The following is a 68,816-nucleotide window of genomic DNA, read 5'->3' on the forward strand; positions in this document are numbered from 1 at the left end:
ATGCATGTGGTCATGAAACGATAATTGCTCCCAGCTGAATGGGGAAACCCTTTTTGTAGGGAAAAATATAAGTCGTTTTGCATTTTTAAGCATAATTAACTTAAAGCACATGTAGCCTAGCATGAAAAAACGTATAATTTTTAAAAACACAGTTGTAAAACCAAATCCAATTTACACTTGCTTACAAAATGTATTACAGAATTTATCCCAACGGAAATGGTTTCAGTTCAAAAGCTTAAGTATAAACAATATATTCGTAAAAATAGGTATATTTGCACATAAAGTTTAATTTTTTAGTATTTTTATAGAGATTTGCATATATTTGGCTCATCCCGGAGCTCGAACAAAATAGGATGTCTATTTTCTATGCCTGCTATATTTGACGAAAATTTATATATAATATTTGCGAATTAGACAATCCCGCTGCCAAATTGGTGTGCCATTGTTTTGCAGAAAAAGAAAAGCAATAGGCACAATAGGAAAAAATAAAAAAAAACACACTTAGACTACTAGGTAGGCACCCATAGTTTTATAGATCGAAACTGCTTTCGTGCGGATCTGTGTATACAACCTTGATTTCTGAAATAATATGTTAAAGCGCTTTGCATTGAAGCATAGAGTCGGTAATGTAACATCTAAAGTAAAGTAAATTCGGCTGGTTAAAAGACAATTTAAAACAAGAAAGGAAGCAACCTTCGGCAAGCCGAAGTTCATAAGCCCTTGTAGCTATTTCAAAAATTAAATGTTCTTGAAAACATTAAAATTATGATTTACTTGCTTATATGTTTAAAAGCATGGAAGCTATGATGATTGGCAGCTCAATTGTTCAATAGTTCCTATGAAAGCTTTACGATATCGTGTTCCTATTTTAACTGTCAAATTATTAATAAGTCAAAAAGAATTTTTAAAATAATTACAAAATATTAAATTACATTTAAAAAATTTTTTTTTATGTTTTCACGGGAGCTATATGATATAATCGTCCGATTTTGATAAAATTTAAACCGTAAAATATTTAATTATTACTATATGTCGAAGAACTAAAAAAATAATAAAAACAGCAAAGTTATAATTTTTGTTCATTAATTTTTCCGATTGTTCATATGGGAGCTATATGCTATAGTCGTCCGATCCGGACGAGTAGAAACGGACGGACAGACGTACAGACGGACGGACAGACGGACATGGCTAGATCGACTCTTCTAGTGATGCTGATCAAGAATATATAATTTATAGGGTCGGGTTTGCGTTGCAAACTTCTGACTAAAATTATAATACCCTCTGCAAGGGTATTAATACTATTTTTTGGGCCTCTCGTGAACATTAAATTAACGAGTTGTTTAAGAACCAAGGACCTCTGGATCGCAAGTTACAGACATATGATATATGATTTCTGCATATATATGTATTTCAGCATTTACTCCGAACAGGGTTGTGCCAATTTTCTGGAATTGTAGTTGGAGGATCGGTAATCTGTTTTCTTTATTCAAATCGTCGGCCCGCAAACAAATAAGTAAGAAAGAAAATCTAGTCATTCGAACCAACGCTGTTTAATAGATAGATACAAAAAAACCCGAACTAACATGAAAGTTTCTCCTTTAATCTTAGTTAGGCAAACTTATTTGCATCGAAAAATTAACTTATTAAAAATAAATGCTTTTTGGATCATAACTATTGAAATTAAAAGAATGCCCTTACCGACCTTTTCAATTTCTAGACGCTAACTAGACAATATATCAGCATGAAAACAATGTACTAGATTCAGATGACTGAGTCTTCGTTCATCAAGCAGGAGTTCACTTTTATATACAAAAAAGACTTGGGCTTCGTTGTTTTATAACTAAATGGTAAATGACAGCAAAACAATACAATTTGTGTTTTGTTCGGTAAGTTGCATCGGAAAACCCAGTCATAATAATAACATTTACACCATTGTTGCCTTAATCAGTCTAATTAGCTAACCATTCTATAAGTCATTTCACATTATTTGGCTTTACCCAACCCCCATCGAGCGATAAGCCGCCTTGGGAGCTGGTGAAGCACGCGCCGGGCTTTATCTTATCGAGCAGGGTTCAATGTAGAATGGCCAGATTAACACGCCGAATCGGAGTAAACGGCATTGCAATTGGGGTAAGCATTCAAGGGGACCGAAGATTGGTTGGCTTAGATTTCCAGGGTGGCAAGCGAAAGTCAACCTTCGTTCTTCCGAGAATCGGTGATTAGCTTTAACAAGTGCGAGTAATTACATTGTCGAGTAAAGGAGTGGTTACACTTTCAAACTGTTATCGGAAACCTGTTTCTAGCGTCTTATCTATGGGACGAAGTCTGGCAGCTCCCTGATCTTGACTCGCTCGAAATAAATCTCAAATACCTCAAATAGTCTGTGAGAAGGTCAACTATCTTATTAGTTTCATAGCTTTATGGTATAGGTCGTTTAAGCCCAATTAATAAAAGCTTGTCACTAGAACACGCAGTTTGGAATATCAAGGCAAAACTACAAGTCAAAATCAATAAATCGTACGTTCTATAGCTGACAAAAAAAAAAAAAAACAATAAATTGGTAGCTGTGCGGCGTATAAGGTGATCTTCAAATTCGGAATTTTTCACCAAGCCAAACTATTCCTTGGTCACGCTGTGTCGGCGTGACTCTTTTTTTTATAATTCGTTTTCTTTTTTCTTGGTAATTTTGTTTGCTAAAATCTTTCGTTGGTCTGGTTTGCATTATAAATTACACAATTTTATAAGCTCGTCGTTAAGTTTACGTTTGTTCTCTTTGCTTTCAGGCCGCTTGAGGACAAACCCTGTCGATAAGAAATGTACGAACGAATCAGCCGTCAGCGAGTCAGCTTTTTTTTTAGAATTCAAAACAAATGGTCCTTGCCCATTGTCACAGAGAGAAGTTGGCATCCTTTCCCCAGAAATTCACATACTTTTTCCCTCTTTATTTTCCCGCGGGCTCGAGTCGAATGGCGCACCGTTTCACTTCGTCACTTCAGTCTCACTTAGTTCACGAACTACCAAAATGGTCACAAAAGTAACTGCCGATCAAGTAACCGCGCGCAACGCGCTCCAAAGTGCTTCTGATCGTCGTGCGCTGCTGGCGGATCGGTTAAAGCTTTGGTTTTCGCTTTTAGCCGACGCGTCGGCAGATTGTTAACAAAATTTGTACCCAACGAAACGAAAGCAGCGTCGCCCTGGGTTTCCGGTTCAATCCGATTCGCACCCGAGGGCATTTTCATTTTCGGAGCGATCGGAGATTCGAGACTCGGGCTTCAAGCCGTATGTTCAACTCGGCCAGCAACTCCCAATTACATAAATATGGCGCCTGATAGCGGGTGCTAGCAGCTGCATTTGCCTCACCGCCTGACGTCACCGCGATAAGCTGTTTTCGACCATCGCTCGTGCCACTGATTAGCCATTGTCGAGCGTTTCGGGCCCACTTCTATTTGGGGGCTGCTTGTACAAACACTCAAAGCCTCGTCCCGCCCCCCTACCCCGCCCCGCCCCGCCCCGCCCCGCTCTCCGGCTAACCAGTGCAGGCCTAAAGGCACGTTTGTACGCAAAAAATGCGAGCGGAGCGGGTTAGCCATGAATTTGTAGTCGCAAACGCGCCGTTAACGAAATGCCTGCAAGTCGCTTAGAATGCAGGGCATTGCACGTGCGTGGCAATGATCGCGATCGCCTGCCAACTGACCTTGACCTAGTTGGGCGGCCCTCCTCTCTCTCTCCCCAAAACCCCCTTCCCGAAAGACCAAAACTGTTCTGGAAACACTTGCCAGCAGCTGTGTTCGAGAGCTCAGCTGTGGCGGACTCGCGATAGAGAAACAGTCTTTTCGGATTTAAAAAACAACTTCTCACACGCAGCTCGGTTATTTTCCATACCTCGACTTGGACTAAGCGGCTCTTTGGCCGAGTGCGAATCGCCGATCAAAACAAATATATCAAGCCGGAGCTGGCTTTTGCCTCTGGGCCTCGCGGCCCCTCATTTCAAATTCCAAGTAGCGGCCAGAGCCCCATGACCAATGTCTTGTCAAAAACTTCTTGAGTGCAATGGCTGGGCCCAAAAACAGACGAGACCGGCTCCCAAAGGGGCGGAGGGAGTAGCTGTGGGCCGGTCAAACTCGAAAAACAAATCACGCACCCGCGAACATCTCAAAATCTCGTTTGGTAGTCCATAGTCCAACAGTAGTAGGCCTAATTATCTGCAACGTGAATCTCCAGCGAGCCATGGACACGAATCTCGAAGCTACGATTACATGTGTGCCAATGCAAGTCGCTGGGTGGGCGGCAATATGTTAGCACCGAAATCCCAACGTCTCTATTTAATGTGTCATTAGCAGCCATCCACTCTTTTCAGTTCTCAGCGAGACATTTTGACGTCAGATTGTCGTTTTGTGACGACACCTCGGCCTGATAAATGGTCGCCAGAGATGGAGTAATTGATCGCTAATTTGATCCGATTGCCTGCAAATATTTGAACAATCCATTGGCTGTGGATAAACAATTTCACACCTTTGCCAGACGTCTTTGGCTGTGTCGAGCCATCGTTACAGCAAAGGCACCATTACCTGTCCGTGTCTGCTATGGAGCAGCAGCAGCTGTCAGCCGATATCGTTGGGATTGTGGAAAGCCCAGTCGGTTTATGATCCGCACAATATATTTGCTCTTTAATTTATGACCCCTCAACTGGGGTCTAGTTTTTACGGTCTCGCCCCGATTGCGTTCAGCCGTTAGAACGCCCTTGCCGGTCGACATGTCCCTCCGTCAATAACACTTCTTCGAAGTCACTTGTTGACTCGATAATTGAAAACTCTATAAACACTTCCTTTGGCACTTCTTACTATTAATGACCTAAAATTAGTCGAAAGTATTGTAAATACCGTCTCGATTTTATACTATATTTCCTTTTTGCTAGATGGGATCAAAGCATGTTTATAGCGTTTCCCAGACGAACCATAAAAAATTAGTCAAATTGTATAATCCCGTGAGTTTACGTTATCTTTCACCGGTCGACAGACGTTGGCATATTAACCGCTCGAGAATTTCGAGGCAAGAAGAGGCACTCATGCTTAGTGCAAAGTCGGCCTCTGCCGTGTCGGCGGTACCATATAATTTTTTCATTCGCCTAATATCTGATGCAATTAAAGTAGGCCCCATCCATTTGGCAAGACCCGCGATAAGAGATAGCTGCACTCAAATAAGCAATTCCCATGTTGTATTTTTGCCACTTGGCCGCAACTCGTGAGTTCACCCGATAACTAGAAAGGGAGAGAGTGTTGCCCAGGTTTTGTGGTTCTATCTTCAACACTATCTGACAATGTTATTAATTCCTAAGACCGTGAATCAGCGGAAACTATTAACACTTTGAAGTGGCAAGATGATGGGGCTCATCATTCCTTTAACAACATTAATTGCAATAAAACTTTTGGGCTCACAGGCTGATTTAAAACTTATCGATGCACCAATAAACAATCAACAATAAGCCTACATTTGTTTGATCGTCCTTTTAGGCGAATAATTTTTAGTATAGAACATTTTTAGACTTTTCCAAGTCGGGGAAGTTCTGCTCGCGCTGTTGATATACACATCTCTTATTATTAAGATTACACTCCCAGCTGTTCGGCTGTTCACAGCCCCAAGGCAGATCTTAATTACTCTGAAGTCAGTGAACTTGTTGAATTATTTGGTTGTTCAAAAAGTTTCAATGCACCTGGGGAAGAACATTTTGCATACTATTTTAACTAATTTTCATTAGCTGACGAGCGGCGCAGTGGGGAAACCTACCTGCCTATAACAATGGATTCTGTTTTAATGCGGCTTGTTGAGTGCTCAGTGTTGCTTGCAAATTGTTTGTGACTTTGAAGCACCGCGTGCGGCTGCCTTTTTAGTTGGGCTTTAGCTTGGGACGGGGTGTTTTCTTGACTTGGCATTCGCAGAGCCAGTTGCAATTGAAAAGTATAGAAAGCAGGTGCGTTATGAAGCAATTCAAATCTAAATCAGAGGCTAAAACATTTTCTAAGGTGAATCACAACCGAACAGAAACCCCAATCCTCCACAGATTAATAAATCAAATGATCGTTATAACCACCAGCGATTGCAGCGTAAGCGTACTGATACGGCTCTTTTAAATTTATAGACTTGCCTTGGGCGTACTTTAAAATCATTTAAGGTAATACATGGCAAGTTCCATGAAAACAGCTAAGATTGCCTGTAAATATTTTTGTTTGAAATCTGATTTCGTGGACAATAACGAATCACTCCTAGTCTTGACCAGATTATTTTATCAGCTCCATTAATCACTTATATTTGCAGTACGGTTGCCATGTGTCGTTTAACGTCTTAACTTTCATCGAGTAGTCGGAGTGTGCATTGGTATTAAGCGATACAAGGGGCACCGTAAATCATAAATTCGAAATAGATTCCCAAGTTAAGCCCAATTCAAGAGCAGAGCATCATTGCCAATGCTTCACTAATCCACTTTTAGAGTGAAGTCATTGTTAACAACCTTGACTAAATCCAGACAGCAATTAAGTTAACAGCCCCTACATAAATACAAAACAAATTATTTGCTTTTTACTTCCGGAATCTAAGCAAAGCGAAATAAAAACATGAAAAAATATGTTTTTTTGAAAACCGTCGATACGAATACTCTTTTAAAACCCATCTACATTTATAGTTAATGTTTTATTAAAATAAAAAAAGTTTAGCAAAACATTTTTATACAGGTTTTTCGAATATTTTTTTTTTATTTGATAAAACCACTTTAAGAGTTAATTGAGAATTAATCAGACAAGTGAAAAATATGGTTTCTGCTAATATAATTTTTTAGCTTCGCAAAGCTTCTCGTGAAAAATATATGACCCATAATACAGTTATTACAATGATGTCATTTATGGAGTCCATGCGCGGAATACAAACACAAAAAGAAAGTCCCAGTGGTAATACAAATTAAGAATAACGGAAAATGGGGCAACGTTGAGTACTCTTCAAAACCGGAATTACCGTAGTTTGAACAAAACTTTCTGCGTTTCAGGTTCAATAGGTATGTATATAACTTTTGCGTGCTGTGAAGCAGTGCAGATCGAGATTACGGCAATCGAACGTCAAACAACACTTTATTCGAAGTACTTTCGTAAATCATTCGCGCCTTTATTTTATACTTTATGCCTGTGATCAGATCAAGGGACAGAAAACACTAATTAATTCAACTCTCTTCCCGCGCCCTTCACGCGAACTTTATTAAGCTAAATGCGCGACAAGACGGAGCAAACTGCGCTTGAACACCTGAACCGCACATCGTGTTAGCAGGAGAAGCAAGGGGAATTCTGATAAAACGAAGAGTTGATGATCGGTAGAGAACGGAAGGGGAAGAAACGCTGAAAGACACACATAGTATATTCCTATTTGAGTGACTGAGCAACAGACTTTGAATAGAGTTATGGGGCAGGCTTGTACTTAAAAAAACTTTAAAAAATCAATGCAATTATTTTTCATTTATTTATTTCGACTAGTAGAAGTTTGTATACCGTGGCCAAAATAATCATAAAATAGTCTTTTTCAGCACTACAGAAATAGATTTTCAAGCTTGGTACTTGCTTTATTTTAAGTTTAAGAAATCATTTCACTTCATTTGTTATTGGCCCGTGCCTTCCATTTAACAAAACAAGTTTTGTCTTAAGAAAGAAACAGACTGAGTAGTTAGATTAAATAGGGAGGCGAAACTACACAGTCTGTCACAGCATCATTTCATTGTTCTAGTGGGAAGATTATCTCTATAAAATTTCTATGGCTATATAAGAAAATAATGATAAAGACATTTAAAAATGTAACTATTTTGTCTTTTTAATGCCAAATTTCAATTTAAAATTAAAAAATGTTTGCTTCAAATAAAATATTTTTCGTATAGTTAAGTTAACTATTATATTTTTTATTTTCTAATAGCGTATGTAAAGTGTCATCTCTAGCTACGAAGAATAAATTGCAGTATTACAAAAAAAAACAAGAAGAAACGCTATGGATAATAATAATGGTTCGATTTGGAAAATGTTTGACCGAATACCCATATAAACCCTAACACCTAGATTCTAACATATCCCAAAGTGACTTGACAGATATTCGCGATTTGTGGGCGTTATGCGCTGCGTAGGTATAACTATAATCTGCATGGTACATCGCTTATCTCTCGCTCTTAAAGATTCCGAGATCTCAACGTCTATATGACTTTTGGTCCTGATCATGAATATTATAATTCATATGGTGAGAAAAGTTTATTCTATCTGTTATTTAATTTTTAAAGAATAAAATGTACCCTTTACTCTATTTAATTGCAACTAAAACCCATATTTTTTACATAGAACAACTTTATACACGAGTGTTAATGCCCAATAACTGGCAAACAGGTTACTTAGATAACTTAGATGTGGCTATATATTAGTATATGTACATACATATATGTAAGGGGTTTTCTCGTGCATCGCAAGTTCCCAAGTCTATGAAAACAGATACCATCAACGAAGTCTTATTTAATGCAATTGAATACGGTTAAAAAACTGCCCACGCTTCGAAGACCGTTCCATTCGCATTCGCCTATTTTGATACCCTTGCAGAGGGTATTATAATTTCAGTAAGAAGTTTGCAACGCAGTGAAGGAGACATCTCCAACCCTATAAAGTATATATATTCTTGATCAGGATCACTAGCAGAGTCGATCTAGCCATGTCCGTCTGTCCGTCCGTTTCTAAATATTTCAGAATTACGGTTTAAATTTCATCAAAATCGAACGACTATATCATATAGCTCCCATAGAAATAATAAAAATATATAAAATAACTATCTAATAATTGATAAATGCAAATCATCATAGCTTCAATGTTTTTCAAAATATACGCAAGTAAATCATAATTTTAATGTTTTCAAAAGTATTTAATTCTTGCAATAGCTGCGAGGGTATATGAACTTCGGCTTGTCGAAGTTTGTTTCCTTTCTTGTTCAAATTAGCAATTAAACATTTATAAATAAAAGTTAAGCAAACTTTTTGAAGTTATTATTTCATTATTGCGTTTACAAGTAGGTGAAAAAACAGTATTTACCGACATTAATCGCTTATTTTTTTTTTGTTAATTTTTCTTTTTTTATATAATTAATTGTGTGTGTGTTGTGGGTAAGCGCTCCAAATTGGGGTAGGAAAATAGGATTATCATTTTCATTTAAATTGGCCGGAAGTCATTTGCGTCTGGTGTTGTTTTTGAGAAATTAAAGAGGAATTCTTGTTGTTGCTTTGACAGTCGCATATAATATATAACTAGAATGATGAATTTATATTTTTTTAACAAATTATTGCGGCTGTATAAAAGGCTTAATCCGGCAGAACGTTAATTTATACAGCTTTATAGAAAGTTATTTTAATTTATCTGAAAATTTGCTAATAAACGCTCCACGCCCTTTTCAGCAGTCGTCTTATTTGTTTAGCAATATTTAAAATTAAACCATAACGATATGGGCTCGATGTGAGCAAGAGGGGCACATCCCACCAAAATAAACACAATGCTAATTGGACTTTCCTGCCTCACGTTTTATATGTTTACATCTGGTGCTTTTAATTCCGTTTTAGCGTTCAAAGCTCCCAATGCCTCATTATTCATCACTTCAATTTATTGTCTCTGAAGTCGTCTTTCAGAAATCATATTTTAATCAGTGATGGCAGTTTACAACCCATTCCAAATACTTCAAGATAATGCAAATCACTCTGCCAGCGGCAAGCAATGGTTGTCTTCAATGGGGAGTATATTTAGGGTGACTTCCCGGTAGGACAGGCAATGAGAAATAACTTAACAAGTGATTAGCTGCAGATAACTTTTCAGCATCAAAGTCTGCTTACCACCCATCCCATTTAAATTCTTTTTTTCACGAAAAAGCCTTGCCTTACTTTATAAGCTATCTTCGCATAAATTATTATAACGCCTCACTTTCGGTTAGTTATTCCCGGACAGCTTTAAATAAGCAAGCAATTTTCCCAACAATGGTGAAATTTTGTAATCCTTCATTTGGCCCAACGCAATTGAACTTTAGCAACTGCGGATTACCGTACAGACAAACGTAAGTATATAATTATGAGTGATATTTGTTATCTGATTCATTCCACTTTCACATATAGCACTGGTTTACAAATTTAAATTGGAAAAGAATATTTCAGAAAGCAAACCTTGAGTTTATGATTTTATGCTAAAAACCCAAGAATCACCGAACTCTCTAGCTTAAAAAATCCTTTTTGTCTTTTTAATTTTCTGTCTTCAAAATAAAGCGATGCAAATATTTTCGGTATTTGTACGTGTATTTTTATACTCTTGAAAAAAAATGTTTACTTATCTATTCTTTACTTTTTTAAAATTTTTTATTGGGTATAGTAGTGGTTTAATAACGGAAAACGGGGACATATAGCTGCCATAGCATCGATCATATAATTGAGCTTAAAACATCACAGCTTTAATGTCTTTAAACATATACGCATATAATTCGCAATAGCTGCAAGGGCTTGCCGAAGTTTGCTCCCTTTCTTGTTTAAAGGGGTCTTCTCTCAGTTTCAAAAAATCGTTTTTTTTTTATTATTTTAATTTAAAATCCTGCAAAAAGGATTTTGATGAGATAAATTTTTTCGCCTTTTCCTGGTAACCGTAAGGTACGAATTTCAATCAAGTTATACAACCGCTATTTACCTTTAAAAGCGTTTTCCCGAAAGAACTAGTCAGATTTTTATAATTTTTTTTCCAATTGTTCACAAAAAATTAATATAGGTAAAAAACGTTATTTATACACTAAATTTGTAAGCCAGTGTATTTATCAGAAGCGATATGTGATCGTAAATTCTCGCTTTTTGTGTGGGGTGCAATGCGGAAATGTCTTTATATTGCTCGAACGTTTAGGTTAGTACGAATAAATGAATATAAGCTGGCATGATGCTGGGCTAGTCTGTAATTAACGAGACAGACTAAACTGTCTGACTGTCGTTTGACTGCGATTTGCGTTCTAAATAAACTTCTACGGACTAATGTTATACAGTACGGTTGCAGAAGCCAAAAATAATTGTATGATCGCGTCTTCCAAAACAGAATACTTTTCTGAAAGAAAAGAAATACTGTAACAGACATGGCCAAATACGCTAGACAATTGAAAAAGTGTATATACCCTTGCAGCTATTGCAAAAATTAAACATACATTTCCCTTCAATTATTACAGCGTTTCTATAAAATTAAAAGCGTTTTTCTGTATTATTAAAATATTACTATATTTATAAAAATACAAAAAAAATATTAAAAAATAAATAAGTTGAATTTTGGTTGTAATTTTTTTTTGTAATCCTCCGGTTCTTCCATCCTCCGATAATCCTTTGATTTTAATCAAAGCAGCAATTCTTAATAAAAAAAAAATTAAACAACAGCAAAGCTTTAATTTTTTTTCAAATTGTTCCTATGGAAGTCGTTCGATCCTAGAGTCGTTCGACTTATTTACTGCTTGCGATAGAAAGACAACTTTTTAGAAAATTGCATGCTTTAAAACTGAGAGAAAAGTTTAAATGGAAACGGAAAGACTGACATGGCTAAATCGACTCTCCTTGTGATGCTGTTCAGGAACAAAATATACGGGGCCTTTACTGCGTGGCAAACTTCTGATTAAAATTATATTAACTTTTTGCAAAAGGTTTAAAAAAAGAAGCAACCTTCGGCCAGCCAACGTGTTTATACCCTTGCAGCTTATGCAGAAATTCTCTAAACTCTGTAAAGTGCCTAAAAACCATTTTTTCAATGCATTTTTCAATCTTTCCTACGGCAGCTATATGGTATAGTTGCCCTAATTGTATAAAATTAATATTGTAAAATAGAAATCCATCAATAGAGACGGATATTTATAGATATAGATTATGAAGTATATTTGCATAAAATTTAAAACAACGAAGTTTTAATATTTTCCGAAGCTTATATGAAATAGTTGTCTTTTCAATAAAAATACTTTTAGAACTTTCATCCAAATAGCTTTACCTGGCTAGTTGCACAGAATCAGACAGACGGAAATATATAGATACACTTTCATGGTGATGCTGATTAAGAATATGTATCTATACATTATAAATGTCCCTTCTCCGCGTTGCAATTTTTTGAAGGAAATTATTATTTAATTATGTATCATTTAATATTTTGTATCTCTGGACATCAGGCATAACAAGAAGCTACAACTTTAGTCTACCGACCATGAGATATCCGTAACTAGCTTATCAATTTAAAATAAATATAACGCAAACAAAAAATCGGCTTAGAAGCCAATGGCTCGATTAGGAAAATTTTATATCAGTCGATAGATATAGAACCAATAAACATAAACAACTTTAATAAAATTAAAAGCGTAATTAAAATTTTAAACCATTAGTATGTTTAAAAGAATAAAACAAAAACGTAAATAGAGAAGATTAATTTGTTTTTGTTCGTTATTCTTTTGTAATATTCCGATTGTGTCCATGGAAGCGATATGCTACGTCGGCCGATTTTAGTGACATTAAAATCATAATTGTAAGCTAAACATAATTGTAAACTATTTAACCAAACACTATACCAATTAAAAAACACCAGCTATAATTTTTTTAAATTTATTTTTTTGATTGTTCTATGAGAGCTTTACGGGTCGTTCCGACTTATATAATACCTACAAAAGAAATACAACTTTTGCGTTGAAACGGAAGGATTGCAATCAGACGGACATGGCTAAATCGACTCTCCAGTGATGCTGATGAAGAATATACATATATACTTTATTGGGTCGAAAATGTCTCCTTCACTGCGTTGCAAGCTTCTGGTTGAAATTATAATACCCTCTGTAGGGGTATACAAATATAGCTAGTTTTAATGCCATCATGAAACAGTATAACTCCTCACTTAAATGTTTAACATGTAATAAACTAATCGATAGCTGTCGCGGTTTAGATGGGCTCAAACTAGTTCAACACTAGTTTGAAGCAGACTCATTGATCTTTATAAATTCTTTATGGGTGTCATAGAACAGTACCTCTACTCCACAACAGTCCTCCTCAATACCGAAGTGATCTCTCGGGGCTGGCTCTGTAAAATTCACACAACAACGCGGATTTAACTTTATTCCAGCCAGTCGTGGCAGCAAGAACACCTGTGGATGCCGAAAGCTTTGGGATCGAACCGAAACGAAACCCAACCGAATGCGGCAAACGCTGACAATGAACTCAAGCGGGCTCTAGACAAAAGTCCGCCAAGTTGGCATGGAAAGGCACGGAGAACCAGCGAACAAGCAATTTGCTATTAAAATGAGAGGGGTTGACTGCGGCAACACAACGGCCATAATAATGCCACGCTCACCTTCACAATTATTAAGCATAACACCAGATCTTAATTGATACAACTCACGAACACCGGTACGAATTGAACTGTATTGGTTTTTGCCTGAGTGCGTAGTTAGAGTTTTGGAAATCTATCTACGGAAAGTCAGTTACATGCCAAACTGGCCGCGTTGCTTGGAGGTTCCCGGGTGTGCATCCTCCTGATCGGACTTGGCGCTCTGCTGGTAGACCAGGCCATCCACGCCCGGAATGGTGTTGCATCCGACACAGGCGTGTAGGGTCTCGTGGATGAAAATGTCGCAGTCGACGCAGAAGAACTGCTTGCAGAACCCGCACCTGAAGACAACCTTGTCGGCGACCTGCCCAAGGGCTTTAGCGCAGGCGTAGCACTCCTTGACACCGCCGCCAAGGTCGGTCGAGGAAGCCGGCATCGCATCGAATGGCAGTTCCTCGAAGTTGGGAACCGGAAACAGGTGGTGGTATGATCGGGCAAGGTGCGGCGCCGATACCAGGGTCAGGCCGCAGGACTGGCACTCCACGGGCAGCTCGCAGTACTTGCTGTTGCACTGTGGACAGTGGTGACCAGTGGTGCACAGTTCACTGGGCTCCTCAAGGTTCTCTATGTGACACATGCACATGGAAAGCGGCGCGTCCTTGCCCTCCACTTCGCTCTTGGTGTGCGGGAAGCCCATGCGAATGAGGGAGTTGTGCTGCGTCTTGGCGGCAGGCGGCGGATCCACCTGGGACATCAGCTGGTCCCGGAAATGGGCGTCATCCAGAACAGCCCCGAAGGTGCCCATAGTCTGCTGGGTAAGGTAGCGAGCCACGTGAATTTCCGCCGACAGGGAAATGACCGAGCACCGTATGCCTTCCTTTTTCAGCTCGTCTATGGTGATGTTAATGTCGACAGGATCGCAGGTAGTGAGCGAGCCCATTATTATGACGATCTCGCGAGAGGCATGCGTTGGCACCACCTTCAGTGTTTTCAGGGCTAGATCCAGTCCGTTCTGTAGCGAGGGCTCGCTGGTCAGAGACACGTTCGCCAGGCTTAAAAATAAAAGAATATGATGGATGTCGGGAATCATGTAATTTACCAGAACCTACCTTTCTAGCGCCTTGAGGTGGACGCGCGAGGTACCGGTGAGCTCGGTCACCTTCTCAGCCCGCTTCGCCTTTTAACGCTATGATTCCCAGCTGGCTGATTGGGTTTTGGTCGAAGAACTCCTCAATGAACAGCTCCAGCAACTTGACGGTGCAGCGCAATCTCGTGGGCTTCAGATCCGGAACGCTCATGGATTCGGAGCAGTCCAGCACGAGAAACAGGTGACGCATCATTCCCAGGCGGTTCTGCTTGGTCTTTTGCGCCTGCCGCTGGCGCTTGGCCTTCTGGATGATCTCCGCAATGGCCCCATCCAGCAAGCCGTCGTCGTCATCCTTTATTGCTTCCCTGAAAAAGACCGAAAGTGATAGAAAGTTGGGGCTGATATCTCTCGCACTCCTCACCATGTCTTTTCGTAGCCCGTTTCCCAGCGGTATTCCTTCTGGTCCTCCTGCTCGTCGTCGGCCATGCTTGCAGTCTTGTGCCACAACTAGCAAACAAATTAAACAAATAAAACAAACGCACCGAAATGTGCCGGCAAATGAAACAGTGTGTACACACCGCACCAAGAATAATACAATGCGCTGGGTTGCCACACTGAGTGGGGACTGAGCATTGCCCACCAATAAATAATTTTTACAACTTCAACTAATAATAAGAATTTAAAATTAATAATTTAAAAATAAGAATTTAAAATATTATCATTTGTATTATTACACAGCGCACAAAGATACCACATCGTTGAAAAATTTCACCACACTACGTGATTGGCTTACCAAGTGCACCGCTTCGCGGGCGAACGGAAAAGAGCGCTACACTCGTTGTCTGGGCATTTAGAGCATCGGACGTGCAGGAAAGCACAAATTTAAATAAAATATATTTGATATAAGAAATTAAATTTAATAATTGCACAAGTAAAATTAACTTTACATTTTTCGCACCATTGCACTCTTCATTAAATTTCGCAAAGTGCACTTACAACACAGAAGCGCATACAAAGGTCTGTCTATCCGGAACAAAATCATCAGTGGACATTTTTCGTTTAGCCGAACCAATTCTGTATTTGGCATTCAGAGTTCGCGCGTACAATTGTGAACAGCAGCGGTGCTGCGCGTGTTGAAAATCGGGAATCAGTTAAATTAAAAATACCATTACCGTTAAAAAACTGTATTTAGTTTTATTTTGCAAACGAAATTGTTTATGAAGGTGTGTACTGAAGTGAAGCAGCCAAACCGTTGTTATGACTATTGTGGGAAAGCCGTGTTCCTTGTATGAAAGATTTTAGCGGGCAACATGAAATTGTATAGGTTATTTGAAGTATAATTTATCATTATGATTATTGTATGCTAAAGGGTAGGATCCATCCGCCTTGTTAGTTTTCTTTTGTATTAAATCAGTTTTTATCAAAAAGTTTTAAACTAAATATCTTAAAAATTTTGCAAAAAATAAACGTGTACAAAATTTGTGATTTATTACAAGCTTCATCTAATTACTTTGTATTTTTTTTTTGGCGCTTAACTGGTTTAACAATGTTATGCAGTGTTATTTTTTGTTGCTCAAAGCGCCGCTTCATTTTGCCCATTGCAGATGTGTGGATGGTCAAACCCACCATACCGGGCACACACCGCAGACAGGGACAAGTTGCGTTGCCACCCGGTCCAAGTTTACGCAAACACACCACGGCACTGTACTTTTTCTTCGCCTGTTGGGTGGATTGAAAGCCAAGCAATAATAAAAAAATTGAACAATACTTGCATTACAAGTAAAGTATTTTAAATGTATTTCACAGAGGCTTGGGCGCTGGGGTCGTGAATAATGTTGGCACAGGAGATCGCACCCACGGAAATTGGCAAACACGCAAACATTATCAGAGGTGAGTGGCCGAGGAAGATTGGCAAACTGTGCAAATGTTCAACTTTATCTGTGCCCTGCAGCTGCCCAGGAGGAATTGGCAAACATGGACGTTCTCGTGTGCGGACGATGCCTGAGGGCCTACCACTTCGTGGAAGAGTTTCAGGGCCACAAAGAGGATGCCTGTGAGAAAGAGAACGCGAACCTGAAGGAGTCGCTTGACACTAAACCCACCATCTGGGCGTTCACTCTGTGGAAGGCTACGCAGCTGCACACGCGCAAGGACACCAACTCGGGGAGCTCATGGGCCCTGTACCAGCACTGGGTGAAGCTAGAAGACAGCGTCCGGGAGCCTTGGATCGTGGCTGGAAAGACCATACAGTCCTTCGGCAAGATTGCCCATGGACAGCTTCAGGACATGCCGGTGCGCATTACCAAGACGGTTGTGAATCCGAACAATAACAATACGTCCAACAGCAACAACAATACGAGCGTCTCCCCTACCAGAAGTAATTAAAAAAAAAACAGAAAAAATGTAAAATTAGTTATTAAACTTTGCACTTATATTGCCAGAATCCCCGGCCGGTAAGCTTCCCACCTTGGCCAATCAGCTGAAAGACACGGAAAACGAGAGACCCAAGTCCAAGCCAGGCACGCCAACGCTTCCCTCAGTGGCCGCCGCCGGAACAGTCAAGCCCAACAACCGCATAGCCGTTCGGATCGATGCCAAAACAGAGCAGCGCACCGAAGAACCAGTGGAAAAAATAGTGGCCAAGCGGTTCAACCCGCGCAGAAAAACCCACGAGTATTTGGTAAAGTGGGTAGACCGCTCGCACCATGAAAACACCTGGGAGGTGATGGCCAATCTCGAGCGAGTTCCCTACTTCCTGCAGATGTTTGAGAAACAATTGGCGCGACAGAAGCTCACAAGAGAGAAGGGCCTGGACGCACTAAAACGCATGCAGCCGACCGGGTCGTCCTCGAAGACGGATACTGTTGCCCCACTTAGTCCGGTCCCGGCGCCTTCACAAGTATCGCCATCTTCTCGACCCTCACGCACTTCCAAAACCAAGGCCATGGACTCGTTTAAACAGTGGGTCAATGAGACTGGCGGCGGGGATGGTTCTTCCTCGCCCTCCTCGGCTAACGAGGATGAATCTGCTACGGAGCAAGAATGGCCACCATCGTCGGGTCCGGTCAAACGCAAGCTTAACCACACAGACTCCAGTCTCGAGGGGAGCGGGCTGAACGACTCTATGGACCTTGAGGACCTCGAAGAGGACCTGCCGTCGCACACCGTAAAGCGTCTAAAAAACGGAGGAAGCTCCGTGCAGTTGAATAAGCCACGGGTTCAGCCCACGGAAAAGCAGCAGACTAAAATCAATGGCAACTCCACCGTGTCCGTAACGGAGCAGAAGATGGGTGAGATTATTTACACGGAGGACAGCACCAGCTCGGGGATGTTTCGCAAACCCGAAATGCCGAACACTTTGCACCTGGTAAATAGTGAAAATTGCACTTCTTTGCAGCGTTAATTTACTTGCTATCTTCATACTCCATTTCAGAAAAAAGAGAAACCAGAGTGTCCCGTTCGGTATCTCGCGCGCTCTGAGATGTCCAGCAGCGCGAGAGGTGTCTTTCGGGTTGAAAGTTCTGAAGCACCTTCTCCCGTTTCGCCTGCCGCCGCGCCACCACAGAAGGTCAGTTCCGCGCCCATTGGTGCAGGCGTAGCCAAGCGACTGCCCGTGGCCCGACCTGCACACTCTGGCGCCAACTCCCCCATCACCGTGGGTCAACGACAACAGGTGCTGCGCACCCCCGGTCAGGGCCCCACAACAACAGCAATTCAGCGTCGACCTGCGATGGGCGGCACACCACTGGCGCGGCAGAACCAGCAACAGACGCCCGGCCGGGCTCACCCGGGCGGTCGAGTCCTAGCACGCGCTGGTGTCGGAACGCCGCAGCAACGCCAACTTGCGCCGTCTTCGCAGGGCGGTAAGGTAGTGACGCCAGAGCAGAAGATTTTGCAACTTTCGAAATCGGGTGATTTGAAAGTTACGCGCAAAGTGGTCACCCGGGAAGAGCTTATGGCCCAGCGCGCTACTCAAGCCCGGCAGCAGCGACACGTGCAGGCTCAACAACAGTCATCCCAGATGCAGAAAATGATTCCTGGCCGGCAAAGGATAGCTCCAAAGCCGACGCTCCAACCAACCCCCCTGCAAATAGAGTTAGAGGAGGAAGTGCAGCAGCACCAGGCTCAGTTGTGTCCGATCACCGGCAAGCTTATCGGCCAGGAGGAAACCCAGTTGCAAATGGAGCAGGAGCAGCAGCAGGAACAACAGCGCGAGCAGTTGGAGGCCGCGGCACAGGCGCTTCTGGGCAGCGATCAACAAGTTCTTACCAACGAGGACGGCTCTGCTTTGTTGGTTCGGGGCGAGGACGGCACTGTCTACCAGGTGGCGGGAAAAAATGCGGAGGGTCAAACCATACTTGTTACCCAGGGTCCGGATGGAGAGCAGCAGTTCGCTTACGTGGCTGCCGCCGAGGGAGAAGACCAGGATGTTCTCTCTCTTGACCACGCAGTGGCCGAGGCCGTTCAAGCAGGAGAGCAGGTTGAGGCGCATGGAGTCGCAGCAGCTTCGGCGGATGGCGAGCAGATTCTGGTGTCTATGACAGAGGAAGAACTGGCGCAACATCAGGTGCTTCAACAAGCAGAAGCATCGGCCGCAGGCACCGGAACACCGCCCACGGCCCAGATCCATATCACGACTTCCGATAGCGATGGCACGGAAGCCCAGATCCCGGCCGAGGTGGTTCAGGCAGATTTGCCTTCACCGGGTAAGTTGTGATGATAGACGTTTTAAAATTGAGTCTATAAATATCGTATTTTTTCTGATTAGGAGGTACTCGTCGCGTCGTTTTATTGCTACAGGATGGCACCTTCATGATGACTGAGATGCACGAAGAACAGTTCAAGACGCTCAACATCCCGACGTAAAATCATGTTAATAGTCTTCAAACATAGATTTAGGCGTAGACCATAAGCCGATAATATTGAAAAGACCTGTCGTTGCTAGGTTTCTCCCACCTTCAGTTCCGTTAAGCCCTAGCCATTCCCACACTGTACACCACAGGGGCCGCGACTGCCAGTGGTTTTAAGACTATTATATTTTAAAAGCATGCCGGGAATTGTAGATTACAAGCTGTTCCTTTGGCCAAACTTAATATTGCGTCAGGAAAGGCTGCAAAGGACGACAAAATAAATTATGCGAATACATAAACTATAACATTATTTTATCGCGGGAAGGCTTTATCTCCGCCTATACAAAAACATTTGAGGTATGTCCATATATTGCGCAATCAATAGTTTTGGTTGTTTTCGATCATTTTGTTTACCCCCATCAAAGATTACGAAAAACAATGGACTGCCTTTTAATTTACAACTCTTAGAAATTAAAGACAAGACTTTAGTAACTTTATGTCGTAGAATTTGTATCCCAAAATCTGCAAATTCTGAATTAAAATACAAAAGCAGGCTTAGATGTAAGTAAACTTACGATAGATACCAATTGTAAATTATTTAAGTAATTTTAACCTAGAAAACTAAAACAGATCAGCTCGTTAATACATTACGAACGTATAAAATCTCGGACTCTTTGAATGCTAATGTAAACGTAGAATTTGTCATTTTTGTTTTATTACTTCAGCAACCGAAGCTCAATCCGTATTTCCGCTAATTAGCTTAAATAAAGAGCAACAAGAAAGAAAAACTACGAAATAAGGAGCACAATAAACAAAACATTTCAGTGAAATTTTATGAATTCATCAATCTTTCTGAAACTTGGCAATGAAGAATCCCACCGTGTCTGCACTAGCACCGCTAGGTCCAAAGCGCTGCAACAGCCTCGACTTGTTTGCATCCAAATCGGGAAGCTGGAATCCTGGACCGCCCCAGCGGGGCGTGGCATCCAACAGGTGTAAATTGGGAAACTTTCTCAGCGCCCAGGCCACTATGCACTCGCACTCCGCCTCGGTGACGGTGCACGTGCTGTATACGAGAATGCCTCCGGGGCGCAGGAGCTGCACTGCCTGCCCAAAAAGCCGACGCTGAATGTTGGGATAGGATTGCAGAACTTTGACCTGCTTTACGCTGCACGACAGCAGTGGTCGGTTGCCCAGGCCACTGCAGGGGGCGTCCAGCAGGATGCGGTCGAAGCTGGCGCTGGGAAAGGGAGGACCAGTGACTGTTTCATTGTGAGCAGCGGCCACTGCCTTAGTGGAATCAAACACATGAGCCGTAATGCTCTTGTAGTGCTCCAATTTGGGGAGCATGCTGCGCACGCGACTTTTGGAGTTGTCCAGAGCCACCACGGACCCTTGGTCGCCCATTAGCTCGGCTATGTGGCTCGTCTTGTTTCCGGGGGCAGCGCACATGTCCAGGACGCGTTCGCCGGGCTGCGGAGCGAGGACGCGCACGCACACAATGGAGGGTAGGTTCTGAAGCAATGCGTCTTTGTTGCTCAGATCTCCCAGCGAGGGCACTCCGCTGACGTTGGACTGCATTTCCACGGCAACTCCAGTAGCTGGTTCGTGGGAGTCGTTGAACAACTGGTATCGCTGCATCAATACCTTGCCCGTGCCCAGGAAGATCTTCTCGGGACTTTCATAGCGGGTTACCGAACCGCGCTTGCATTTTCCACTTAGATCGGCGTAAACGCTGACCGATTCCTGGAGCTGAGTGTTGGATTCCATGGCGAGGACGCCGGGGGCGTATATGTGAGCACCTCGCAGCAGGGCGGCTCCGCAACTGGTGTCTACTATGATCTCCTTGAGCGAGGGATCGGCAGAGGCCTCTGGCAACTGTGTGACTAGAGGTTCAATGCACAACATCTCGGGCAGGTTCGGCAACCCATAAATCTTTGGAGATTTCTGGCCGTAGCGAGCCTCGAGTTTATGCTCCAACTTCTCACGGAAGGCTTCAACGGAAGTGCGGTGAATGTTGACCCGGTACGTGGTGACTTTTGGTGTCAGGCACAGCCATTCCAGCAGTGGAGCAAGTGCAGCCGTCTTGACAAATGAGGGAATCAACAGTTTAACATATTTGAATGCCAGTGTTGGCTAACAAGTTAACCGATGTGCGCACCTTTTGAGTGCCTTACCTACATTCACTTTCAGGATCTCGCCCTCCAGCAGGGGACTACCCAAAAACGGAGATTTCGGATAAAACATAAGTACAGTGGATCTGAATGTCTTTTAAGCCTGTTAAAATCACCTGGTTAGTAAACGTTATCGATTTCGATTTGGTGTAGGAATACTTTTCGATTATTTCAAAGCGATGGGAACTCTGCCGGAGGTGGTGGAGAGGAGACGTGGCAGCATTTCCCCGTGTTTTCACCACGACACTGTACACTATTGCCATTCCTCTCTAGCACATGGCCCGACGAGCACTGCGCTGCGCTCATCTCTATCGGCAACGTTTTGGTTGGTGAGTTTGCAGTTTTTCAACGGCAAGTGTATTCTCGGTCGAGTTTTATTTTGCTCTGTGATTTTAGACATTTCCAAGCTGAAGTTTTTAAATTTCCGCTCCAATACGAGTGCATTTGATTCAAGTAGTTGGTGCGTATTTGTTTTCAGTCGAAATCAGAGGTTGTATGAAAATGAAGTAATACCATTGCTGTATTTAAGAACTTCCGCAAATGTTCAGGATGTCGGTGTGTTCGTATTGGTGTGGGTTATAGACTACTGACGCAGCGATTGCAGCTGTGGGGAGTAGTGGAAGTAATAGTATTGGAAGGCGGTCGAATTTATCGTTGGCCCTTTGTTTATTGCATTTGAGGATTAGGAAGAAGTGGATATCCCTTTACAACAACAATAACTAATGTGCCTGAAATTGGACATAATAAATATATTGTAGCTGAGCATTTCTCGAGTTCGGTCCACTTAAAACAGTGCCTTGTGTTCATCGCCTATCGACGAGTATGCTATCGATAAATTTCTTCCCATTATCTTTCTCTTCGCAATTCGGTGTGTGGTGTGTTTGGCAGCAGAGAAAATTCAATCAAAGAAAAATCCACGAAAGAAGCCTGATTAAGCGGTAAATAAACGTGTAATGCGATCCTAAACAAATCACATTATAGTTGATCGATTTTCCTGGAATTCGGAACGAGAAGTTGTTCTTTTCGAGAAAACAAGGGACGGCGCCGTCGCATTTCACCAACCTAGAAGAAAAAAGCGTACGTCACACACACAGACGCATTTAACCACGTATAAGGTTCAAATTTGCCCGATCCGAATCAAAAAAGGGCTTTATCGAGAAGGTAGCGTACCTGGCCAGGCTTGAAGAGTGGTCATCATAGCAGTGTGACGTCGTCGACTTGTGCTCCGTTTGGAGCTTGAATAAGAGGCATCGGGCAGGGCTTGCCGCAGTTGGCAACCCTGGCTCCTGCGTGTGTGTGTGTGTGTGTGTGTGAGCTGATTGTCGGTGTGTTAGTGGGTTCGCCCCGCTTCCCACAGCTTAAAATTAAAAGCTGCTACGTGTAGTTTTCGATTTCGGTTTCTTCCAGCCCAACTATCGTCAGCTGGCTGGCATTAACATCTTCTCCAGAGCGTAGGGCGTTTTTATTTGCGCATTATCGGGGATGGCACCAAAACCTCTCGAGATTTTAGTAAACTTTTAGATGGGTTTTAAAGCTACTTCAAAGTTGTAAATATTACCGTATGTTTCGTTGGCAACGCTTTGATTTTTGTGTGTGCGGGGGCTAAACGGGCATACATCCTGGGTTCCACGATTAAAACAATTGGTTTGCATATTCCAGGCTGCTAGATGGCAGCGATGACTCACCGAAGAGTTTGGAAATCACCCCCTCCGCCCCACTAACTTTGCTAAAAACTGCACATTACCTGGCCACAGGCCTTATCATTTACACACATTTCAAACCGCACGTTTCTTGAAAACGCTGGGTAAAGTGTGAAAGTGGTGGTAGAAGTTGGGAGGGAGGCCACAGAGCACCGTCATCGTTCTCTACTACAAATCGATATCTTATCAGCGGCAACCGCCAGAGAGCCACACAACTGAGTTTCTATACATCCTTCTTTTAGCGTTATTAATAAGTGAGCAATTAATTATATAAACAACTTTCTTGGGACTGACACACTTCCAAAAAAAACAGCTTTATTTAAAAAAAACGAAGCGAAATTTTGTTAGCGATTCGCTTAGCCTCTTCCGGTTTATTGTTATGACTCAACACGTCAAAGCGATCGGGTAAAACAAAGCCGTAAACAACATCACAGAACCATTGCTTCCACCGTCGTGCAGGCCGGTCCGAAATCTTCTGGCTTGCCACAAATAATTTCCGAAAATAATTCTCGGTTCGATCGGTCTCTTTGCAGATTCCTCCAGTTTAAGCACACAAGTCCGCAGTTTGCATATTCTGATCGGTATTGCAACTCGGATTTGAACTTGTCATAATTCCAGCCAGCAAGCAGCGAGAAGACCAACCAGAGACCCAACTTCCTACGACTAATTCAGAGCATCAGAAAGACAAACAGCAGTCATGGGAAATGTGTTCGCGAACCTGTTTAAAGGCCTCTTCGGCAAAAAGGAAATGAGAATATTGATGGTCGGTTTGGATGCCGCTGGTAAAACCACAATTCTGTACAAACTCAAACTAGGCGAAATTGTTACAACGATACCTACCATTGGTGAGTTTCTAGAGCCCCTTTTAAATGCCTCTTTTCCGTGTCTAATATTTTCCTATTGTTTTTCATAGGTTTCAATGTGGAGACTGTAGAATACAAGAATATTAGCTTTACGGTGTGGGATGTGGGCGGCCAAGATAAAATTCGTCCCCTGTGGAGGCACTACTTCCAGAATACACAAGTAAGTGTGATTTCAACTGAAACCCAGATTCCAGGCGATCCTAGATGATGTTAACAACTTGTAATGAATCATGCTGTGATTATTCAAAGTTTATTTTGTTTCAAGACGGGACTGATGTTTTATTAGAGATCCTTGAGTTTGTCGACCCGAGGGACCGCCATTTCAGTAATTTTGGCATCTGGTTTCTTTCAGGGTCTTATCTTCGTCGTAGACAGCAACGACAGAGAGCGTATCGGGGAGGCGAGAGAGGAGTTGATGCGCATGCTGGCGGAGGACGAGCTGAGGGATGCTGTTTTACTAATATTCGCCAACAAACAGGTACGTTCCGTCATAAGTATGACCTTTATTGGCATTTGCTCTTGGTTAAATTTTTTAATTGGAGTTGCCCTTAAATTGTAATACTGCTAATGCACAGCACTTTTCTATTAAATAATTGTAGGATCTGCCAAATGCAATGAACGCGGCCGAAATCACCGACAAGCTCGGCTTGCACTCACTCAGAAATCGCAACTGGTACATCCAGGCGACGTGTGCAACCAGTGGCGATGGGCTCTACGAGGGACTCGACTGGCTGTCTAACCAATTGAAGAACGCTAATCGCTAATTAAACATACTACAACTAAAGCAACAATATGAATAAAACTAACTCTGATTTCAAACAAGCCGAAGCAGTAAACCAGCATCAAAACCACAAGCGGCTCAAGAACATCAAACAGAAGGTAACCGGTGGAAATCGACATCAGAAGGAATTATCACAAAAAACAGCAGCGGCAAAAACACCAACAACAAGAGCAGCAGATCTTCGCATTATCTAATGGGCTCCACCTGGCCGTATTTCCAAACAAGAAACTGAATTGTTTATTGAATTGCAAAAACATAACCTTTCAAGCAGCATATAAAAAACGCTATAATTTAATTTAAATTCTTATACATAATTATTGGATGTTTAAAAGCAAAAAACGAGTAAAAGAAAACCCCAACCAATCACAAGAGAAAGGAAAACTATAGTATATGGTAAAAATGTCTTTTTTAAGTTATTTTTGTCCTCTCCCTCCCCCTCATCAATATATATTTCTTATTAATTTTATAAATATAAAAGTAATAATAATGAGAAAAAACTGTAATTGTAATTGCTCTTTAAAAATACAACAAAAACCATTTTAATTTTTAACTCTTTCGTTTCTTGTCGCTTGGCCATGCAAAATCCATAGAAACTCACACATATACATAAGACCATATTAAAAAGGAAAGTACTACTTAAAAGGTAATTCGAAATAAAATTTAAATATAAATGAAAACACCTGCTATGCTAAATATTTTTTCAACGAGTTTTAAAAAAGTCCGCATCTATCGATACCAAAACGCCAATTCACGACATTGGCCTATCGAAATTTGTCAGCACTGTCCGGAATTCAACGTTTGCTAACACTAGTTGACCAATTGGTGTTAAGACTGAAAATTTTCATTTAATTCCATAATTAAGAGATATTAAATAAAATAAATACGCAGCATGTCCGCCAAACAAAATTCGAAGAAGTTCAAGTGGGCGCTGGACTTTAATGTGAGGTAATATTGGATGTCTTGCAAATTCGGCCATCTTTTCACCCCACTAATTCTTGCCTCTGCAGCAAAAATGCTGATATTCCCTCGCCGCTGGGCTACAATCCTTCTGCCCTGGTAAACCAGAGTGAGGTGGTTCGAGACCAGCGCCTGGTTATTAAGAAATCCTGGGACCTCGCCCTGGGACCTCTGAAGAACGTGAGTGACTACCCCCATTAAGTAGCACGGATAACCTTTGGATTTCCCCCAGATACCCATGAACCTCTTCATCATGTACATGTCCGGCAACTCGATCTCCATTTTTCCCATAATGATGGTCGGCATGATGCTGATTCGACCCATCAAGGCCATCTTTACCACACAGGTGACCTCGAAGATGGCCGAGGGCGCGCAGGGAACTGGCCAGCGTATTGTCTACTTCCTGGGCAACTTGGCCAACGTCGCTCTGGCCCTCTACAAGTGCCACAGCATGGGACTGCTGCCCACCCACGCCTCTGACTGGTTGGCCTTTGTCCAGCCCCAAACGCGCCTGGAATATTACGGCGGAGGAGTCTCTTTTGTCTAGTTTTACACATGTAACATCGCTTTATTTGATCAAAGATAAATTTGTTTAAACTAAAAACGGGGACTTAGTGCACCAGTCAGTCGTCCAGTATCTTCTTGGCCTCCTTTTTAATGTCGTCTACTAATTTCTCGCCGGCTGATCTGTGAAAAGAAATGTAGCATTTGCTTTTAGTTTTAAACGTATTCTAGCACAATTTAGGATACTGTCGAAAAAGTCTTCATTGTTCATGGATACATTTAAATTGGCCTTTGCTTCCAAAGATAGCTAGCTTAATTTATAAGTTAAAGCCACTTTTGATTATTTTCAATACATTAAATATTTCTTGCATCGAAATGCTTTAGTTGAGCATTTAAAAATGAGAGTTGTCGCTTTGGGGAAAGTAAGTTTCAATTTCTGCGTTTGGAATTTTTAGTGCAATAATGCAGCTACAATAAAACGCAAAAAAAAATACAGGTTAAATTGATTTGGTGATGCTGAACTTTTATACAAACAGATTTACAAAAGGTCGATCAAGGGATTTCTTCAAATTTAGTGACGGTTAGGTTGGGGTTTCCACGTACAAAACTACCAAGGCCATTACTTGTTCTTGCTTTGGTCCACGAGTTCCTTCACTTTTTCGTTGAGGCGCTGAACCAATTTTTGGGGATCATCTACTCGAGGAACCTTAACAGACATGGAAGGGTTAGAAGACTCAGTCTAAAATATAGAGCAGAGTGCTTACCTCATAGTTTTGCGAAACATAGATGCCAGTATAAACCCCGGCGCCAAAGGTCAACTGAAAGAAAGAAAGAAAGAGGAATGTAAAAGCAGGTGGTACAGTAAGGTCTCCATTATAGTGGTTCGAAGAGAGGCTGTGGAGTTCTGGAGAAAGTGGACATCGCATGCTGACCGTGGAGAAGCCGAGCACTCTCTTGAAGGTCCAAAAACGTTTCTTGGGGCAGCACGGTAGTGGCTCCTGGATTTCCGGTGGGCAGCGGGAACTTGTGGATCGGTTTTGCCCGCCACTCTTGAGCCTAATCACTCGTACCCCAAGTCCGAGCAGTTTCATTTCGGTTTCAAGTTTAATATTAACGATCAATTTTGAGAGGTTCGTGCGGCTTTTTAAAGATTCTGGGTTTGTATTTCTGAGCTGTACGAGTCGAAGTCGACATAATTCCCAAGGACGAGCTGATTGTTTTCTTTGGTTGATATTAGAGTTGGTGGCCTTATATAACCTTGAATCCTACATCAGCACATCCGAACGAACAGTTTTGTTAGCGAGTTTCTCTAGTCAGCCAGTTCTCACACTGGGCAAAGACCAGACAAAAGCGGGCAAAAATGTTAATTATGAAATCCGTGCTGAATTACCCATAAGCTAATTGCACGTTTATTTATTTATATAAAGCTTACTTATAGTTAAAACTAAAATCTCTCTAAAACCATGAGCATTCCGCTCGTTTAAAATGGCATAATTTTATTAATTATTAATTTAAGAAAAAAAAACTTGAACAATTTAAATTTTAAGAATGAGTTTTGTTTTTGTAAGGAAAGTAATCATTTAATTTATGTTGATTCTGGTAGGGTTTGCTAAAATGGTAACAGTGTTGTCGGTAAGAAACATATTTTTGAACATAGTTTGCACTGCATGAATAAAAAAAGTGCACTTTCTGTGTTTTCTCACTTACATTGTTAAGCTTAGTCGAGTTAATTAAATAAATTTAAAATACTTTCTAAAAAGGAGATTAATTATATAAGAAGGTATATCGCAAATGATAATTAATAAAGCTGTTTCGTTGGGTCTCGTGGAATTTTGACACTTTTTGTCTGACAATATAGAAAATGTTTCCTTTTAATTCAATGATTTTGTAAAAAAAAATAAAATTGTTTCCACTACATAGTCCATTTCAACCACTGTGCCGCAGCGCGTCATCGCCGTAAAAAGCAGACCAACAACAACCGACTTTGCATATTTCACAGAATAATTTAGATATGCTGGGGAGTTATTTAAGCTCACAGATGTAAGCTGAATGAAGGGAACTTGGTTTGCGGCGAACTTACCAAAAACTTCAGCATTGTCGAGTAGTTAAAAGCGCCTTTGTCGCCCGCACCCGCCAGTGTGAGAGTTTAAGCAAAAGTGTGAATGTGCAAAAGAAACGTCAAAACGGCGCGAGAGAGCGCGCTGCTTCAGCTGTGCTGTGAGAGGAAGAGTGTGACAGCAGCTGACTGGCTCACTGTGATTAGATAATCGGATTGACACTGATAGCGCTTCTGCAGTTAACTGCCTTTAAGCACAGAACTTTACTTGTGTTTATGTACTTCAGAAGCTGTGATTACCGTCCGCGACAGTGATCACTTCGAAACGGACAAAAGATAGAGGCAGCGCGAAGACAAGCGAAAATGTTAAGCGATCAACGACGTTGCCACTATCTTTACCAAAACATTAATTTAGCCACCTTTGCCAGGGCTTTTATTTTTATTTTATCATTTTAAGTTTGCCGCCATCGCTTTTGTTGTTTTCCAACACTGCCAGCACCTGAGACCAAATACAGTAAAACTCCAAGAATCAGACTTCCCCAACATTCATTTTTCACACGCTAACCTTTTTAAAAAGGCTAAAGCTGTTTATACATGTATACAAACTGTTTATATTTTGTCGGTTGGTGGTTCGTGTTACCGCACTTCGAAGGCAAATAAAAGAAACAGCTTTGACGGACGAATTGAGATTTAATTTTACTCTTAAAACATGTGTGTAAAAAACGAATCTATTGCACTCTCCATTTAAGGTTATGACTTAGACTACATTAAACTAGGCCAGGACCGCCGGACGGGTTTTCAGGTAGACGAACAGTATCAGGAAGACCGCTAGAACGCCCACCGCCGGCAGCACCACGGTCCGGATTTTGGCCTGGTTCTCCAGGTTGTCCAACTTGCGCTCCTTCTTCTGCTTGCGCGTCTCCTTCACCTTTCCCTTTAGCTGGCGCATCCTAATATACCTCAATTATTTGTTATTAATTCCTTAATGGCGCTGGTGACGTGTGTGATTCCGCGGAGTGCTTGTGCGTGGAACAGCAAAACAGAGAGCGATGTGCTGGCTCTTTCTGACGCTCAACAAGTAGTTTCTGGTATTTTACTCAGCTTTTGTCAGTCTACAATGCTGGCAGTGTCTGCTGTGCAGTGTTGAACAGCTCCTGGCGTTCAGTGCTGCCAACTCGAAAATGTAAAGCGCGCGATTTAAATAGAGTTTACAATCTCGGGAAGTGGTAATGCTACTAGTCCAACCGATTGCCATATGTTCTTTTGCCAGGACTTAAACTTAAAAGTTGAAGATTACAAATTATTTGAGTTATAGTACTATGAATTTGTATTAAATCGTAAGTTTGAAAAATGTATGGCAAACCGTCAGCCTGCGAAATCAAAAAAAAAAAAAAGGAAATCACCTAATTTAATTTTTTCTGGTACATATAATATGATTTTCAATTTTGTTATAATCTTATAGTCAGGACAAGTCTTATTAATGTAAATTGGGTGTAATTTTAAAGGGGAGATCTGCTTGCTAATTCTACATATTTTCCTTTCCTGTAAACTCAAAATTATATCCGTTTCCTTACTAAGAAAATCTGTTAAGCCCGAATTTTCTTTGAGTGCATTGCGGCGTGGGCCAGCTTTTGTTACCGTCTTTAAGCATGCGCCATCCACACGAGTGTGCACAAGCCTAACCCATATTTTCCATTAATTAGCCTGCCCCGTTAAGCCCTTTAGCTGTGCCCTGTGGGCCGCAGACACCAGATATGGCAGCAACTGTTGCACCTTCACCTTTAAATGCGATTTCGAAAATGTTTGAGCAGTTTCAAACGCTCTCAGGGGTCAGGTCTCTGCCTCTGCCGACTGGTCGGTCACTGCTTAGGCTTCTATCGCGATTTCACTTTGCCCGTTCTAGCTGTTGGGCACAAGACGAAGCAGTAATATATCAGCAGACTTAAAATACCATCGTCCTTGATATTCACATACTTTTAAAAATCTACCCCCTAGGCTAGAAAATTCCTTTCTAATTTGAAGGGAATTTTTCTAAATCTTAAAACAGAGCTATGTATTTTTTTTAACAAAATGAGATTTGGACAGAGGCAGTTTAAAAATATCACCTTATATTTAAGACAACACAAGAGATTTCTGCATTCTGGTCCAAAAGCCTAAGTTTTAGGAATATTCTCAAGTATGATAAAAAAAAGAAAACATTTTTAATATACAAGTATGATAAAAAAAAAGAAAACATTTTTAATATACAGTTTTTTATATGGTTTTTATTGACATTTAAAGAGTAATAAAAAAAAAGTAAAAAAAACTCAATATTCACCGATATACAGGCCTGTGGATTGTGGTCTTAAAAAAAATCGCTGCGTCCTGATTGACATGATTTCAGCCCTAGAGAGATCAAACTAATTCTTCATTGGTAAATATGCCGTTATCGGGTAGGCCACTTCAAAAAAAAAATTTTTTAAATAACAAAACGGCGTCGACTTGAAAACAAAAAATGTTTTTTAACTAATTATTTCCAACCTTTGGAATGTTTTAAAAATACTTATAATCAAAATGCGATAGAGGCAGATGCGATAGAGAGTAGTATAAAATAGATATATACCAAATTTCAAAGGAATCCGTTCACTAGAACTTGAAATAAGTAGTTTAAAGGAACCATTTATAATGGCTCGGAGGCCACATAAGGAAATCAGTGCCATCTCAAAAAAATTGTAATTTTGAAACATCTTTGAAGGAAATAAGTCTTAACTTCAAATGTATAAACTTCAAAATTTCTAGACCAAAATATCCTTTTTAGATAACTTTTCAAGAATTCCGAAAACTTTTTCGTTTTTCTAGAAATATTTCTTAAATATGAAAAATTTTATATTAATGAGATTTGTTATGTCTACACTGAAAGAATCGCGATGGAATCAAGACATTTAATTTTTGATTTTAACGAAATTCGCCATTAAAAATCAATTGGTTAAGGTTTAAGAAGAAGAAGCATGGCGATTTTTTATCGATTTTAATACCCCTGCAGTGGATAGTTTTCTTAAAATATTGTCGGTTTTTTTTATAAGTTTAGCGCAAGAGCGCGCTTGATTTTAGTAAATTCTATGAAGAAGAAATGTTTTTTTTTTTATAAATTTAAAAGAGTTTGAATCATCTGAAACTATAAAAACTAGAAAAAAAACTCGCAGCACAAGTTTATTTTAAAAAGGAGCCGCGCCCACTTAAATTGTTAAAGACATGTTAGGTCTAGGGGTTCAATGTGTGTGTGTTTCGGTCATATCTATCGGTAGACACAACAATTTTTAAAATCGAGCTAATATTTTAAAAGTTGTACGGTTTTGAAGTCATCTGCCGTCGCTCTGCCGCGACTCTGCCGCTGCTCGCCCACTGTTCGGTCGCTGCTCTGGCGGTAATCGCTGCAGCAGGTGCACAGTGAAAATTAATCAAGTATATTTCACTCAATTTGAGATTCGTACTCAAAAAAATAGAAGACCAAAAATTCTCAGTTTGAGTTCAATTTACTCAGTTTAAGTAAAAACTTTCAAGAACGAAAAAACTCAAATTGAGTACATAAGTGTTTTTTGAAGTATCTTTACAATCCACCAAAACAAACCGGCCAAAAATGTAACTAACATTTTCTTACAACTTTATTGTTTGTTTAACATACCTATGTGTTGAAATTTAATTTAAAAACAAGCGTTGGTTGACTCATAATTAATTGTTTTATTATTATTTTACGTGTTAAATGAAATCATTTTACCTTACAAAATACTTTTATGAGAAGCATATGCCTCGACTGAGAATTGAAGCCGGGACCTAACGCGCTCTAGCCGTCCACGCACATTCTAACTTTTCAGTGAGCAAAAGACGCACAACTATTCTTTAGAAAGGCGAACCGTGTTTAAGGAAAATATTTGCGGTAAATTTTAGAAATGATAAACAGCTGCATAAATTAGCATTATGCACGAAAAACTAAAAAAAAATCTCGGAACCTCTCTCATTTTGCCTCATTATTAGAAAATTTAGCTAAGAACTAAAGTCCTGAAAGAGTAAACTTCTATGTGAGAACTTATAAGTTTACTTGAAATATTTACTCACTTCAACTTGAAAAAAAAAAATTCAAGTCGATTAAGCCAAATATATAGAATTTAAAGTCATACATCACTCTAATACTTGAAACCGAGTTGAACCACTTACGAGTATTTTCAAGTCACTCCCAACACTTGGAATTCGCAAAGTGAACTCTATGATTTATAAGTCATCTGAGCACTTTCAATTTCCAGAATTTAGAGTTTATATTTGTATTAAGAGATTATTCAACAGTGATTAACATCAAGAACGGTGAAGAAGAGGTAGCGGGGCAATATTTATAAACAGCCAATTTATAGAGCGAAACGTGAAAAATGCTTTTGATGTACCACAAGTTTTTTAATAGCTAACTGGTAGCCGTAGAGTGGCACCGTTTTTTTTTTAACAGACGTCTCGACTTATCGTGAGAAAAAAATTCTTTGATGGATCGCGAATTCTTAAGAGTAATGTGGTAGCGGGAAAAAATTTCTACAGAGTCGATTTTTAGTGTTCTTCACCAAAAATTTTCTCAATGCACCGCAAGTTTTTGAACGCCACGTAGTTGCGGTACCGAAGTAATACTGACTACATCTCACCTTCTCATAAACTCGCGAAGTAATTTTTCGCAATTTTAGAGGTTAAACCTTTCACAAGACCATTATCAAATACTTTTGTCAAGGTTTCAAAATTAGGTAGTTGCTGAACGCTATTTTAGGACTTACTCACTTACTTGCCTTGAAAACTCTATTGACCTCCACTAATTTTCACTCTGTACTCTATCACTCGCTTTTTATACCCTTGCAGAGGGTATTATAATTTCAGTCGGAAGTTTGCAACGGAGTGAAGGAGACATCTCCGACCCTATAAAGTATATATATTCTTGATCAGCATCACTAGGCGATTCGATCTAGCCATGTCCGTCTGTCCGTCCGTTTCTTCGCAAACTAGTCTCTCAGTTTTAAAGCTATCTGCATGAAACTTTCCCGACTATAGCATATAGCTCCCATAGGAACAATCGGAAAAATAAATAAAAAAAAATTTGAACTTTTGTGTTTTTTAATTTTTTTTAGTTCTTCGAGATATAGTAATGCTTAAATATTTCAGAATTACGGTTTAAATTTCATCAAAATCGGACGACTATATCATATAGCTCCCATAGAAATAATAAAATTGTATAAAATAACTACCTAATAATTGAGCAGCATCATCAGCATTGCTTCAATGTTTTTAGACATATACGCAAGTAAATCATAATTTTAATGTTTTCAAAAATATTTAATTCTTGCAATAGCTGCAAGGGTATATGAACTTCGGCTTGCCGAAGTTTGCTTCCTTTCTTGTTTAAACAAGTGTTTGAACAACATAGTCAAGGGAAAAAACGTATATGCTTGTTACCTGTAAGGGTTACTTAAACTCTCTCACTATTTTAAAAAATATACTTGTTTACAAACAATTTTCTAAAGCCACGTTTACACTGTGGTTGAGTTTCTAGTCTATCAAGTTTTGGGCCCAGAAAACTAGAGATGAGTGAAAAGTAAGTTTAAGTTGAGTTTTCTTCATTTTCAGGTATATTATTAGATGATTTTTTATTTTTGAGCTCTCGTTAGCATATCGTGGGTCTATCATCACTACCGGGTAAAACACAAAAAACGTAGTCACCAGAACAACATGATCACTGGTGGATTTATATCGATAGTTCTGCTGAACGCGGGTGATTCTTTCATCATAAGCAGCAAAAAAGGAGCGTAAAATTAGTACGCTACCTTTTCTTGGTACATGATTTTTATAGCCTATATCGATGGTGTAAATATTGATAAATATTGATGATATTGATCATCTCCTGTGTCAGAAAGTCAGCTGGTAAGTAATCGCCCGCCATTTCGGTAATAACCTCTCGGAAAAACTCGAATATTGTGCGGTATTCCACAGAGGATCCAAGTGCACACAAGGCAATTGCTACTCCCTTCTCTAATTGAGAGACGAAAAGAAGTGCATTTTTTTCCAGAGATTTGGAAGCCGTTCAACTAAACTGTTAAACGCACTTCTATTCAATCGGAAACTTTCCTTGAAGAAATCGTCTGAATTTTTTTGGACACCTTCTTTCCAAAAAGATCCAGAACGTGGCTATCAAATTCTTAATATAAATAAAAATTCCTAAAAAATATGCTGGCCAGACATTACAAAGTCCAAAGTCCAAAGGAGTTTGCAAGCTTTGAATTTCAGCGAAAGTTGTTGCCTGACATCCCCGCGAGATCCATTATTTGTATCATTGTTAACTTTTGTTGTTTCAATGCTAATATTAGAATCAAATCATTTATCCTATTTATTTTTTTAATTTTTGATATCAGAAAACTGTCAATATAAAAAAATCAATTTTGCCGGAACTCGATTTTCTATATGTAAGCATTCGGTTTTGAGTTTACTCAGTTATCAATAGAACACTAGTGTTTGTATGAATGAGCTATAAATAAAACTAGAATAAATGTTGGCGGAATGTTAGTTTGAAAGGAAATAATTTATATCAACCATATTTAAATATTTAATTTTGGATTTATTATCCTTCAGATAAGCAGAATCGACCACTGTGCAGCGTTTCAATTTTAAAACGTAAGGTCTAAAATGATTTAAAGCAAGGATTAAACCCGAATCAAATATCGGGTTCGGTTACTGTTACAGTAACCTGCTTAAATAAAAAAGCATTATATATATTTTTTTCTATTAATGCCTCGAATTAATGACTAGAGTTTTTTTGATTTAGGTTTTTACACGTAGAATGTTTAAAGTTTCTATATGCTTGAACTTCATATAACTAAATTTATTTACCGACACATCTTTCTCAAAACAGGTATACTCACTTAAATTTTGACTTTGGCGAACGTGTAAAATTTTCGGATATGATTTAATGTAAAAAATTTTATATGCTTCTTTTTTGCATTGTAAAAAATCCTCTAAAGGAAAAACATTTGCAGAATTTGACATATGAATTTGTTAAGACGTTATAGGAATTAATTTTTTAATTTTCTAAGAAGGCATTAGCAAAACCTGTACAAAGGTTTCGGTATTGGTTACGGTTAATCCAGTTGCTATACATTTTGGTTACGGTTTCGGTTAGGCAAAAACAAATTTATCGGTTTCGGTTACGGTTTTGATTAAGCATAGCGGTTACGAAACTAAAACTCCAGCTTTTATAGTTTCCGAGATTTCGACGAATATACAGACGGGCAGCCGGAAAGACAGATCTTATTGATCCTGATAAAAATATAACCTAATACTCTACGAGTAACGGTTTTAAAAATGTCGTCGGATTTCGTGCCCTTGGCTATACCGCGGATTCCTAAGCTAATGGAACATAAGTTTGTATGCGACTTTAACTCAGGAGCACCCAAATACTATGGAAAAGTACAACTGCCTTTTTTATACCTGTAAACACGAGTTGCTGCCTGCTTTTGGCTTGCAGTTCGTCAGACGGCGCCACCTAAAATCCGCATATACATATATTTATTTTTAAATTGATAAGCTGAATTACGGGAATCTGATTGTCGGGCACTCTACCAAATCATCCCTTCTTAATTTATTTAAAATTATTAAAATACTTTTTTCAAAAGCTTCCTTTAGTGTTGGGCGTTGGACTTCCAAACTGCCAAAGAGTGACTAGCGCACTAGTTTGAAAATTTGTATTAATATGATAGTCCTGATACTTGACTGGTATGTCGCTGTTTAACTTTTTGTTGCAATTTCAGTTTGGACATTCTGGCTGATGGACACTTGATGAAGCAATAATAATGCTGAACGCTGGCCGAGACCGTGGCCAATCAGTCGGGACGTACTGCCAAGTTTGTGCATTGGTAATGAAGCGTCGCAGCCCGTCGCACATTTCGGCATCTAATTTCGCCCATTACCATAAACGGCAACCCGATCAGTTTGGACACGGATTATTGGCAACTATTTAGCCGGGCCCCAAAAAGGCCCAGAGCTGCCAGGCCGGCCGAGTCTTCACGTCAGATTGGACTCGATGCGAACGCGGCTGTCTTAAAGTCATGTTCCCGGCCTGGCCCAATCTTAGTTTCCTGGTTCTGGTTAAAGAAACATGACTCTCGGCCAGTTCGTTAGCCGGCTAGTCAGCTACACTGATGAAAATATATGTATATCAAGGTCCAATAGACATTTACATACACGTTTTTGTTCTCAAAACCCAAATAGAGATACTTTTTTTTCCATCGAATGATAACTATCATAATAAAGTAAATACAAATTCGAAACTTTTGGGTTAAAAAATTATTTTTAAATTTATTACTCATCCATTAAAACTTTTGAAAAATGTTCACATACAATAACACTCTTTTTAAAGTCCTGTTCCAAAATTTTTGGCAACAAATTTATTTAAAATTTTTTACTTATCCATTAAAACTTTTGGAAATTGTTTATCTACAACAATACCGCTTTCTAAATTCCTTTTTAAAAACAATTATTAAATAATGTTAATTTTAATAAGCAATAAATCACTAATAATAATGTTGTTTTGACATTCTAATTTTGAATTTACAATCAGTATTTTGTGAAATTAAAATTCTGAAAACATAGTTTTTTAAATGCACTATACAAAATACGTAATGTCATCAAAACGAATATAATTTCTCAAGGCTAAATTTTTTTTTCAGTCTATTTATGTAGTCGTTGATTGGTCAACCCGGTGTCCGTCCGCCCGTTCCACAAGTCTGTCCTTGGGGCCTAGAGTAAATCTTTTAGTTAAACTCCTTGTTTTGATTGCCAAGTCGTAAAATGATGGATTACCGAGTTGGGATTTATTTCTGGTTACGGTCATAATAGATTATTTTAGCTCACTCATTGTCAGAGCTGCTGCGCTTCCACCAACTGCCCCCCTTCCGAATTTCTTTTCAACTGCTCGTTAGGTTCCGAGCCTACCGTTTGTTAACCAGGTTTCGAGTAGAAAATCGTTGTCGTCGGCACATTTGGTATGTTGCCGGAGCATGCCTAATCACATGGCCGCCGATCGCAAGATGCGAATGAGAAGGCCCGCAATTAAAGGCAAACAAATATCTCAGGCAAGACAGAAGTCCTTTCAGCGGTAACAAACAATTTTTGTTTTTCGATAGTGCTTACAAAAAAATTACACTGTGTTACAAAACTTGACCTACAATGTACTTTTCTAACAGATTTCAGAGTGCGTATTCCGAATCTGGTTTCCGCAACATCATCGTTGAAAAATTCGATAAATTGTTGTTTAATTTCTTTGCCGAAGAGGGAAGAAGTATAATTGTAATACAACATAGTAAAATTTATACTACGAAGTTTTATAAGTAAGCTACATAGCGTTTACATTGTATGCCATTTATGCTAAAGAGTATGAAAAGTAAGCTAGGAGTTTCGGTATTAATACACCGAGTGATTTCAAATTTATTTTTAAATTCAAATTTTTGTTTTGACACTTTCGAACTTATTAAATTAATCCTATGATGATTTGCAGCTTAACTATTCAATAGTTCCTATGGTAGCTATATGATACCGTTTTCCGAATCAATTATTAATTTCTGAAGAGTTTTTATTGTTCCCATGGGAGCTTTATGTTGTAGTCGTCCGTAATTCTGAAATATATAACCATTACTATATGTCGAAAAACTAAAAAAAAAAAACAAAACGGAAGCAAAATTCGGCAAGCCGAAGTTCATATACACTTGCAGCTATTGCAAAAATTAAATATTCTTAAAAACATTAAAGTTATGATTGACTTGCATATATTTTTAAAAACATTGAAGCTATAATGATTTGATATGGCAGCTATACGACATTGTTATCGGATTTTAATAAAATTAAAAGCGTAGCGTAAAAAAATTTAACCATTACTATATTTCGAAGAACTAAAAAAAAATTAAAAACAGCAGAATAAACAAAAAGGTATTTTTTGATAAAATAAAAAATAGTCGTCACAAAATGTGATATCAGAAGATTTCTATGTTTTAGAAAAATTTCGCCCTATTTTTTAAAACCCTTTATTCTGTAATATCGACAAGCTCATAAATCCAAATCGTAGGCTGTTTTCTAAATACAAATGTGAATTTCCACGTTCTAGAAAAAAAATTTGTTGAGTGTTTTACAATTAGAATGAATCGTTTCCGACCCTATAGTTATATATATTCTTGATCAGGATCAATAGTCGAGTCGATCAAGCCACGTCCATCTGTCTGTCCGTCCGTATGAGCGGAGAGAGTTTCGAAACTGTTAAAGCTTGGGAATGACGAATTCAAAACGGAGCCACGTGTACTCTATTACAAATCGCGAATGTCTGTAATGTCACTCTGAGACATGGTAGAGATTAGTTATTGGGCTTTTATGTGTGTTTCGCTCATATCCATCGCGATGCATCGGTAGGCATAACATTTAGGCTATTATTTTACAAATAAAAACACCTCTTGGCGAGGTAAAATTAACGTGAAGAATGCAACTTAACTCCAAAAACTTCTGATATTTTTATTCAATTAGTTTAAAATTGTTAAGTTGCAATGTCAATTGTGGAGCTATGTGCCGAGTATGAAACAAATTGAATAAACAAAAAGGTATTATTTTGGTAAAATAAAAAATCATAAAAAGTCTTCACAAAATGAGATGTCAGAAGATTTTGGAGTTGAAGGTGCGATCGTCACGTTAATTTGGAAAAAATGGCAAAATCGTCATATCTTCATTGTTTTTAGAAACTTATAGCTTTATAGATCGAAATGTAGTCGTAAATGTTAAAAAAGCAATTTACGGTTTTTTTTAAAAACCTTTATTATTTTTATTTTAAATTTAATCAACAATTTTATTCATTATACCCTTTTTTTGTTAGTTCTTTTTAAATTTGAATAAAATCGGACAAATATATCATATAGCTCCCATGGGAACAATTGGGGTTCAAAACAAAAACGATCGAAAAATTGAGCTGACAATTATTATAGCTTCAACATATACGAATAAATATTTATTTTTGGTAAAAGCTGCAAGGGAATATAAACTTCGGCTTGTTAAACCTTGCTTCCTTTCTTGTTTACTGGTCACTAAAACCTATTTTTTATTAAAGTACGTCTACACCATGACCAGGAGTTGTTCCCAAATGACTTGTATATTAGAAAACCGAAGAACACAGTTCTGCTCCTTATCACAAAATAATTATGTCCATAAAAACCTTGCTTTTTTTAATAATAATATGATATCAATATTAATTCGAAAAATATTTTTTTATAATCGAATTTGACTTGCCTTGATTTCTGCTCATTCAAATAAGCATAAAATGCTAATGAAAAAGATCTAAAATGGGTTAAAAAAAAAGAATTTTTAAAGGAAAATGTGTAATTACTATGGACGACAGTACATGTAGTGACGATGCGCACCAAGAGCGTGTACATAGGAGACTTCTATATATAGCCGTAGAATTGAAGATCTGCTGTAATGGCGCGATCGTAACAAGTAATAAACCAATCGAAAGGTATCGCTTAATTAATAAGGATTGCATACCAAGACTTTAAGAAAATTAATTGGTTCAGGATTAAGGGCGGTAAATGTGACATACTAAAATTTTTTAAGTGGAGTTGTTTAAATTTTATTCAAAATACGCGTCAAATGACAGTTTTCCAAAAAAATATATTTTTTGGTATTTAAAAAAAAAAAAAACACAAAAAGTCGTTTGTCAGTTTCAAAAAATTTTAAGGACTTGTTTTAGAATTCTGGACATTTTTTTTTTGTGTTGGGCAGGTCTTTAGAAGAAAGTTTGTTCTACGATTTTTTGAAAAATTAGCTTATTTAACGGGATATCGCTAAAAATGGCTAAACTTCTAAACTAGAGATTCTACAGACAAGTGATATATAATATGTCATTTAAAAGGTGTTGCCAAATGCTAATCACGAAGCCTTAACATAATTGGTCTTAATAAAATAGTTTTTAAAAATTTCTAAGTTGTTTTTTGTTTAATTTTGTTACGTTTTTATACCTTGAGATTGAGTGTCGGTAATGCAGGTCGAACCACCTAAATTTCGATTGTTTTGTGGAGGAGTAATAAGGTAGCATTTGTTAGCTGAGTAACGGGTGTCTAATAGTTAAGGAACTCGGGAAGGCAATTGTCTAATCAACTAGAGGGAAAATACATTTTATTTTGTTGTCATATAGAAAAAAAGTTTTCTTGCCAACGATTGCGCGCACATGCATTCCAGTTCTTGTAACATGGGCTTGGTGGCTAGTTGGATTGCCTTTCCTTAAACGCTTCGCCCTTGAGCACTCCAGTACTATATTACTTAGGCCCAGTTGGTCTGCCGATATCGTGCGTGCAGCGCAGACGAGGATCTGGAGGCAAAAACACCTCTTAAGATTACAGTGGTGGAACCTTTCTTGGGTAGTACTGGCACTAATTTAATATAACAAGCTTAAAAACGGATAAAATGTGCTAACGGTTTACATATAGTGCTTTACATGTTTCTTATGTCAAATGGCTTTTTTTCTGTGTAGCTCTAGCCAAAGTAGGCGGCATAGTACTGGGTCGTGGCTGCAAAGCCGGCAGACTGTTGGGGGCCACTGATGATTTTTGCAAATTCCGCTGGCCGGACGAATCCCACGGCTCCTGCCGGATAGTATGCGATGGTTGGAATCACCGGGATCTTCGGCACTGGATCGGGAACTGGACGTGGAACAGGCGGAGCCCTGGACTGTGTCATCTCCACCTCCTCCACGGCGTCGTCGAGATCCTCCTGCGCCTCGCTGTTGGCCACCAGTCGCGCGGGTTTCGAGTGGCCCGCCGGCAGGTCAAACTGTCTACCTGGCTTAAAGCCGGCTGCTGGATAGGAAGCCGCGCTCTGCTGCTGCTGGAGGCGAGCGCCCGCTCCCCGCTGCACCAGACCGATCAGAAAGAGTCCGGCGAGGAGACAAACTACCGTCGAGCTGAGTGTCATTGCGCTGACTATGCCGCGCTGGACGGTGGGCCCGGAATTTATACGATCTGTTTAAGTTTTCGACGGTGCGGTGCGCCTTTTAAAAAACATTTTTGACATTGACCTCATAAGCGAAGCAAAGCTGAAGCTCGAATCAATCACCTAATGTACCTGCCGGGCAATATGGCTACATATTGATGGGGCGACGATTGCACCTGGCCCCATCAATATGCATCCAATGTTCTAATGCTCGCCTGGTTTTTGGCTTGGGCATTTTCCAGAGCTCAGTGGTCAGTGGCCAGCTGATTATGCAGATCGTGTTAGCAATAGTTTAGTCACGTTCACGCCTGACACCGTAAATTAAGCCATCTGCTCCGACGAGGGGGGCTCGGAAGTTCGAGGGAAGGAGCTATTTGACAAAATAGCCTGCCCACTGATCGGGTCGGAAAATTGTTTTAGATCGCGTGGCCTGGCCCGCAGGGCACTTGGCCATGTGTCCGGATCTCCGTTCGCTAATCAATACTACGCGCCTTCATTGGGTCCCAGGCCAGGAGGACACTACTCCGGACTACGTCGCATAAATTCGCCATAAGTTAGGCTCTCCTCCAGCGAACGGCGACCGAGAAATGGTCCATAAATCCATACAAAATGGCAGCCAATGGCAGCCACTGGCTGCTCGAGTTGTCTAGCCCAATATTTACGGCAATTTCAATAAAAATGCAGCAGCTAATTGATGTAATTAATTTATTAAATTACATTTGCCACTTTTTGCCGCCGCTTGCTGCAGGTTTTTCCCCTTCACGACCACAAACGGACACAAGTCAGTAGTTGGCATTCAGTTTATGGGCCAGAGAAACTGCGATTGGGCCGAGAAAAGAAGAGAGATGTGTCGTCATTATGTGCTGGCAGTCAGGCAGATGAAAATCGACTGGCGCAACGGGGGCAACTGTACTACGGCTCGATTAACATTCTGCCATTGTAAATTGGCAAAACTTGCATCCCATCTGCAACCCGAAATTAGTTTTCTGGAGCATTGGTTGTGCGTCATCCCGGCCAGGATGGCTGTGGCTGCATAATAGTTGCGAATTCTAATCTGGCCCGAGTGCACCCCCCGAATCCATCGCCATCCGGGTTAATTTACACAAAACGAGGCTGCCGCCCAAGTCTGTGGCTCTTCTCGGAACACCAGCGGAGTCCATATTCATGCGAAAAACTGGGCGTCATATTTCAAGGCAATCGGTGGCCGCCACATCGTCCACGCATGCGTCGTTGCCCAAGCTTCAGGTTTGGATTCAGTTTTGAGCTAAGCCTTCTGCTTAGCTATTCCCCATCCCATCCCCATCCCATCCCATCCCCAGCTCCATTCCGATTTGTGTGTATGCTGGAACTCTGAATTGATGCGCCCGGTGCACTCACAATTAATATTCGACTGGGAAAAAAAGATGGTAGTACGGTTGGTAGCTCGGCCAGAGATTTCTCTAATGCCCGCCCGGTTTCCAGGCGCTAGCGCTTGATTTATTTTCTCTTTTAGTGTCTTTTATTTTATGATTTATGCAGCCACCGGTGCAGTGCTTGTGGTGCGTAATGTAATGCCCTGCACTGTACTGTGGTGATCATCGCATCGCTTGCCGACTGCAATTGTGCTGCTCGTCACGTTCCTGGCCGTCGACGATCTGCTGACTCAGGAGCCCCCCGCGAATGGGCAAGTGGCTGACAGAAATAGACAAAGACGGCGTTAACGACAATTGCGCACTAATTAGCGCCTGGTGCGATGCGCCGGGTCGCGGAGTGGACTAAGACTGGGATTGGGATTGGGACTGGGAGTGAAAAGCATTCCTGGCGGGCGTGAATTGAATTCCCTGCATCATGGCCACGGCGATGCTGATGGTGATGAATGGCTCGTGGATTGCCACCTGTCCAGTGTTCGATGGTCACTTGTAACTACTTCATTTGGAAACGAGTGGCCTCGCACTGGTACGGGTGCTGGCCGGGTCGGTCTTTGATTTATGGTGCTGGAAATTAAAGTTTCGCACACTTCTGCGTGAGTTGCAGGAATGCGGCCCGCTCATTAGCCGGACAATGCGTCGGTATTTGGGTTAGGTCCAGGGAGCTATTGTCCGTCATGGTTACTAACGGCGTTGGCCAACACGGAGGCGCTGCACTCATAGAAATACATTTCTTTATTTAGACAGGTTTCCTTTTATTTGGCCGGACTTTGAACCAAGAATAATGTCTTGTTTCAAGAAACGTTTGCATTAGAATTCCAAAAGATTCATTTAAAGACATTTTTAAGAAAAACTTGTACCAATGTAAATGTAATTCTGTCCAGATGCCCACTACAAATAATCTAACAAAAATGTTCAATTCATTTGCTATTTTAGATGCACATCAGTCTTCCATTAAGGACATAAAATTACCAACCTTTGCATACTTCTTTTCTATTATCAAACAAAAATAGTTAATAAGAATCGCGCTTTGCCATAAAGCAACAAAACTGAAAAAATATGTTTTTTTCATTAAATGGCGGATACTCAAAAAAAAATATATTTTTCACTAACTATTCAATTTTGTCCAGTTTTTTAGAAATAATAAAAATTTGTTTGTTGGTTTATGCGATACAGAGATATTTAAAGAATATTCATGCCAAGTTTTAAGAAAATCGGCTGATTAAAACTTGAGATATTGAGGCTACCGCATAAAAAAAAGGATTTTCGAGAATCGGACGACTATAGCATATAGCTCCCATAGAAACAATAAAAAAAAAAAAATGAAAAACAATTATTACTTTGCTGTTTTTTAATTTTTTGTTTAGTTCCTCGACATATAGTAATGGTTAAATATTTCCGAATTACGGTTTAAATATTTCCGAATACGGAATTTAAATGAAATCGGACGACTATAGCATATAGCTCCCATAGGAACAATCGGAAAAATAAAGAATATTTAATAGCTGCAAGTGTATATGAACTTCGGCTTGCTGAAGTTTGCTTTCATTCTTGTTTTTTTTTTTAAATCGGGCGACTATAACATAAAGCACCCATTGAAACAATTAAAATATTTAAAAAAAAATTTTATAAAATGAAACTCTTTTTCTTTTATTTTGTAATTTTTTTTTAGAAATTCTATTTGACTATTTTATTATTTAACAGTTTAAAATTATACTTTTAATTTTATTAAAATCGGAAAAAGATATCATATAGCTGTCATAAGAACTTAAATAATTGAGCTGCAAATCATCATCATTTTAAACATACACACAAGTAAATCATAATATTAATGTCTTCAAGAATATTTAATTTTTGCAATAGCTGCAAGGGTATATGAACTTCGGCTTGCCGAAGTTTGCTTTCCTTCTTGTTTATATATGTTTTCCCGATTGTTCCCATGAGAGCTGTATGATATAGTCGTTGGGTCCGGCTCGTTGGGCTAGTTTGCGTAATAACGAGTGGACAAACAATCGGACATGGCTAGGTCGACTTTTCTAATGATGTTGTCAGGGTCGGAAATGTGTCCTTCTGGCTGAAATTAAAATACCATTTGTACACCCAGAAAAAAGTATAACGAATAATTTTAGCACGAACGTTCTTGAAAATTGGCCGAATATTACTTCAAATTTTTAGGACGAACGTGTAAGAATAAGTACGGATCCTACTTTATAATAATATTTTAAAAAGGTTTTTTTAATACACAGAGAAAACGATAATTTTCGCTTTAACCCTGCTTATAGTGTTTGTAAATAATATCAGAATTATTAAAAACAGTAAGCTCTATTAAAAACTATTAATTCAACAAAAACAATTAATTTAAAACAAGAACATTTCGTTCTTAAAATGATTGGCCTAAGGGTTAAGTGTATTGGAACATCAAACATTGGGTAAGCTATTAAGAACCCGAGCTCAAATCCCAGACAAAGTTATCAAATTATTTATATAAAGATTAACGAGAAATTTATCTGGCATTTAACCTGAAACCATTTTTTATGGGATACTTTTAGGAGAAAATTCTTGCCTAAGCAGCGTTAGAAACGGACGGACGGCTTTATCGACTCTCCTTGAGATGGTGATCCAGAACATATATACTTTATTCACTGCGTTGCAAGGGTACAAAAATATATTTTACTGGTTGAAAATACCTAATTTTCGGTGCTATTATTTTAACCAGAGCTGTATGAGCCTGATCGACACGCCAAAAGCTCCAGACTCAAAGCGATCCAATGCAAAACAGTTGCTAGCTTGATTGGCCAAAGAGTTTGGTTTATTTACTGGGGCTCCGCTAGGAGTGGGAATGCGCTAATTAGCCACTTGCCAAGAGATCAATGGAGCGTTGACTTGGCCACGTGTCCTTCGCCGGCGGCAGGTTAATTCAAGTGAGGGCTCCTTTCCAAAGCAGTAAGCGGGTGCGTCTTGTTTGCCTCCTTTGCAGTGTGGGTGCCATCTAATTGTAAATCTGTCATGTGGCTATTCAATAGCGTCGTTTGTCGCTGTTCCTTTTAGCTGCTGCGATTAAAGTATTTGCAATAGGCATCTGGAAAAAATTAAAACACTGTTTCTTGGCTAACATGCCCACTATTTGCCACACTAAAATATAAGCAATTAACGAACTTGCAGTTTAAGCTTTGCGAAGCATTTGTAAAATTATATTTTTTTTTAACTTTACCAGATTACCAGATTTTTGGCGTCACACCATTTGAAAAAATCATAAACCTGTTATATTTATAATTATTTATATGCACTGGAGCTGTTACAAAAAAGAAATAATCTATTAAAGGACTGTTATTAATTTTGTTGCGTTTTATAATGAAGACATTTGATTTCCGCTGAATTTATCGATTGTTTTTATGGCAGCTATATAAAAGTTGTCAATTTTTTATAAAATACCGCAATATATGCGTTTTCGTAGAACGAATTTGTGTACCTAACAAATCATGATTAATATCTCTGACATATTACGAACAATAACCCTAACATGACATTAAGAACAAGAAAGGAAGCAAACTTCGACAAGCCAAAGTTTATATACCCTTGCGGCTATTCCAAAAATTAAGTATTCCTTAAAACAACAATGTTTCGATATTTATGCCTATATGTTTAACAACAGTGACGATGCCATCGTTGTCTATTTATAACAACATTTAAACCGTAACTCTGAAATAATAAACCTATACCAGGTATCGAGGAATATTCAAATCAGTTAAAAGCAGTGAAATTCAAATTTTTGCAGAGGGTATTATAATTTCAGTTAGAAGTTTACACCGCAGTGAAGAAGATATCTCCGACACTCTCTGTATATATATTCTTGATAAGCATCACTAGAAGAGTCGAATTAGCTATGTCCGTCTGTCCGTCCGTTTCTACGCAAACTAGTCTCTCAGTTTTGAAGCTATCTGCATGAAACTTTCCCAAAAGACGCTTTCCGTCTCGTCCCCATTTCCTCAGGTGCGACAGAAGTCATAGTATGGCGCACTGTAGCGTTGCGACGTTTGGGTAATGGTAATAATGCCCCGTGATGTTTCACGTCAGTGTCCAGCGAGAACGCACTGAAAGGGTATTTTTATGATTGCCACTGTGAAGTCTATACGGATTGCCGAACGAACCTTAGCGCATTTTTCAGTCATCTATTTTTCCGAGATCAGCTCAATAAAATTCTCAGGTATATATCCAGGAGAATAGTATATCGTGCAGTTTAGTATAAACGTAAGTAGGAGTTTACACAGATTATTAAAATTATTTGTACATTTAACACAGCAATGATTAGAGTTCAAATCATAGACAATAAGAAATTAAGGTTCGAAGTACACGACTTCACAAAATTAAATTTATTCATAGATGATGTTTTGTCTGTAGCTTCACTCATGGTGAAGGAAGGAGGAAACTTTGCTGGCTGCATTCGTTGTTAGTGAGGTCTATAATTAAGCGGCAATACTTTACAGCGAGCCCGGCAGATAATAAAAAAGAGAGTGATCATTTTTAACTGATAGAAAACTTCAGTACATCATTTTCACTTAAGCAGTCTGCATAAGTAAAACAGAGTCCAAGCTCAACGGTCTTATCTAGTTCCTTATTAGTGTATACATTACGGTCGCGATTGTTAGTCTGAGCCTAGCATCATCGTATCAGTTGCTTTGCTAAGCGAAACCAGCTGAAGTCAACAAAGCTTATAAAAACGCCCACGCGGCTGCAATCATTCTTATTTCCAAAGTGCTCTGCGAAACGCACGAGGCTAAGTTTAAAATACAGTAGGTTAAAATCCTACTCTCGCTCCGAAATTGTAAGGTAAAAACGTGATCGTTATTGTCAGTAAAGAAGGAGAATACGCAACCCATTTCGTGCGATCAAAGGCATTCCGTTCGGGGTTGGCCAAAACCCCAGGTGCCTCGAGCAGGTTCTGGTTTACGGAAACACTTCCAAGGCAAAGCTGAACAGTTTCAATTAAAACTCTCGAAAATTATATTCCATCACAGGTATGTGCCACCTCTGGTTCAAACACAGTACCCTTAATATCATCAGATTTTATCAAAGTTTCGAGTTTGGACCTGGACAAAAGGCCCCCTATACTCAGAAGCCTCACGGCTTACGCTGGAAAGGCCTTGAGTTCAGTATCCGTATTTCGTGGCTTTCCATAAGAACCATGCTCAACTTTGAGTGCAGTTCTCATCGGATCAGGAAACTGAGCATATCAAATAAACATTGAAGGCTTTGCGACCCCTTCTATAATTCTTTTGTACAGTCTCTGAAAGTTTGGTGAATATGGTTGTTGCTGAATATAAAAACCTAGCGATGACACAAATGAATGTAATCTTTATCGGTGTACAGGGAAGATAATTATCAGCCAACAACAACGACAACGTTTCAATGCTGGCGCTTTTAAACATGTGAGTTATAACTATGCGAACTTGCATTCATGTATTGTGTGTTATATATATTTATTGTTTCTATGGAGCTTTATGATATAGGAGTCCGATTTCAATGAAATTTTCTTGTTATATATATTTATTGTTTTTAGGGAGCTTTATTGATATAGGAGTCCAATTTTAATGAAATTTTAACCGTAATTCTGAAACATTTAACCATTACTATATGTCGGAAAACTAAAAAAAATTAAACAAGAATGGAAGAAAACTTCGGCAAGCCGAAGTTTATATACCCTTGCAGCTATTGCAAAAACGAAACGAAATTAAAATAATAATTTACTTGCGTATATGTTTCAAAACATTGAAGCTATAATGATTTGCAGCTTAATTATTTGATAGTTTCTATGGCAGCTATATGATATCGGTTTCCGATTTTAATAAAATTAAAAGCATAATTCTGAACTGTCAAATAATTAAATAAACAAAATCTAAAAAAAAATTACAATATAAAAAAGTTACATTTAAATAAAAAAAATGTTTTTTTTTGTTTTTAGTGTTCCCATGGGAGCTTTATGTTATAGTCGTCCGATTTTAATGAAATTTAAACCGTAATTCTAAAATATTTAACTATTACTATATGTCGAAGAACCTAAAAAAAAAAATTAAGAAACAGCAAAGTTATAATTTTTTTCATTTATTTTTCCGATTGGGAGCTATATGATATAGTCGTCCGATCCGGCTCGTTCCGACTTATATACTACCTGCAATAGAAAGACAACTTTTGGGAAAGTTTCATGCAGATAGCTTTAAAACTGAGAGACTAGTTGCGTAGAAACGGACGGACAGACGGTCAGACTGACAGACGAACGGATATAGCTAGAACGACTCTCCTAGTGATGCTGATCAAGAATATATATACTTTATAGGGTCGGAAACTTCTAACTGAAATTATAATACTCTCTGCAAGGGAATAAGAACTGTCCACAGAAAATTATTTAGTGGGATACACTTAATCGAGAAGTCTTACTCTACTAGAAATTTATATTTTTGGCTTGGGGTATATGAACTTCGGCTTTCTGAAATTTGCTTCCCTGTTAAGAATATTTTTTGTGGTAGATGATCCTAGAAATTCCTAAAGTCAATACCATACTAACGCTAAATAGTGTCAAACGGACCCTAAAACAACCCCAAGACTACGGGGATATTGACACGAAAAGAAGCATATTGATAGTATCGAAAATATCAATCGGTCACTATAATAGGTTTCGATTTGGTGATCTTGTTATTAACAATAGTGTCACATTGACATATTATTTAATCGCTTATATAGCTGAGAAATGGTCAATACTTTAGTTGGAAACAAAAGTGAAATATAAAATATAGGTTAGTTATATTCTCGAAGATATTTTAACACGTTAGCTTTAAACACAGCGCCTTGCTCTAAAGATACCCAACAAAGTCATGCTCCACAATCAGGGGTATTGTGGGCGTGCAAAACGATCTGGCTCTGGCTTTGGGTTTCTGAATTTCTTCGACGACTAAACAAATGGTCCTTGGCCCTGCGGAATTCCAATTCCATCTGGCTAAGTCGGCGACCAATGCCGTCACGCATCATTGCGAGCACTACCATATCCCGCTCCACTCGTTCCTTGCTGATCAAGCTGCGGTTGAATGTATCACAGAAGTCTTCAAAAGAGTTGTCCAAAGTGAGCATCTTGCATTCGAGGCCTTTGATGTTTCTTCGAAGACTCTTGGCTCGATTTTGGAGGTCGTTCAAAGGATCGCTGATAATAGTTGCTTGAACTGCAGAGTGGATATCGGCTGTACCAACTGGATTATTTTTTTCCGGCTCCCCTATGCTCCCATAGTACTTATGAATTTTCAAAAGGTTAGCCCGGAACTGACCCCAGTCCGCACTATCCGGATTCCTGTCCATGCTAGACGTGAATTGATTGATTTCGTTGATGAGCTGGGTGATCCCATCGCTCCGGAGAACCTCTCTACAAGGGGCTTCCCCTGTTTCATCGTTCGAAGAGACCTTAGACTCATCTGCTGTCTTAGATTCATCCTCAAGCTCGGATTTAGGTTCCCTTTCAACAGGTCCGTCTTCCTTATGCTCCATCATACCCTTCTGTGTGTGTTGCAGCGAGATTTTATTCTAGTTGCCAAAAGTACCCACTCCTACCTTAATGAGGACTTCCTTGAGGCTTTTGGCTTTGGAGCTCATCTTGACCATGAACTCGTTTCGCATTTCCTTGACTATTTCCGCGATTCCCCCGCGATCCGCCGACCTGGACAAGAGCCTCGGATAGTCCCCTGCCTCGTCCTCGTCAAAGATCTGGTCCAGAGAGTCGTACTCGATCAAACCCTTCTGAGAGGTTGGATTTCTTATTACCGATCTCCCCCAATTGACCGTTTGTACTTACCTCAACCAACAGGCCAAGGTGGAAGTCGTCCGAGCTGAGCTCGGATGGAACATGCATGTCATCCGCGGATGGTATCACCGTCTCTTGGCTCCAACTCCGCTTCAGAGTTAGCAGGCTGTCCGACGACCTGACCATATTCCACGGTTCGGCCCCATCCAACTCCATAGACGCATCGTCCGTGGGCATTTCACGTTTCAATTCCATTTCACCGAAAATTTATAAATTTTCTTACTGGTACAAGTAAAAACCAATCACTGTAAATTTAAACTAAACTCTCGTTCAGACTCCAGACTCGAAACCTTTTTCTCTGACAGGTGATACAGAGTCTCCTGCTTTCAACCACCTTAAGGGAAAGGGGCCTTAGCCGTGGCCTAGATCGTGATAACCAGACCACGAGCACAGACAGCGGAAATTAACTTCGCGTTTCTGTAACGCATTAGCACAACCAATAATTTGAGGCATCGTAAACACGTCGTAAATTTTGTACAGCAAATTTAGGTCTTAATTTTCTGAAGAACACAACAGATCCCAGTGCTACTGCAAGGCGTAATTATAGTCCATTAAATTCGCTGAGATTGCTACACTGCTGTTTTTTTCTTTCCACTTGGCGTATGCATGATAAGTGCCACTTTCCGCCAACCTCTTTCCTCCTCATTTGTAAGCTGACTTTGATGAAAACGTCTCGCATTTCTTTTTGCCACTTTCAAGTGGCATGCAACAGTCTTTGCTGAGCTGTAACACAGGTTAAATCCCAACCCTCTACAAATGCATATGGGTTGTTAAAACAACTAGTACTTCTCTTTTTTTTCAAAATTAAACAAATTTTAGAAACTACTTAGAAAGAATTTTTCCCTTTTAACTCAAGTTGAAATGTCAACATAGCTTTAAAATTATATCAAACAAAAACACGTACCGATCGCACCTTAAACTCAAAAAACTTCTGATATCATAATTTGTGACAATTGATATATATTTTAATCAAAAGAAGAAAGGAAGCAAACTTCGGCAAGCCGAAGTTCATATACCCTTGCAGTTATTCCAAGAATTAAATATTCTTAAGAACATTAAAATTATCATTCATATACCCTTGCAGCTATTGCAAAAATTAAATATTCTTGAAAACTTTTAAGTGATGATTTACTTGCGTATTTGTTTTAAAACATTGAGGCTATGATGACTTTAAGCTCAATTATTCGATAGCTCCCATGGCAGCTATATGATATCGTTTTCCGATTTTAATAAAATGAAAAGCGTAATTCTGAACTGTCAAATTATTAATATGTCAAAAAGAATTTAAAAAAAAATTACAAAATAGAAAAGTTACATTTTTTTTAAATTAATTATTTTTATTGTTCCCATGAGAGCTTTATGTAATAGTCGTCCGAATTTGATGTAATTTAAACCTTAAATTTAAAATATTTAACCATTACTATATGTCGAAGAACTAAAGAAAAAAATTAAAGACAGCAGACTTATAATTTTTTTTATTTAGTTTTTCGATTGTTCCTATGGGAGCTATATGCTACAATCGTACGATCCGGCTCGTTCCGACTTATGTACTACCTGCAATAGAAAGACAACTTTTGGGAAAGTTTCATGCAGATAGCTTTAAAACTGAGAGACTAGTTTGAGTAGAAACGGACGGACAGACGGACGGACTGACGGACAGACTCTCCAAGTGATGTTGATCATGCATATAAAGTCAACAACAAAATTTATTTTTGGGGTGTAGAGTTTTTTGACATACTGTATATACTTTATAGCGTTTCCCTCTACCTTTTACATACTTTTCATGCTATCTGCATGAAACTTTCCCAAAAGAAGTACATAAGTCGGAACGAGCCGGATTGGAAGACTATAGCATATAGCTCCCATAGGAACAATTTTTTTTTAGATCTTCGACATTTAAGAAATGTTGAATATTTAAGAATTACGGTTTAAATTTCATCAAAATCGGACGATAATAACATAAAGCGCTCCCCATGGGAACAATAAAAATATTAAAATAATTAAATTTAAAAAAATGTAATTTTTCTGTTTTTTTTTTTTTAATTCTTTTTGACTTATTACATGACAGTTCAGAATTCCGCTTTTGGTATCATATAGCTGCAATAGGAATTATCGAATAATTGAGCTGCAAATCTCAAATTTTTTTAAACATATACATACGCAAGTAAATCATAATGTTTCAATAATGTTTAATTTTTGCAATAGCTGCAGGGGTATATGAACTTCGACATGCCGAAGTTTGCTTACTTTCTTGTTAATGCATTATTTTAAGTCTGCGTGTGCTTCACTAAGTAGTTAAAAAATATTAACAAAACAATGCAATAGGAATAAATAATTAAACAAAATATAAGATTTCACATTTTGGGCAATGTCCAGAAACTCTGTTCACAAAACAGTTAAGCTAAGTTTACAACTATCTTAACTAAATTCAAATATTTTGTATGACTCCTTTTAGCATTAACTACATGCTGTAGCCGTTTTTTCATTGAATTGTCAAACTTGGAAAGTTATATTCGAAAGGAAACTTCTGCCACTTCTCAATTACACTGGTTTACAAATTTAAATCAATGAAATCCTCCAGAGATCAAACCTTGATTTCCCGGTGCAGATCGACTCCCTGTTGCAAAAAATGATACTCCAAATTTTTTTATGGTACCATTGTTTTTTTAGTGTAAATAACGTTTTTCACCTGTTTTCATATTCATTTTATTTTTTATTTGCAGTTCTTCTTAACTGATTTCGGTCATCGATAGAATAGAAAAACCAAATGCGTAAGGTGTTTCTTGACAGATTCAAAAATGTGTAAACAAATATTTTGTTGAAATTTTCATTTTTATTGCATTTTTTGTTTATGCTTAATTAAAAACACTCCAATTAAAAACACTCCAATATGTTAAAATTGAATAGAATGTGTTTGTTTTTGCATGTAAAGTAAAAAAATAAAATTTGTTTTCGGTGTGTAAAATGTTTCTTGACGTACTATATCTTCTTGACCAGGATCAACAGCCGAGTCGACCTAGCCTTGTCCGTCTGTCTGAAGGGTTGATACACTTTCGATAGTTTTGGCTATCGATGGTGGCCACTATCGATATTATCGATAGTATCGAAAAATGTTCCAAACGCCGAAAAACAAAACTGTATCTAATAAGTTTTTGCAGACAATCAACAAAAATTAGTTACAGGGCCCAATGCAGTGGATTTGCAACGAATGCCTCTCCCAAAGACGATTCAGTTATTTAAACCAGGAGCTGTCTTTTACTATCGCGGCCTGTCGACATAGGTCAGAGATGCAAGGCTGTGGTCACTGTGCAGAGATAAGTTTCCTCGACAAGAGTTTGCATTGTTCTCTAGAGCTCGTCTTGTTTGTCTGCGTGCAATGAGCCGCAACATTAATGGAATAAACCTCCCAATTAGGCTGCCAAAAGCCCAAGCACATAAAAAACTATGAACCATCCGGGCACAATTGAGCTTTTAGTTTTCTGCAGTTTAAGTCTTCCATTGTACTGAGGTCAAAACACTTTCTTATTCCTTTTGTACTTAATTGTAATAGTCATTCCGAGGGTATTATAATTTCTGTCAAAAGTTTGCAAGCAATGAACCAGACGTTACCTATCATTAGTATTACTACACAGTAAGAAAAAACCAAGTACAATGTTCCTAATCTAAGAACATTCGTTCTTAAAAACAAAAATTCTTGTTTTAAGAACATTTTGCTGTTGAGTTAGTTACTAGTTTAAGAACATGTTGGTATTAAGTTAGTAAAAACAAGAAAGGAAGCAAACTTCGGCAAGCCGAAGTTCATAAACCCTTGCAGCTATTTCAAAAATTAAATATTTTTTAAAACATTAAAATTATGATTTACTTGCGAATATGTCTAAAAACATTTAAGCTATGATGATTTGTAGCTCAATTATTATATAGTTATTTTATATATTTATGTTATTTCTATGTTATTATTTGATGAAATTTAAACCGTAATTCTGAAATATTTAACCATTACTATATGTCGAAGAACTAATAGAAAAATTAAAAACAGCAAAATTATTAATTTTATTTATTTATTTTTTCGATTGTTCCTATGGGAGCTATATGCTATAGTCGTCCGATCCGGCTTCCGACTTATATACTACCTGCAATGGAAAGCCAACTTTCGGGAAAGTTTCATGCAGATAGCTTTAAAACTGAGAGACTAGTTTGCGTAGAAACGGACGGACAGACGGACAGACGGACATGGCTAGATCGACTCGCCTAGTGATGCTGATCAAGAATATATATACTTTATAGGGTCGGAGATGTCTCCTTCACTGCGTTGCAAACTTCTGACTGAAATTATAATACCCTCTGCAAGGGTCTTAAAAGGGTTTAACTTGATAACACTTTGTTTTTTTTTTTCTTTATTTAATGTTTTTGCTAATTATTTCTTGAATCTTTTCCTTTCGGATACTAACAATAAGTGTAGCAAGTCTTATGGTAATAACCTAACTAACAGTCGTATGATTGAAAATGGGGCCCTGAAAATTATTGCTGGGTTAGGAGGTCGTTGCGTTGTAGGCGGGTTCTGCTGGAAACCCGAGTCAAGCCTCTTGGAGATGATTGACAGAGAGTTTTTATTATAGGTTGCTTTTTGTTTGTCTTATTCATCTTTTACTGCAAGTATGCCGAGGTCCCTGGGGATATGCCCCAATGATATTTCTCAAGGTTTTTAATTGTTTGCACTGTATGATGTCTATATTGCTGCTGCTCGCGTTCCCACAAAGCTGGGAGACATTTGTGCAGATCGACTTGAGAGTGGAGTTGTACAGCAGGACCTTGTAGTCCAGACGCAGGGGAGATCGAGCGTTTAAGATCCAGTGGAAGCTGCTGGCTTTTATTTGTAAATGTAGTTTCTTGCATTCGATGTGTCTTCTCCAGGTTAGTCGTATGTCTAGGTGAACGCCGAGATATGTTAGTTCCTTGACTTGGGGAATCTGCTTACTATTCAATGATAGTGGAGGGCATGCTTGCCTGTTGAGAGTAAACGTAATGTGTTTTTTGTTCATTTATTTTAATACGCCAATCAGATAACCACCTCTCTAATATGAAAAGCAGAACGTTAGCAAAAAAAACATAAAAAAAATACAAACTTATTACGTCGTTAGGGTTCAATAGCTTACCCAAAGTTTGATGTTCCAAGACACTTAGTCAAATCATTTTAAGAACGGAATTTTCTTGTTTAAAGAACGGTGTTCTTATTTGAGAAAATTTTTGAACAAATCACATTTTAAGAACCAGTTTAACTTGATTTAAGAATTTTGTTCTCAAAAATTTCGTTCTATTTTTGAGAAAATTTTCAACCCACTTGAGAAGGAGGAGAGTCGAACCAGCCATGTCCGTCTGTCCGTTTATCTATACTAGTCTCACAGTTATAAAGCTATCTGGATAAAACGTTTTCAGAAGTTTTTTTCTATTGCAGGTTGTTTTTAAGTTGGAACGGGCCAGATTAGAAATATATAACAATAAGCTCCCATATGAACAATCGGGAAAAATAAAGGATAATAAAATGATAACTTCACCGCTTTTCAATTTATTGTCAAATTTTTTATTTGCGTTTTTTGTTAATAAATGCAATTCACCATTTTTATTGGGTACATATTAATTGCGTCTAACCTTAAACGGGTGCCCAAAAATGTGTCACATTTCTGAAGATCAGGCGGCTTGTATTCTAAGCAATCTTGTTTTAATTATTTGGCATCGCTTCGTTCCGTTTCGTTTTGGACGCCAATTGGTCGACCGCACTTGAAATTGGATATCAGCCGCAGCAGCAACCTGTTTCCAGTTGTCGTAGCAACCACATGCTCCAAAACCTGATTTTGTGGCGGGTTGTCGCCAAATGTGGGCGCACGTGGGCAACAGTGGTGTCATGAACTTGCCAATCCATTCCGGTGAAACCAACAAGGAGAAATTTTTTGAGGAAAGTCAGAGGAAGACTTTTCTTATTCAGCTGAATCAGGCACCAGAACTTAGAAGATCTCATCTTTGCTTTTGCCAAAATCTGGAAAAATAAAATTAATTTTTAATGAAACCAATTGTGCATTTTTTATATGGTCTCATAAAAACAAATAAAATGCAAATTGTTTTACTGCTATTGCTTTGTGGTTGAAACGCAATGATTTCCATTTCTATGTTCCAAATGAAAGGAATTACTAAAAATGTCAATACCTAAAAAGGATATACCTACAAAAGAATAAAAGGATACAAAAATAGTGTTCGTGGAAAAGGAAATGAAAGAATATAGATCAGGATCAATAACCAAGTCGAGCAAGCCATGTTTGCCTGTCTGTCCACCTAGTCCTCCGTAAAAACGTCGAGGTCTCGGAAACTTTTAAATCCATAGATTATTAGTTATTCAAGTTGAGCATGCGCAGTGCAAATTAATTTTAAAATTTAGCCAAGCTCTTCTCGGAAACTATTAAATCCAGAGATTACGATTTGCGCCCATTCTAACGCTCACAAAACGCAAAACTCTGCCTTGTTGCACTGAATCATGATAGAGGGAAGTTATCGGTCGCTACAAGTTGTTTGGTAAATTTCTATTAAAATAATTTGCATATTAGAAAAACGGTGTAAACTTAATTGGGAGAAAGGATGAGAAGGAAAGAACTGTTAGCGGGGGACGGGACTACTACACGCTCTTAGCTGTAAGGTTGACCCTGCTCGGCAGATGGCAACCACCTAAAATCAGATTGCTTTCTTTGGGCATATTTATTTTGAAATTAGCTATAGCCAGAAAAAAAAATGACCTAAAAAGTAAGAAAATTACCTACAATTTTAGGAAACATGGCCTAATGATTAGGAATCCATGACCTAAAATCATTATTTGGATAAACTTTTTGAAATTATTGGTAATGTGTCGAATTTTAAATTTACATGATGTATTACTGTAAATAATGTCCTTCTTTTTATAGTTAAGAATCCTTGTCAGCAAAATTAAAATTGATTTTATAATTTGTTTAAAATTTCCAGGCTGTAATGCTCCTTTAACCTTTCTTGGGCCAAATGTTTAAACCTTGTTTGGAGTGTAATTCACTTATTTTTCAAACTGAGTCTACGCCTGGGTATTTCAACTCAAAATCTCTAATAATCTAGTAAGAACATAGTAACACTATCAAAACCATAAACGCCAACCAGAACACTACAAAACAAACCAATTCATTCCATGCAAAACACTTTTTCATACAGGCTGTTCGCTATTGGAATAACCTACCAAACAATATAAAAAGTATAAGAAACGAAACGCACTTTAAAAACGAACTTATAAACTATTTAAAGGGCACAAGCTAATTCTTATTCTTATTTTAATTTTAATTTATTATCTTTAATGTTAATCTCATTTTGTTTCAAATTCAATTCATTTCTTTATGTTACTCATATCACCAAAACCTATTAAATGTATTGATCTGTAATTGTTATTGTAAGTATTGTTATTGTAACTTAATGTAATGTAATTGTACTTCTAATATTTAAGTTTTTTTTGTACGAATCACAAAGTATTTAAGTTTTAATGTAACAATCACAAAGTGACCGTCGGGATACCAAAACAAATAAAATAATTTAAAATAAATAAACACTTGCGCATACTTTTGTATGGTAAATGGGCATTAATTCCATTTTCGAAAAATTTATTTTAATGGGATTCTGACCTAGCTGCTCATTTGTATATGTATGTGTGTATGGATGTGAATAAGTGGCCACCAAAAAAATATCTTGTTTAAATCCGTTTTAAGAAAGCATTTTGTCTTTGTTAAAGTTCCATCTTTGAGAATAAGCTAACAATAATTTTAAAAAATTTGTAATTATTACGGTTTTTTTCTTCATTTTAGAAATAAATAATAGAACAAAATGTCTATATTATAGAAAAGTAGATTTATATTTCTGTAAATATTTATCTAAACTTAAATGCGCTTTTTTTAATTTTAGAAGAGGATACTGTATTTATTTTCTAAAAACAAGGGCGATTTTACCGATAAATATAGAAAATTGTAAAAAAAAACGTATAGTTTAAAAAAGATGTTCTAAAAAGTGGCTTTTAAGAAAAAATGTTCTAAACCAGAAAATATTTTTCTTATTTTAGATATTTGTTTTAAATGTAAAAAAATGTTTTTCTATATTTAAGAAAAAAAGTTTTTGATTCTAGGATATTCGAATTAGCTTGGTCCGTCAGTCTGTCCGTTAATACTCTCACTTTTAAAGCTATTTGGTTGAAACTTTTCCCTATGTCTTATTTTTATTTCAGGATCCGAAACGGAACGACGTACTATATTATATAGCAATGCTAAATAATCTTCGGTTGGAAAAGTTTGTTCCTATTACTAGTAAAATGGGTTCTTAACATCCTTATGAAGGAACTCTGTAGTCGATTGCCCTGACTATTTGATACCTGTTACTCAGCTAGCCAATTTTAAAATAAATATACCCCCAGAAAATAAATAAAACAAGAAGGAAAGCAAACTTCGGCAAGCCGAAGTTCATATACCCTTGCAGCTATTGCATTAATTAAATACTTTTGAAAACATTTAAATTATGATTTACTTGAGTATGTGCTAAAAAAAAACATTGAAACTATGATGATTTGCAGCTCAATTATTAGATAGTTATTTTATATATTTTTATTATTTCTATGGGAGCTATATGCTATAGACGTCCGATTTTGATAAAATTATACCATAATTCTGAAATAATTAAACATTGCTATATGTCGAAGAACTAAACAAAAAAATAAAAAACAGAAAAGTTATAATTTTTTTTCATTTATTTTTCCGATTGTTCCTATGGGAGCTATATGCTATAGTCGTCCGATTTTGATGAAATTTAAACCGTAATTCTGAAATATTAAACCATTACTATATCTCGAAGAACTAAACAAAAAATTAAAAAACAGAAAGTTATAATTTTTTTTCATTTATTTTTCCGATTGTTCCTATGGAGCTATATGCTATAGTCGTCCGATCCGGCTCGTTCCGACTTATATACTACCTGCAATAGAAAGACAACTTTTGGGAAAGTTTCATGCAGATAGCTTTAAAACTGAGAGACTAGTTTGCATATAAACGGACGGACAGACGGACAGACGGACAGAGGGACGGACAGACGGACATGGCTAGATCGACTCTACTAGTGATGCTGATCAAGAATATATATACTTTATAGGGTCGGAAACGTCTCCTTCACTGCGTTGCAAACTTCTGACTGAAATTATAATACCCTCTGCAAGGGTATAAAAAGGTGGCACCATTTGCCAAACTTTATTGTCAACACTAAAAGCAAAGAGCGAGCAGCATTGCACCCTCTGCTAAAGATATTTTGCTCCCTTCCGCCCTCTCAAATATATTAACTGTGTTTTCAAAATCAACTCAATTGCCAATAGCTACTAAAATAATGGTTCGATTTGGAAAATTGGAAAATTCTGTGTCGATAGATATTGACCGAAAAAAAAACATATACGCTCATTAACTGGCTTCTACCATATCTCAAACAGTTTCGCTAATTGCGTAAATATAACTAGTATCTTTCTTGTTTTTCATTTATTTTTCCGAGTGTTCCTATGGGAGCTTAATTATATAGTCGTCAGCACCGGCTCAGTTCGACTTATATTAAACCTGCAATAAAAAAAAGACTTTTACAAAATATAGAGGTTTTTTGTTTGATCTCAGAAGATGTTGTTTGAAACTACAATCTTAGTGCAAAGCTCCAAAACCCAGATACAATAAAAGAGCACCTCAATACCACGACCATCAGTCATCCCTGTATGACTTGGCTATTGAAAAAACCAGAGCACACAGTTCTGACTCGTGATCTTAGCTGAAAGACTCGTAATACCGCTGAGGCACTGTAGCGTCATTTCCAGTCGGCACTCTCGAGGAGGGTTCAGTATGAAGATTTTTGCCTACCAAGTATTTTTCTCATCATTTAAAAACAATTTGTCAAACTTAATTTTTTCGAACAAATTATTTAACAATTTATTCTCTTTATAGAAAAGTCTATACAGATCCTTGCTGATACGAGATTCCATTTTTTCGTAAAATGGATGTATAATGTCCTTGATTTAAGCCTTGACCATGGTGAAATATTGCACTTGATAAACTGTATCTTGAGTTTGCAATTCGAATCTTATTTTGTGAAGTGCATTTTAAATAAAAGTGGTTGTTTTTTTTTAATAGAAATGATCGACTAAACTAAATGCAAAAATAAGAACACGGCTTTAGTTATTAATTAATGTCTGACTTTGTAATGGAGCTCTGTAAGGCGGACATTTGCCAATTTTAACAATTTCTCAAAAACCGTAAATAAAATTTACTAAATCATTTGGTGTGGAACTGTCAATGAAATTCTCTGTATTTAAATCGATTAAATCCTCCAGAGATCAAACCTTGATTTTCCGGTGCAGATGTACTCGCTGTTTCAAAAATTATATCAAAAATTGTTGTAGTACCATTTTTTTAAGTGTAAATAATGTTTTTTACCTGTTTTTATGCCATTTTTTTTCTTTTAACATTTTGATTTAGTTGAGCTCCATGAGCTCAATTTCAAATTCATTTTCTTTTACAACAGATTTTACAATGCGGGCGATAATTAGATATTTACGATATTTACTTTTTCAAGTAGTTTTTTTATAATGTTATTGCGCCATTTCCTGCAACTTTTTCAACGTCTAAGTTTCGAATTATCAATTTTTTTGCACCTTTTTTACATCTTTAATATCCGGTAAATAATCTGTTTCTGAGCACTTTCCTTTTTTTTAAAAAGGTTTTCTAAAGATTTTACGGCTTTAGCTCTTTCAATGACATATTTAACTTTGATTAAGTCTTTAGTTCTTAGAAATATTTTTTTCTGAAGGAACAAGGACCAACATTCCCGTATTTAACTTTGTACATTGTTCCCTTGTTGGAAATATTGTATGTGCGCGCAGCTTTTGAAATTAAATTTTCCTTTTCAGTAATAGCTGATAACACTAGTTAACAAATTTAATCAACGAAATCCTTAAGAGTTCAAACCTTGATTTTCCGTTGGCAATGGACTCCCTGTTTTTAAAGTGTAAATAATGTGTTTCAACTGTTTTTATGACAATTTTATTTGGCATCACCAGTTCTGCTTCATTCATTTCGGTCATCGATCGCCTTTTTCACTAGAAATAGTGAAAAGTTTCTACGCAAACAAGTCTCTCAGTTTTAAAGCTATCTGCATGAAAGTTGTCTTTCTATTGAAGGTAGTATATCAGTCGGAACGAGCCGGATCGGACGACTATAGCATATAGCTCCCATAGGAACAATTGGAAAAGTAAATAAAAAAAAATTATAACTTTGCTGTTTTTAATTTTTTTTTAGTTCTTCGACATATAGTATTGGGTAATTATTTCAGAATTACGGTTTAGATTTCATCAAATCGGACGACTATATCACATAGCTCCCATAGAAATAATAAAAATATATAAAATATCTATCTAATAATTGAGCTGCAAATCATCATAGCTTCAATGTTTTTCAACATATACGCAAGTAAATCATAATTTTAATGTTTTCAAAAGAATTTAATTCTTGAAATAGCTGCAAGGGTATATGAACTTTGGCTTGACGAAATTTGCTTTCTTCTTGTTTAATTAAGTTTAGATAGTAAAGGTTGTTAAATATTTAGATTTAAACGGACTTTAAGTGTTATGTAAAAAGAGTTATTTGACAAGAGATATGTGTCAAAAATGTGTAATGGTTTATTTTGTTTAATTTTTAATTTTTATTGCCTTGTTGTGCTTACGTCTTTGAATTTTTTGGTTGAGCACACTCAAACTTAAAGTTATGCATTAAAAAAATTTCTAAAATTTTACAGAAGGTGATTGTTTTTGCATGCAAAGCCAAAAATAAAATTTACTTTCAGTGTATGTTATTATGATTTTATTGATCTCAATATTTTCCTGTAGTACTAGAATACAGTTGAATTCCATTTGCAGAGTTTTGCTTATACGAGTATGTCACTACAATGTTCGCCTCATTCATTGACGAATTCATCAGAGACAACTATATGAAGACTGCTTGAGATTTTCATGGTTATAAAACGACGGTCACCCTGCCTTTTTAACGTTAAATTCAAACTTTATGGTTTTGTTATTATATTTAGTTTATCCCGCTAATTTTAACTTTTAAAGGTTGTTACCTTTTAATGGTAACATATATTTCGTATACATCTAAGCCTCGCTTTTTCATTTCGTTATGTCGTCAACTCACAATAAATGAGCAAAATTGTACTTTTTAAATACAGTTTTTCTCATTAATGTATCGGACCCGGTGGTACTTCATCGAATGGTATTTTTATACCAAAATCCGGTTCACATTTTTTACTATCGGGTATCGGTTCTGACAATTTTCCTCATTGCTCATTGGAATCGTCATAGGTTGTCTTGCTCGCATTTACGTAAAATCGTATAGTTAAAACAAAAAATGAGCAATGACTCATTCAACAATGTAGTGTCATACCCCATCAAAGTTTTAGAGTGGATTACCTGCAGATCAAGGGATTTCTTTACGGCCCTCTATTTGGCCAAGCAACCAACTGACTCAAAAACCAGTTCCGTTTCAAAACCAAAACAAAAGATTTTGTTTTTCTCTTTTGCAAGTCGCGAAAAGTTAAAAATAAAACACAAATGATAAATAAAAGAAAAACCTGTCCACCACGCAAATATGCAAAAAAATTGCGCGGAAACTGTGAATCAGGCTAAGAAGTACGAGAACAAAAAATATAAATATAAAAACAAAAGCAAATAAGGCAAGAAGTACGAGAACGAAAACAAAAATATATAAAAAAGCAAATAAAGCAAGAAGCGCCCGAACTGCAGAGCAAAAGCGAAACAAAACCAAACTGCATTCCAAAAACTCAGTCAAATGCAAAAAAAAAAAAAAAAAAAACAGTAAAGCAGTTCGCAGCACGAGACAACACTAAGTTCGAACTTCTAAAAAGGGCAACAAAACGGAGTGGAAGAGTAGACGAAAATCGAACAAAAAGAAATCCGGTTTCGTTTTCAACCAGCACAAGGGCTGGGGAACGTAACGTTCCTTTGTTGTGCAGCCTTACATATTTATCGTAGCATCGTTTTGCGTTCCGTCTCTTTCCCGACCTGCAAGTGAATGGACGTGGATGCAGAAAATTCAGGGGGAGTTGAAGCTAACCAAAACGAAACCCCAGAAGGATGGATTGCATTGCCCGGGAGACGAACTTGAAATTTAGATTTCGAGAGCAGCCGCCAGCGGAGAGCAGAAAGTGAAAAGCTCTCTCCAGTGCCGGTCAGAAAGAGAGCAGTGCACACGAGCACCACTGCGGTTTTTGTAAAGAGGCGAGTTTTGTTATGGGCATGGAGAGAGTCAGAGCCTTATTGATTTTCGTTATATTTCATAGGGACACAAATTCTAACGATTTAATTGAAATAGAGTTCGTGTATTTGGTCGGCAACTTGAGCAGTGCATTTCACTCTAAGAATCCAAAAAAAAAAAACTCTACAGTGGCTCACAGCTTATTTGATGCAGAGCCCATTTAAAAATGTATTCGGCTGTAATCCTAAAAATTTTAATGGCTAATAACAGATTAATATATCTAGTATAATAAAGGCACATCGTTTATTTCATTAAAATTGTTAAATTTATTATATTATTTATTTAAAAAAAAAACAGATCTTTGGTCACAGCTTTGATTACATTGGATGCAAGATCCTTGTAAACGCTTTTGCGTAACCATAGAGCCGTGTTTTTCAAGACTGTTTTTTAAAGTGGCTTTTCCGTTGAATTCGCTTGCAGTTCCCGCTTAGGATTTTTTTAATTTTGCGCTTTAACTTAATGACTCCTCGTACATCAATTGAATGAGTGTGAGTTAGTCCTACAACATTTCAAAAATGGGGTCTCCCAAAGCGGATTTGCCAAAATTTGCCGAAAATCGAGTCGAAAATAAGGGCAGAAACGCACCGAATAAGATTTTTAACGCTTATGAGGAGCGCTTAATAGTGATGAAAATTGAAGAAAACCCCAGGCTGTCAGCACCAAAACTTACTGAGCAGATTCACCAAGAGCTAGGCAAGTCATGTTGCCCAGAAACTTTTCGCCGGGTGCTCCGTGATCACGACTTTAATGGTCGAGTAGCCAGGAACAAACCCTTTATACGCAAAAAGAATCAAGTTGCTCGGCTGAACTTCGCTAAGGAACACATTTCTAAGTCATCTGCCTACTGGAATACTTTTATTTTCGCAGATGAGTCGAAATTCAACATATTTGGACGGAATGACATACATATATACGTCAGGCGAAAGCCGAATACCGAGCTCCAAAAGGAGAACCCAGCCCACCGTTAAACATGGAGGAGGAAGCGTCATGGTTTGGGCCTGTATGTCGGCATCACGGCAAATCCGTGATTGTTTTAGGTACTAGCAGGATAATGACCCCAACCACAAAGCCTTAATTGTTCAGTATTGGCTGGTATATAACTGTTTTCATATGGAGACGCCGGTTGCACAGTTACCAGATATGAATGTTATAGAGAATTTGTGGGCTTTACAGGAAAATAACATACGGAAACCCAATATTACCAGCAAGGAACATCTAAAGAAGACCCTTTTGGATGAGTGGTCCAAAACAGGACCAGAAACGACCCAGAAACTGGTGGATTCAATGCCATCACGCCTGAATGCCGTCATATCAAACCAAATACTGAAAATATTTTTAAGACTTTTATGTTAGTTATTTAAGACTAAATATAAAGTGCATCAATTAAGCTGTAACCTAAAAATATTGAAACCTTTTTTGTTTTTTGTTTTATTACCCATGTTCCTTTGTTCCTTTATTACACTAGATATATAAATCTATTATTAGCCATTAACATTTTTTAGATAGCTCTTTGCGTTTAAAAGTTACAGCCGAATACATTTTTAAATGGGCTCTGCATCAAATAAGCTGTGAGCCACTGAAAGTTTACAACTTGCTTAAATACTCACTTATAAGAATGGCATTATTGTTTTTACAGTTTAAGAACAATTTTTTTTAATCCATCATAATAATTCTTTTAAGTGAACTGTAAACCGAACGTTAAATTTAAATATGCTTTTTTTGGGATTTTTGAAAGGTAATTGTGGACTGTCTTTTTGTTAAAGTAACCAACAAACACTACTTGTTGAAACCACATTAAAAAAATAATTTTTGCCACTTCTATTTGTTGACGGCACTGATCCGCCTCGATACGAACGTGACTTGCGAATGAGGTAGATTAAAAAACAAATGATTCTATAAAGTATGTTGTTCTAGCTCCACAAACTCTTCTAATTAAAGAAAAGCAAAACAAACAAGAAAGGAAGCAAACTTCGGCATTCCGAAGTTCATATACCCTTGCAGCTTTGCAAAAACTAAATATTCTTGAAAGCATTAAAATTATGATTTACTTGCGTATGTATATGTTTAAAAACATTGAAGCCATGATGATTTGCAGCTCAATTATTCGATAGTTTCTGTGGCAGCTATATGATAGCGTGTTCTGATTTTATTAAAATTAAAAGCGTAATTCTAAACTGTCAAATTATTAATAAGACAAAATAATTTTAAAAAAATTATATAATAGAAAAGTTATATATATTTTTTTAATTTTATTTGTATACCCTTGCAGAGGGTATTATAATTTCAGTCAGAAGTTTGCAACGCAGTGAAGGAGACGTTTTCGACCCTATAAAGTATATATATTCTTGATCAGCATCACTAGTAGAGTCGATCTAGCCATGTCCGTCTGTCCGTCCGTCTGTCTGTCTGTCCGTCCGTTTATATGCAAACTAGTCTCTCAGTTTTTAAGCTATCTGCATGAAACTTTCCCAAAAGTTGTCTTTCTATTTCATCAAAATCGGACGACTATAGCATATAGCTCCCATAGGAACAATCGGAAAAATAAATGAAAAAAAATTATAACTTTTCCGTTTTTTAATTTTTTTTTAGTTCTTCGAGATATAGTAATGGTTAAATATTTCAGAATTACGTTTTAAATTTCATCAAAATCGGAAATTCTAAAACATTCAATCATTACTATATGTCGAAAGCTAAGAAAAAATTAAAAAACAGCAAACTTATAATTTTTTTTATTTATTTTTCCGATTGTTCCTATGGGTTCTATATGCTAAAGTCGTCTGATCCTGCTCGTTCCGGCTTATGAACCAGCAATAAAAATACATCTTTTGGGAAAGTTTCATTCAGATAGCTTTAAAACTGAGGGACTAGTTTTCGTAGAAACGGACGGACAGACGGACTTGGCTAGTTCGACTCTTCTACTGATGCCGACAGGCATTAAGTCTAGTACTCAGATTGATGAACAGTTACGCCAGCGTAAAAAGTTTGTTCTTTCTAGTGTGACCGATATTTTGTTCTTACGGTCTTACTGTCAGTCAAAGAATATATTTGTATTCTTTACGCAGGGGCCAGGCGTACGATCACCCTGAGAATTCTGGCAACGCTTTGAAATTTTCTGGTATTTTTTCGTCGATCTGAGTAACGGAGTAAAAAAAGGCACCGACGAAAAGTGTACACCGGTCATAGCTGGCGTACGGCTTTCGTCGATCTGAGTACTAAGCTTAAATATCAAATGGACCAGTCGTTATCGAATTGAAATTTACGAATATTTTTTTGTGCGAATTGTTGCCATAGGAAGGATAGAGTAATTGAGGTGAAAATCGTTTTTAAACATATAATTCAGACTTGGTATTCCAAGATGTCTGAGTCTCTGAACTTCTGAAAATTCAGCGGAAATATACTGAAATTCGGTCAGCTGTTTCACACAAAATTTAACTTGCTTAAGTTTCAGCAATTCAGCAACCTATTGGCTGCTGAAATGTTAAGTATATTTTTGCAGAATTTTCAGCAATACAGAAATTTAGACGTTTCGTGAACACCCAGAGACTTTACATGTTTTAAAAAATATTTAATTTTTACCAAAGCTGCAAAGGTATATCAATAAATATAAATTCGTGATAATTCGATTTGGTAACCAGCGCCAAACAGAACAAAACAAGAATTTGGTTTGGATTTGTTATTATTGGTATTTCGTTTTCCGATCGATAGTGCACACTATCAATGTTTTTACAACCCTACCTTCACTGCGTTGCAAACTTTTGACTGAATGTTCCTTTTTTAAAAAAAAAACGTTTTGGTCAAATGTTATACTTTAAATCCATAGTTATAGAATTAAAAAAAAAAACGGTTTTCGAAAAAGCTGCACAAATTTGAGTTAGATAGTTGAACGTTAAAAGCATGTTGTGGGAACGATCGAGAAATCATCATAGCATCACTGCTACTAATTCGTAACAGAGTTGTAAAAAGGTTTTTTAATTTTGCAAGGGTATATTCTTGTTTCTTTTAACATTAATATTTTATTATCTCCCATTTGCTCCTATTTGATAATAGACTCGAAAGCCAGCTTAATAATTATATTGGATTAGCAAGTAACAACTCGTTTCAAAGTTGCGCCATAGGATAGGAGAAATTCAAATAGGAAACATTTTAATAGCCCTTTAAACCTGTTCGTGCATTGCCTCCAGTTAAACGGTAGAAAAAGACCGGCTTTTAACTTTTTTAATTTGTAATTGTTTTAATTTGTTTGTTATTTACCAAAAACTATTTAAAAATTTTATGTTTACGCTGCCTAATAAGCACCCAAAACTATGCAACACTTATCACCTCGCAAACAAAACTGGATCCAATAAAAGACTAGAGTAACAATAAATACATTATGATTTTTAGCACAGTTACAAGGTATCCGTCCAGAAGCACTGCCAAGTGACCTAGTCTATTAAAAGAAAAAATAAGTATAAAAAGATTATTAAGACACAACTTTTACCTCTTGAGTAACTTATGACGAAATCCAGGAAAACAAAACTTTGGTACACAGCTGGTCGACACACAGAGTCGGACATATTTGCAACCCAGTTTCTAAAAGTGATCAGCGAAGGCATTAAGGGGATTCCTGACCTTTTGTAAGGTTCTGCAAGGTCTACTTTTTGCTGACCCCTGCGGTCTTCTCATTGAAAGCAAGTGGCGTAAAATGGGCGGTGGAATGTTGGAACGCCAGAAACTAAATTTGCTTTATTGATATTTGATAAAATTTAAGGACTTTAAAATTCTGCGGTCATTCGACTAAACAAATACACTTTTTAAATGTTCCCATTCGGACTGCTTCATCCAGGTAATTTGCCTACACAGGCATT

General features: G+C 38.0%; 9 protein-coding genes across 21 annotated transcripts; 3 read left to right on the forward strand and 6 right to left on the reverse strand.

Annotated features, from left to right (window-relative positions):
* Positions 1–13,422: 13,422 nt before the first annotated feature.
* On the reverse strand, positions 13,423–15,008 carry LOC128260228 (general transcription factor IIH subunit 2). The gene is given in 4 exon segments (XM_052993043.1): positions 13,423–14,401; positions 14,459–14,529; positions 14,531–14,801; positions 14,858–15,008. Coding segments are annotated over 4 exon segments (1,305 nt in total). The 5' UTR covers positions 14,923–15,008; the 3' UTR covers positions 13,423–13,503.
* Positions 15,009–15,454: 446 nt separating this feature from the next.
* On the forward strand, positions 15,455–20,116 carry LOC128260223 (uncharacterized). 3 transcript variants are annotated; one of them, XM_052993033.1, is made up of 6 exons: positions 15,455–15,659; positions 16,041–16,326; positions 16,388–16,813; positions 16,878–17,803; positions 17,870–19,142; positions 19,205–20,116. In XM_052993033.1, the coding sequence occupies exons 2-6, from the start codon at positions 16,269–16,271 to the stop codon at positions 19,300–19,302; spliced, it is 2,781 nt and encodes a 926-aa protein (XP_052848993.1). In that variant the 5' UTR covers positions 15,455–15,659; positions 16,041–16,268; the 3' UTR covers positions 19,303–20,116. The 3 variants fall into 3 exon arrangements, with proteins under 3 accessions (XP_052848993.1, XP_052848994.1, XP_052848992.1); XM_052993034.1 differs by having other exon boundaries at positions 16,222–16,326; XM_052993032.1 differs by having other exon boundaries at positions 15,456–15,659; positions 16,243–16,326.
* Positions 19,980–21,756, reverse strand: LOC128260227 (tRNA (cytosine(72)-C(5))-methyltransferase NSUN6). 2 transcript variants are annotated; one of them, XM_052993041.1, is made up of 3 exons: positions 21,620–21,756; positions 21,468–21,563; positions 19,980–21,371 (listed from the first exon to the last, which is right to left on the reverse strand). In XM_052993041.1, the coding sequence occupies exons 2-3, from the start codon at positions 21,531–21,533 to the stop codon at positions 20,130–20,132; spliced, it is 1,308 nt and encodes a 435-aa protein (XP_052849001.1). In that variant the 5' UTR covers positions 21,534–21,563; positions 21,620–21,756; the 3' UTR covers positions 19,980–20,129. The 2 variants fall into 2 exon arrangements, with proteins under 2 accessions (XP_052849001.1, XP_052849002.1); XM_052993042.1 differs by lacking the exon at positions 21,620–21,756 and having other exon boundaries at positions 21,464–21,572.
* Positions 21,663–25,354, forward strand: LOC128260232 (ADP-ribosylation factor 1). 5 transcript variants are annotated; one of them, XM_052993055.1, is made up of 5 exons: positions 21,663–21,789; positions 23,694–24,005; positions 24,074–24,183; positions 24,376–24,501; positions 24,623–25,354. In XM_052993055.1, the coding sequence occupies exons 2-5, from the start codon at positions 23,858–23,860 to the stop codon at positions 24,785–24,787; spliced, it is 549 nt and encodes a 182-aa protein (XP_052849015.1). In that variant the 5' UTR covers positions 21,663–21,789; positions 23,694–23,857; the 3' UTR covers positions 24,788–25,354. The 5 variants fall into 5 exon arrangements, with proteins under 5 accessions (XP_052849015.1, XP_052849012.1, XP_052849011.1 ...); XM_052993052.1 differs by having other exon boundaries at positions 21,780–21,920; XM_052993051.1 differs by lacking the exon at positions 21,663–21,789 and adding an exon at positions 22,242–22,398.
* A 221-nt stretch (positions 25,355–25,575) lies between these two features.
* Positions 25,576–26,365, forward strand: LOC128260235 (ER membrane protein complex subunit 4). The gene is made up of 3 exons (XM_052993057.1): positions 25,576–25,749; positions 25,812–25,941; positions 25,994–26,365. The coding sequence occupies exons 1-3, from the start codon at positions 25,694–25,696 to the stop codon at positions 26,306–26,308; spliced, it is 501 nt and encodes a 166-aa protein (XP_052849017.1). The 5' UTR covers positions 25,576–25,693; the 3' UTR covers positions 26,309–26,365.
* Positions 26,309–28,710, reverse strand: LOC128260237 (uncharacterized). Of its 4 annotated transcripts, XM_052993063.1 has the most exons (5): positions 28,590–28,710; positions 28,346–28,518; positions 27,030–27,083; positions 26,889–26,971; positions 26,309–26,448 (listed from the first exon to the last, which is right to left on the reverse strand). In XM_052993063.1, the coding sequence occupies exons 2-5, from the start codon at positions 28,358–28,360 to the stop codon at positions 26,385–26,387; spliced, it is 216 nt and encodes a 71-aa protein (XP_052849023.1). In that variant the 5' UTR covers positions 28,361–28,518; positions 28,590–28,710; the 3' UTR covers positions 26,309–26,384. The 4 variants fall into 4 exon arrangements, with proteins under 4 accessions (XP_052849023.1, XP_052849022.1, XP_052849021.1 ...); XM_052993062.1 differs by lacking the exons at positions 28,346–28,518; positions 28,590–28,710 and adding an exon at positions 27,198–27,537; XM_052993061.1 differs by lacking the exons at positions 28,346–28,518; positions 28,590–28,710 and adding an exon at positions 27,198–27,391 and having other exon boundaries at positions 26,869–26,971.
* Positions 28,711–28,991: 281 nt separating this feature from the next.
* LOC128260239 (single-pass membrane and coiled-coil domain-containing protein 4 homolog) lies at positions 28,992–29,417 on the reverse strand. The gene has a single exon (XM_052993065.1). It carries the CDS (start codon positions 29,268–29,270, stop codon positions 29,094–29,096), a length of 177 nt encoding a protein of 58 aa, XP_052849025.1. The 5' UTR covers positions 29,271–29,417; the 3' UTR covers positions 28,992–29,093.
* An 11,075-nt stretch (positions 29,418–40,492) lies between these two features.
* Positions 40,493–41,379, reverse strand: LOC128260236 (uncharacterized). Its single transcript, XM_052993059.1, has one exon. The coding sequence runs from the start codon at positions 41,312–41,314 to the stop codon at positions 40,877–40,879; it is 438 nt and encodes a 145-aa protein (XP_052849019.1). The 5' UTR covers positions 41,315–41,379; the 3' UTR covers positions 40,493–40,876.
* An 8,135-nt stretch (positions 41,380–49,514) lies between these two features.
* LOC128260230 (uncharacterized) lies at positions 49,515–51,414 on the reverse strand. 3 transcript variants are annotated; one of them, XM_052993048.1, is made up of 3 exons: positions 50,570–51,414; positions 50,329–50,511; positions 49,515–50,274 (listed from the first exon to the last, which is right to left on the reverse strand). In XM_052993048.1, exons 1-3 carry the CDS (start codon positions 50,771–50,773, stop codon positions 49,603–49,605), a joined length of 1,059 nt encoding a protein of 352 aa, XP_052849008.1. In that variant the 5' UTR covers positions 50,774–51,414; the 3' UTR covers positions 49,515–49,602. The 3 variants fall into 3 exon arrangements, with proteins under 3 accessions (XP_052849008.1, XP_052849007.1, XP_052849006.1); XM_052993047.1 differs by having other exon boundaries at positions 49,515–50,271; positions 50,329–50,514; positions 50,570–51,410; XM_052993046.1 differs by having other exon boundaries at positions 50,329–50,514; positions 50,570–51,406.
* Positions 51,415–68,816: the final 17,402 nt, after the last annotated feature.

Source organism: Drosophila gunungcola (genome assembly GCF_025200985.1).
Source record: "Drosophila gunungcola strain Sukarami chromosome 3L unlocalized genomic scaffold, Dgunungcola_SK_2 000031F, whole genome shotgun sequence".
Lineage (NCBI taxonomy): Eukaryota > Metazoa > Arthropoda > Insecta > Diptera > Drosophilidae > Drosophila > Drosophila gunungcola.

What these genes read in the sequence shown, in the direction of transcription:
- LOC128260223 (XM_052993033.1), top strand. Translation starts at nt 16,269, where the DNA reads ATGTTGGCACAGGAGATCGCACCCACGGAAATTGGCAAACACGCAAAC. An exon ending in TGCCGAACACTTTGCACCTG is followed by an intron (nt 17,804 to 17,869) that starts GTAAATAGTGAA and finishes ACTCCATTTCAG; the next exon opens with AAAAAAGAGAAACCAGAGTG. An exon ending in GGCAGATTTGCCTTCACCGG is followed by an intron (nt 19,143 to 19,204) that starts GTAAGTTGTGAT and finishes TTTTCTGATTAG; the next exon opens with GAGGTACTCGTCGCGTCGTT.
- LOC128260227 (XM_052993041.1), bottom strand. Translation starts at nt 21,533, where the DNA reads ATGTTTTATCCGAAATCTCCGTTTTTGGGTAGTCCCCTGCTGGAGGGC. An exon ending in GCGAGATCCTGAAAGTGAAT is followed by an intron (nt 21,372 to 21,467) that starts GTAGGTAAGGCA and finishes TCATTTGTCAAG; the next exon opens with ACGGCTGCACTTGCTCCACT.
- LOC128260232 (XM_052993055.1), top strand. Translation starts at nt 23,858, where the DNA reads ATGGGAAATGTGTTCGCGAACCTGTTTAAAGGCCTCTTCGGCAAAAAG. An exon ending in TACAACGATACCTACCATTG is followed by an intron (nt 24,006 to 24,073) that starts GTGAGTTTCTAG and finishes TGTTTTTCATAG; the next exon opens with GTTTCAATGTGGAGACTGTA. An exon ending in ACTACTTCCAGAATACACAA is followed by an intron (nt 24,184 to 24,375) that starts GTAAGTGTGATT and finishes GGTTTCTTTCAG; the next exon opens with GGTCTTATCTTCGTCGTAGA.
- LOC128260235 (XM_052993057.1), top strand. Translation starts at nt 25,694, where the DNA reads ATGTCCGCCAAACAAAATTCGAAGAAGTTCAAGTGGGCGCTGGACTTT. An exon ending in GCGCTGGACTTTAATGTGAG is followed by an intron (nt 25,750 to 25,811) that starts GTAATATTGGAT and finishes TTGCCTCTGCAG; the next exon opens with CAAAAATGCTGATATTCCCT. An exon ending in CCCTGGGACCTCTGAAGAAC is followed by an intron (nt 25,942 to 25,993) that starts GTGAGTGACTAC and finishes GATTTCCCCCAG; the next exon opens with ATACCCATGAACCTCTTCAT.
- LOC128260237 (XM_052993062.1), bottom strand. Translation starts at nt 27,356, where the DNA reads ATGAAACTGCTCGGACTTGGGGTACGAGTGATTAGGCTCAAGAGTGGC. An exon ending in ATGTTTCGCAAAACTATGAG is followed by an intron (nt 26,972 to 27,029) that starts GTAAGCACTCTG and finishes ATGTCTGTTAAG; the next exon opens with GTTCCTCGAGTAGATGATCC. An exon ending in GTGGACCAAAGCAAGAACAA is followed by an intron (nt 26,449 to 26,888) that starts GTAATGGCCTTG and finishes TTCTTTTCACAG; the next exon opens with ATCAGCCGGCGAGAAATTAG.
- LOC128260239 (XM_052993065.1), bottom strand. Translation starts at nt 29,270, where the DNA reads ATGCGCCAGCTAAAGGGAAAGGTGAAGGAGACGCGCAAGCAGAAGAAG.
- LOC128260236 (XM_052993059.1), bottom strand. Translation starts at nt 41,314, where the DNA reads ATGACACTCAGCTCGACGGTAGTTTGTCTCCTCGCCGGACTCTTTCTG.
- LOC128260230 (XM_052993046.1), bottom strand. Translation starts at nt 50,773, where the DNA reads ATGGAATTGAAACGTGAAATGCCCACGGACGATGCGTCTATGGAGTTG. An exon ending in ACCTTGGCCTGTTGGTTGAG is followed by an intron (nt 50,515 to 50,569) that starts GTAAGTACAAAC and finishes CCAACCTCTCAG; the next exon opens with AAGGGTTTGATCGAGTACGA. An exon ending in TCAAGGAAGTCCTCATTAAG is followed by an intron (nt 50,275 to 50,328) that starts GTAGGAGTGGGT and finishes CAACACACACAG; the next exon opens with AAGGGTATGATGGAGCATAA.